Below are 72,089 nucleotides of genomic sequence, written 5' to 3' on the forward strand. Positions count from 1 at the left end.
ACAGACAGACAAGAGAGGCAGGGAAGAGCAAGAGGAAAAACTGGTTTCTTAATTGACCCAGGAAGGAGCAGGAAAGAGACAATGACACAGGGGTGCCAGTATTTCAGCAACCTGCATGGAACTGACAGGGTGTGCGCAGCAGGCAAGGAAGGAGGGATGAGAAAGACAGAAAGACGTCCATGAGAAAGGCGATCCAGTTTGTACCTTCCTTGTTTGAAAGGTATTTGAAATTCAAGCTGGGATCCGAGGACTGAACCACTGCAGTTTGAGCTGCATCATCCTTTATTGCACGCAGCAGGATAAAAGCTGCTCTTTGTTGCGCCCCAAAGCCAAGAGCTGAGCACCTCCCATTCAAAACATGACTCCATAAGAGATTCCCTTCCTCATCCCACACTCCCAGAGTGATTCTGGTATGCTGTTTTAAGGGTACGTGCAAGCAGTACCCCCCTGCAAAGCGCAACAATCATGTCTAACGCTGTGTCTGCTGCAACAGGATCACAGAAAATATTGATGGTAATTGAGGTAAAACCCTCCCAACTGCTCCTAGGACAGCCCAGGATCCAGCTGCAGCCCTGCTTTGCAAAGCACATTTTGCACTGAATCAAGAGGTATCTGAGCTCACCCAAACCCAGACCACTTAAACAGGCAAAACAAGAAGGAAGTAGGTTCAAGCATCACTTTTTCAAGAACTCTGTCAAATCAAGAGGTTTCAAGGTTTACTTCTCAGCTGTTTCTTCAATGACACACACAGTGCTCCAGCAGTCATTACCTGAGGTGTTAACCGGTCAGGATCCAAACCTCCCAAACTACTCTTCCCTTTCTCTCCCAGAGGGATGCTGCTCCAGAGCCCAAGGCTAACCTGGAATTTGGTTAGGTTTTTAAAGGTGAGCTATACCAGTTCAGGTGCAAGCAATTTGGGCAGCAGGGACACCTGCTCCATCCTCACAGATGTGTTTAACCTCACTTGCCATGCCAAAGACAAGTCTCCTTGCCTTGCTGCTGCTCTGTGAGAAGTCACTCAAAACTCGGGAAAAACAAACTGCCCACAAGGAACAAAAAAGAAAGGGAAACCAGGTTATCTGCAGCTGAAAGGGAGAGCGGAGGGACACTGAATCACGCCTGCCCTTCCACCAGCAGTTTAAGCCAACCTAAGGCAGCCCAGCCCTCGCCTTGCCCCCAGCTGCGCATTCCTGTGGCCTCCCTAGTTCTAGCATGACATGGATGCAGTCAGAGCAAGGAGCTGATCCAGCAGAAAATTAATTCAGCAAAACCAAATACATAAATGGTTAAAACAGATTACTTTTTATAAACAGAATCAGCTTCCTGACCTGGGTGTGGATGCAAGAGTTAGTACCAATGCTGGAGAGGTGTGGGCTCGTGCAGCTGAAGGTCCAGGCTGGGGTGGGATGAGAACAAAAGACCATCTTTCTTAGGAGGAGCCTAGTTTTAGATCAGCCTAATTTGGTCTAGAAACCACACCCTCAGCAAGAGAGAAATTTAGGCAAATACCTGCCTGGTTAAGAGCAGGTTAGTGCTGCTCCTCAGGAAGTACAGAAGATGCTAGAGAGTTTGATCTTAATCAGGCATCCAGCATGCAACTGTTTAGGTACTGGTGTTTTCAGGAGTGGGAAGGCAATTGCAGGGGTGGTATTTGAGCACCCCACTAAAACTGGTGAGTTCAGTGAGTACTCTTGTGTTACCTAAGGCAGATACAGCCACCACCTCTCTCCCCCCCACTCTCCTCTCAGATCCTGAGCCATACCTAAACACATGCCAGGACTGAGCGAGGAGTTTAATGCTGGTTCCACCACTATTTCAATAGCTCTGTGAATCATTTTGATGTAATGCCTCAGTTTCCCTGTTATTAAGAAGTGCACATGCATGCATATGAGTACATCAAATCACTCACCATGTTTCCCATGCAGCTTTTATGACTAGTTACCTGCCTTTCACGCAAGGATTTTAAACATAAAGAGCTAAGAGAAGTGCTGAATAGTAATTTCCACAACAGATGCAGGACCTGGTGCTGGATATTACTGGGTATCACTCATCTGACAACATCAGATGGACAATCTGTCAAAAAAACAATGCTGACCTCCTTTCTCCCCACCCCTCTTTTTCCTCCTTTGCCTAAGGAACGAATATTAATGTCAGCATAAACTTGGTGTGTGTATATATGGTTACTGAAAGTACCTCGGGCTGGACTCAGTGACCCAGATAAACGCTTCTGCCCTACCTTCCCCTTGCTTTCCACGTAAGATTTGGGAAGCAGGATTTGTTATCTGAGATTATTTACTGTTGCAGTAGACATTTCCCGGGACTAATCAGGATGGGGGCTCCATTACAGTGGATGCTACACCAACTGAATTTAAATAAATAAATTCACTGCTTTAAAAAGTTGACAGTCCATCTCAGGTCAGTGTTCCCCAAAGGTGCAGGAGGGGAAGGCGATGGGGCAGGGCAGTGTCATGACATGAACCACTTGTGTGTGCAGGTTGATGGTCCCACTCCAGGCTGGTTTTATGACTCTTGTATGATAACACCATCCCCTCCCCCCTTCGATTTCTAATGCTTCTCCACGAACTCTTCCCCACTGCCAGTTGGAAAAAGTGACCTGGGGCTCTGTGCACGCAGCCAGACACGGCCACACACGTGAACATATAATCATGACATTTTCAGTAAGTCGGTGCTGTCGGTTTTGTCCTGGACAGCCTCTCCCCATCTGCACTTCTCTGGAAAAAAAGGGTGGAAGGGAAGAGAAAAGCATGCCTGTGGTTGCATGTTTGTGCAGACAGACGATACACTTGCATCTATAAACTCTCTGGGAGTTTGGGGCCCTTCCTGAGACGTAAACCACCCTCCCTCCTGGGGTGTCTTCTCCTTAATTAAGTTAATTTAAGCACTCGGGACCGGCTCACCCTCTTCGCCAAGCCAGCAGCCTCCACAAACATCCTGAAAAGCAACCTGATCAGATGTTCCTCCTCCAGGCAGTTACAGGGATTTTCTCTCCCAGGCGGTTTGGAGCGGGCGAGCGAGAGCGCCTGGGTTTTCCAGCCTGCTCCTCCCACCAGACACAACCTCCCGCTGCCTCCCCGCCGAGCGCTGCACACACGGCTCCGCCGCGGCGTGCGGGACGCGGGCACAGCGCTCCGCTCCCGCTGCCGCCGCCGGGGGAAGCGCCTCGGGCCGCCGCCGCCGCTCCGTCCACGGGCCGGGGCCGCTCCGCAGCCCCCGCCGGCGGGCCATGAGCGGGCTGTGGCACCTCCGCGGGGGCTGCCGGCCGCCGCAGTGAGCGCGGGGGGCCGCGCCGTCCCTCCGCGCCGCGCATGCTGGTGGGGCGCGTCCCGCGGCGGGGCAGCCCCGCGCCCCCCGCGCCGCCCCTCCGCAGCCGCCGCCGCCGCCGCGCCGCGATGCCGGCGGCGGGACGCGGGCAGCCCGCCTCCTGGCTCCTGGTGCTGGGCGCCGCCGCCCCCGCCCTCTGGCTGCGCTGCGTCCTCGCCGACTTCACGGTGGACAACGAGGTGCACTCCAGCTTCATCCACCGGCGGCTGCGCGGCCCCGAGCGCCGCGAGATGCAGCGGGAGATCCTCTCCATCCTCGGCCTGCCGCACCGCCCGCGGCCCCACCTCCACGGCAAGCACAACTCGGCCCCCATGTTCATGCTGGACCTCTACAATGCCATGTCCGTGGAGGAGGGGGCGGCGGGGGCCGCCGCGGAGGAGGGCGAGGGCTTCTCCTACCCCTACAAGCCCATCTTCAGCACGCAGGGGCCGCCCTTGGCCAGCCTGCAGGACAGCAACTTCCTCACCGAAGCTGACATGGTCATGAGCTTCGTCAACTTGGGTGAGTGCGGAACCCGGGATGTGCGGGCGGGGGGCGGGAGCCGTGCCGGGGGGAGGCTGGAGCGGGGTCCCGGCCGTCAGCGGGGGGGGCCGGGGCTGGCGGCGCAGGTGGCCCCGGTTGAACCCCCGGGGAGCCGGGTCTGCGCCGGGAGGGTGGCAGCGCACCTGGGCGAGCGAGGGCAGAGAGCGGCCCTGGGGGAGGTGGCCGCTTAGCAGGGGAACACGGCATCAAGGCGGAGAGGGCTCCGACCCTCCGTCGCGGAACTGGGACCGCTCCAACCGCACCCTGACGCTCTGGGCTTGCGCCGCCCGCTCCCTTCGATAAGCACCCGCTGCTCCTCCCGAGTTTGGGATTTGCAGGTAGGAGTTGGACAGAACGATCAGCGGCTCTGTTCCGCATCCCGCATCCCCAAGAAAGTCCTGCCGGGCAGGACCGCGGGTCCCGGTGCCAGGCTGGCGCCCGTGCGGGATGCAGAGCCCTCGGGGCTGCTTAGACGGATGGTTCCCTGCGGCATCCCCTCCGCCGAAGGGGCCGAGCTGCTCGCACATGTTTTCCTAATGGCTCGAGAGGGATTCCGCAGTAAATCCTCATTTACTCCTGCAGCTTTTTCTGTTGACCCCGGTTTATGCGGCTAACTCGCCTCTTTTCACAAGCACATGTGGATGGGTTTATGCAAATGATACAAAAGTTGGCATGCTTTGTATGCGGCTCGCTAGGCCCCTCTAATTGGATGCCACGGCCCAATCTGATTTCTATTTGCTTGCTGTAGATTGCACACCCGTGTGGAGCGACTTGGCCGGATCTGAGCAGAACGCTGTTGGGATGAGCGTGCTATTTTAAATATATAATTACAGACCCTGGTTCACTCTACCCCGTTTTTAGACCTCGGCATCTGCAGCACCGAAACCACCGCACGTACAGCTCGGGTGCCTGCAAATCCGAGACAGAATCCAAATAGCCAAAACAAGATCGACTCAGACCTTGTCCCAAACAAAGGGACACGCAAAGAGAGAGAGGAGCCCACCTCTGGCACGTAACCCACTAGGGATTACAGACAGCCCTGTCACCAGTAAATCCATTAACACCTTTGTGGATGTCCCTGCTCTGGACACTTCCGCTGTCCGGAACTTCAGAGGCAACAAAGATTAAATCGCCACCTAAATCACCACCTCTCTAATCCCGGCGCTTTAACTAACTGAAGAAGATCAGTAGCTGTAAAGGCTCCGTGACACGCGTTAATAATTGTTAGACACGGTAGCCATCCCGGCGCGGTCCCTGCATGACAGGGAGACACGGGACGCTGTGGGGGATCGCTGCTTTGCATGAGCTGCGTCTCCTTATTAACCACCATAAGCTCCACGGTAGGGAGCTCCGAATTAGGTCTGGCCTGGGGGCTGCGCTCCTGGAGCGTGCTGGTGCTCTCCAGTTGGAATTACAGTGTTTGTCTAATCACCGCTGGTACTTAAGCTGATCAGCAGTGATATATTTAAAATCAAATATTTGAGCGGCCAGGGGTACCCATGGTGGTCAAATATTTGACTTTGGAGATAAGTGTGATCTTGCTAACACTGTTATCCATGATTCGTGCATCCTACACCGCGTACAACTGGCGTGAGAGTCCCCAGCAGAAGACAAAGGGTGTAGAAATAACGACGGCAAAACTCACACCCCTGTTTCCATTTTGGTAGGAAGGAGAGAACCTGCGTGAGACGTGTGAGTACCTAGTGGAAGGGGGTTTAGTTCTAGGAAAGCGCTCGGGTGTAGTTATTTACCGCGTATCCTCCACTGGTGTAACTACAGCCCTTCTGCCCCATGCTTGCTACGTAAGGAATTGTCACCTCTGTGGCATATGGACATTTTACATAAAAGGAATCAATGCTCGGGTCCCCCCGTGCCGCTGAATATGAACGAGTGGAATTGATCTCTATAAATAGATAAATACTGCAGTTTGGATGTGCCTGTTTGGAAGCGAGAGCTCCTTGCAGAGCAGGCTGCACCCCTGCAAACTGTACCTTGCAGTAATCCACCTCCCAGCGCGATGATGGGCGGGCATAGATTCATTTGCTTTGACCTTCTGGGTTTGCAGTTGGCTTAGAAAGCCGAAATCCTTGTGGTTCTGTGATTCTGTAAAGCCTTTGCTCTGCTAAACCCTTACCTGCTGCTTCACGGGGCGGGCTGTCAATGTGGGCAGGCAGAGCATGGGGAAACCTGATGGCTGTAAGGAGGACAGGTGGAATTGTTACCAGCAAGGCACCTTTCCGAGGTTTATCTGCGCTGTTTTGTTCCCTTGTCAACTACTGTGCATGCCAGGACGAGTTTAAAAAGGACACAGGTCTATAATGGCTTTCTTCATCGCCGTGCACACCTTTCATCCCATTATAGTCATCGGTCTTTCATCTTTATAGGACAAAGACAGGCTTGTTTATGGACGTTTTAATGAATTAGACCAGCCACTCGCTCCCGTATATAGTCAAACACAACACCTGCTTTCAAACATACAGTTTTCTATGACGTTCAGGGAAAATTAGAAGATCTATTGTAGAACTGATGGGGTTTTTTTGGAGACCTTCTACAATGATCCCTTTTAAAGTGGGGCTGAATCGCCAAATGCAGGCTGTAGTAAAGTGTGCCCTAGTTTGGTAAGAGATACTCTGTGAGCATTGCATTTCACAGGTAGGCTTTTATTACTATGCCCGAGCCGAGCCATCACAATGAGGAAGTGTCACAGCATAATAAAGCTTCATCTTAGAGTGGAGGAAGTAAAAGTGAGCAAAGAGAGAATACTTTTAAATTCCAGTAAGTTAAGCATGTTACTCCAGGCTTCCAAATGCTAATCCACAAAGACACTTTTTTATTTTGCTTTATCCACAATCTTCATCTATCTGTCTGTACAACTTGAGAGGGGAAAAAGCAACTTTGGGATAAAAAAAAAATTACATTCCAAGATTTACCAGGCTGGTAGAAACCCACGAGTTGGACTTGATCCTTATGGGTCCCTTCCAACTCAGGATATTCTGTGATTCAAGGATTCTATGAAACCCACCAACAAGCCCCCTCTCCCTTCTCTACCCCTCCCCCCCAATTGATTTCTATGGAGATGCTGCGTATATTTATTCCAGAGAATTTATGCTGGGTATTGGTAGGGAGGAACCAGAAAACAGGTGCTCTGTTTCGGGGTTTATTTTGCAGGGAGTTTTGTGCTAGGCGTGTAATGTTACTGTAAAGTCTTGACAATTAATTAGATTTGGATTTATAGGCAGTTAATTCACAGGCTGCATTTTGTCTGAGCTTACACCTGTGTTAGGACGGGTGGGGAATGGATTTGTGTCAAGAACGAAGCTACATGTAAATTAAAAAGAAAAATTAGCCACAGTGGTCTGACTAAGTTAGTTAATTACCGGCTAATTTTACAAAATTTATTACTGTCATTTCAGTATTTGGAATTTTGCTTCAGATCCAAGATCAGTTTACAAACTGATCCGTTCGAGGAGCTGAAAAAATGCAAAGCCTTTCTTGCAGAAGTTTCGTTTCAAGGTTATAAACAGCAACTGGGGAGTAAACATCCTCTGGGTGACATGGACCCTCTCTTCTAAAAATAATTGCCTTGTCCTTATGTGGGTAATCCTGCCTTGGTAAACAGACTTGCTCAGAAGAGTTCCTAAAATGTCGGCACAAGTGATACGCAATTTGCTAATTTGTCCCGCGGTCGATTAGAAAATGAACAACATTGTTTAATCCTGGCAAAAAATAAAGGGGGGGTGTGTGTGGAATTAGTCATTCTTGGAAGGAGCACGTGAAAGTGGCTTTTGTTAATGTAAATCAAGAAGCTGAAGAGCCCCCAAGTTTCCTTTTATTTCATACCATCTGGCTGTCCTTTTTGTTGACAAGTGTTTGGCATGAGGAACCATCCCTTTGCCCTTTAATAACAGGCTTTAACACTGTAGGGTATTAGAAAAAGATTCTATAACAGTTAAAAAATTTCCTTCGGGGAATACTTTATAAAGCGAGCGCGGGCTGCAGGCATTCGCAGCTGTAACCTGGCTTGTGTTAAAGTTTGGAAGGGGCTGCCTTGCATTCCAGCTCACGACAGGCCTTCGCTGGTGTACAGCCAAAGGTTAATATAGATGTCACACAGTTTTTCTTTGGAGAGCCTCAGATATAAGAGTACGCGTACAGCTGTGTTTTTAGTAACCCTTTCATAATCACTTCTTTTAAACCTCATTTTCCTGCTTGTATAAATCAAAGATTTTTTTTTTTTTTCCAAGGATATTTGACCTGGATTTGAACTTATTTGATCTTCACATATTTCCCAGTTGAAACAAAGCAGATTAAATGTTAGCCCTGGGTGCCTGGCCACGATCACATGGTTCATCCATACATTACGCCAAGCCCCTGTCTTGGCTTTTCCTTTTTTTTTCCCCCTTATTTTTCTCCTCCACTTAGCGCATTTACAGGCTCCCAGGCCCAAGCAGGTACATCCCATAATTGCTGGGGACAGTGCGGATACATGGGGTACAGTGGACCAAGGCAGAAAGCTTGCAGCAAGCTGATGGTATGAAGTGCACCAACCACACAGCGAGTGACCGGCGGGTGTCCTGCAAGTGTACGGACCTGTTCTAGAGAGAAATTAGCTCGTTTCCTAATTTTCAGGTGCAAAGTGACAGAGCAGAGCAGGAATGATGGACAGAGCAGAGAACAGAGCAGCCGAGGACAGACATCCTCATGCAAGGAGGAAGGATGCAGAAACCATCCTGATTGCATTTATCCCCACGGGGTCTTTCCCCTGTTCCCAAGTGGGCTGTCCTGGCATGGGGGGTGGGGGGGCAAACTCCCTGTTGGGAGCCATGGTTTAAATCCCAACACGCAACGGCTTGTGAAGTACTTTGAAGGAGATGAGCCTTGACGGCCAGTTCCTGCGCTGCCTGTAGCAGGAGCTGGTCCTGCTCCCACCCCAGCCTGCCTTGCCACCGGTTTGGCTTGTGTGTGTGTGCACACATCCCCTGTTGTTCCTCTTGCATGAGCCTGTGCTACAGTTTTGCCTCTAAATAAGCTTAAACCACTTTTTCTTTTCTTTCCTTTTTTTTGTTTTTGGCGGTGGAGGGGAGGAGAGATGCGTGAGAGACGGTTACAGGAGTGGCTGGAAACATTAATTAAAACCAAGATTATAAGTATTAAAGCCTACTCGGGGCTGTTGACAGGCTCCTTTTAAATGGGACACTGCAGTGTTTTAGTTTAATACATTCTGGCAGTGTCACCGGGGTTAAGGCTAATACCGGGATGTGTGGATCCTGTCATGTTATTGTCAGGAGGAATGCAGGGATTAGGGTTAAAAGTGGCGGTGGGCGAGCACTGCAGCTGTGTACACTTATTATAAAAGATTTAAGTCCCACTGGTAAAATCAATATATTAAATTGCAAGAGCCTCTGTTTTTAATTAGTTTAAATCAAATATACCGTTCATGCCATTATGGCTTCTATCCTCGGTCCGAGTGAGGAAATGCTAATATTTACATGGAAATTGTTAATTTGTGGTCAAAATGATAACACATTTAGCTTTACGCATCACAATTGTTCTAACTTGATGAATGCCAGCGAGAAGTTGCCATGATGGATGAAGTCATCTGTGGGACGAGACTACCTGTTAATCCACAGTGCTAAGAGACTGCGATACACCTGGTTAATTACATATATTTTATATTGAGGTAAATAAAATCTGCTGTGTGCCTACACTATGTGTTTCTGCTCTGAAGAGAAGGAACTTCTAGAAGAAACATGGGTGGTGTTGGAGTTGGTTTTGGGATGAGGATGCAGCCGTTGAAGCGAGCAGGACTGCTCGCCAGGACTCATCACCTGGACAAAGCTCTGTGCCCGGTGTGTTTGGAAAACGGAAACCCGAGAGAAGAGTCCCTGTCTGGGTCTTCATTGGTGCAAATGGTCAGATTTCTACTGAAGCTGGCCCTGTGGTCTCATTTATATGCCTGTACGTCCAAAGTAATTCCCATAAACTCCCTCTTGACTTAGACTAGCACAAGTGAGAGCAGAGCCAGCCAAAGAAATGCCCCCGTGTTGAAGTAATGAGCAGGCAGTAGTTCCTGCTAGAGCTTCAAACAGCTTTTTCTCCTAATCTTGAAACTGTTTTTGAGGGAGGCTTCCTTCGCTGAAAATAATCAAAACATGAGCTAGCTCCTATTAGTCACTGCTTATCATTATTAGCGCAGTCCGTGTTGTTGAACCACAGCTGAATTCCCATCTTTGCAACAAACGTAATTTAACAAATAATGTTTGACAAAAAATGCAAAACTGATATTTCTTAACACAAGACATATTTCATATGGAGAAATGTCAGTGATGAAAGATTCCTGGTATCAAAGTATCTGAATCACAGTACAAATAAACAGCGTGCTGCAAAGGCTGCGGGGCCAAATTCCACGCTGGAGTAATTCCACTGAAGTTGGTGGAGTTGTGCCAGGAGATAAACTCGCCATCTAGATACTTTTTTTTTGGTGTACATGTGAAAACCAGAAGTGTTTTAAGGATTTTGTCGGTAAGCATCTTTGTTGAGGAAAAGGGTGCAGGTGCCGAAGTGTGAAGCAACGCTAATTCAGGTACGGCTTTCGGCAATCCCTGTTTTGCTGATGGAAGCACCGGAGCTTGCCGAGACCCCCTGTGCTTGGGTATGCTGTACATGTTGTGCAGCTCCATTCTTCGGACATAAATTCACCTGCTTACAGCAGGTAATGTAAGAGAATCTGCCTGCCAGCTCCTAGGTGCAAGCCCCACCATTCTGTGAAGCATTTGCATCGTCTGTGTCTTGGAGTCAGGGAGAATCCTTTAGTGATCCAGATTGAGTGGATTGAATTAATGGTAAACTTCTAGACTACAAGTCTTAGTGTAATTGCTTTATTGTTTTGGAACCAAGATGCTTACAATCCGGTTCCTGTGCAAACATGTTGAACGTGTGTTAATGTGTTTCAAAACCAGACCCTCAATGCAAAATTCTGCTTTTCATTAATTGACATCAGTAGCATGGTACAGCATTTCAAAGCACTGGCCAAATATAAACTGTGTTTCTAATTTCCTTACTTTCCTGTGTTTGGAATGCCAATGTTAATTTGTTCCCATGGAAGAGTGAGAGCTGCCAACCACAGTTTTATATAAATGGCTTTACAGCACAGGGCTGCCAGCATTAAACGATACTTAGGAATTTTCATGACATTTTGTATTTAATGCTCGTGTGCAGATGTGTGGGAGAAAGGGAGAGAGATACATGGGATGTTGAGCAGCACGGGCACTGATGATCAGGGCAAATCTTGGAAGAAATTTATCCTTTGTCAGTGTTTCTTCTAAGTTCAGATTTTTAATTATCAGATATTCCATCGCATATCCCTTCAGCCCAGGAAAAACCCTGTTTCGCAGGGAGTTTTGTTGCTAGCTATCCAAACAGTTCCGTGGTGTCTCTCCCCCTCTTCCACCTCCCACAATTTTAGTTATTTATTAATAGATGAGCAGAAGGAGTTTTGTTTATGTTGCCATTCTGATCATTATGAAACGGGCTGTAAGAATGTGATATTACTCAGCGTGAGAAAATGCAAAAGTAGGAAAAGCCTCCACAACTAAGGAATAGGAGGATTAACTGTTTCCATCAAAACTGCCAGCAGATATTTTTTTCTTTAAAAGAATAGGAGCAGCCAGCTAAAATACTTTGCTTTCTCAAAGAAATTCAGGCGTAATCGTAGTTTCCTTAGTGCTGTGCCCTGTCTTTGTATGTGAAACAAGTGCAAGGCTCGCTTCGACCAGGTTCATTTTAACCTGATGCTGGTAAAACCAACGTCTGCTGATGTATTTCTCCTTTTATTCTGGGAGGATTTTCAAACCCCAAATTGTTCATGTTTCAGTAGATTCCCGTGAAGGAGTGCTAGCTAGGTTTTCTCTCCTGGTTTCCCCCTTTTATTGGAGCAGGTGCAGTGCCTGCCATCCGCGCCAGCCCCGCGCTGTACCAACAAACAAAGTGGTGTTTTGGTTCACTGGATTTAAAAGTCTCCTGAGAGTAAAGAAATGAAAGAGAAAGAATTTAGAAAGTGCCTCATGAAGGAAAGGCACTTCAAGTAATGTGCTTTGTCACTCAAGTCTTCCCGTAAATTACCTTAAACTATTTCTAAACTGTTTGGAAAGTTTTATCCGTAGGGGATTGAGTTTCAGTTGCATCTCGGAGGTCCCACGCTATTCTTCATCATCTTCGTCTTAACTGCGGTAGCTTCTGAGTTAAGGCTCCTTTGTTGTCAGGTTGAATTAAATTTTACAGGAGTTAAAAAAAAAGAATAGTTTTCCCCCCGTTTAAAGTAGAAGAATTGTGAATTTTCAGGTTTTCACTGTTTCTGATTCCGCCTCATTTAAAAGATACTGCGAGTAGCCATCCGAGTTTAAACAAGATTATGGTGTAATTAGACAGACAAACTCGTAATTACTGAAGGACTAAACCACCACCACTGACCCTTTCAGGTTCATTTTGACAGTGTTTATCCAGTGTATCTGGAAAGGCTTACGATTAAAGTGCCTGAAGGGTGGGGATGAGATGTTTCAGCGTGCAGTCAGTGCTGTCGGGTCCACCTGGCCTGGGAAACTATGTGGGCTTTGTAGCAGAGAAAAGCCTTTAACTTAGATCTTCGTGGCAAGCTCTTAAAAGCTACCTTCCTTTTAAAAACAAACCAAGAAACTGCCAAAACCCATGCAAAAAATCCCCCATACAAAGCTAGAAAAAGGAGGAGAGGGAAGACACAGCTTCCCTTGAATAACCAGTAAACCAGCCAGTACTGCCTCTGGCTCTTTGTGACAAGGGAACGTCATTGCGCCGATGGGGCCGATGACCTTGCAGCACATCATTTTTTACAGTTTCAGCTGTTGTGGGACAACCACCTTTCAAATGAGGAAAAAAAAGTTTCCTCTCATTAGGCTGCAGCCCCCCACGGAGCGATGCTGGTGGGAGTTACAGCTCCGTAGGAACGCACCGATGTCACCGGCCGAGAGCCTCAGCTGGAGCATCCTGGCATGAGGCCACGCCGGCGGTGAAGTCACCACAGCTGACACCCTCTGAGGAGCTGGCATGGTGCCTGCACCAAGTTTTGGGGGAGCTGTAAATCAGGTTGAGCTTTGAATCTGTTTTTAGAGCTGCTGGGCTGAGTCCAGCCTTGAGCCACCTCATGGCGTTGGCATCGGTGGGGCTGCCTCGGTCCTCTGCCTGTACCCATTGTTCTTCCCGCAGTGCAGCGGCAGTAAAACTTTTAAAAGAGACCAGAAGAACCCTGGGAGAACTACTAAAGGAAAATGCTCATAAAGTCATACAGCATCGGTAGTTGGGAGCTGTAATTCCAGTGGGGAGAGCCGGCTCTTGCCGAGGAAGGAGCAGGGCTGGATGCATTTGGCTGCCTAGGTACCTGAACCCGTGTCCTTTGGCACCCCAGGGGAAAGCCAGGTCATGTTTATCAGTTGAGTGGAAGATTAAAAATTACCATCATTAAGAAATCCCATGTCTTAAAATTTAGTAATGGTCAAATACTTTTGTGTCAGTGTTTGAACAACAATTTACATCAGCCAAGTTATCCACAGTGCCACGAACGATGGCCATTTGCTAACAGGGCTCTCTAAAAGCTGCTCCTCCCCCGGGTCTCAGGGCTGAAACTTAATTGCTTCTATCACTAAAAATATTCTGAACATTTTAATCTTGCTACTTTTATTTGTTTATGACTGTGCAGTAATTACAATCCCACAGGGACTTTTTAGATGTTAATAAAGAGTACTGCACATCACTTTGCCTGAAGCTTGTGTGGCTCTATAAACATCATGCTGAGTTTAAGTTCCCCTTTCTGACCATATCCTTAAAAAAATCCAGCGTTTGTTAAGAGAAAGAAGTGGATTTTTTTCCCCTCTTTCTTTTCAACAGAAAGAAATAGGAGAGGGAAAAAAAAAAGTAAGAAGAAGAAGGAACTTTACCCTGGCAATCTGCTGGCTACGTAAAGCAGTAAATGTTCAGCTGAGACAGGGAAAAACCAGAACTGCTGGAGATCGGTTGTTTCCTTTTGGAGGAAACAATAAATGTGCCCACTTGTATTTTAACAACATTACTACCGGGCCCCCTAATTACACAAATATACTTGTGCTCAACTGCAGCAGGGAAGAGCCGAAAAAGAGTCATTCAGCTCCAAGAGAGGCCTTTGAGTAACCACTCTGCTAAATCCTGGCCCAAGCAAGAAGATGAAGATGTTTCAGCAAAAAGCAATGAATCCTTTGTCCCTGGGGACAGGTGACAAGGAGCACCTGAGTACACGGGGTGTAAAACTGCTCCTCGGGGTGTAAAACTGCTCCTCCGTGTGAATGCAACTTCCCCCTCTGAGCCCAGCAGCTGGGTGTGATCGAGTCATAATATATTAGGCTTTTATATATATATATATGGATATCCACAGGTATCTCTGACATTACTCTGTGTTAAAACCTGATGCAGGGAATGCAGAAATACATGGAAAACCCCAGAACAACAAGGAGCCATGTTCAAGCAGACCCCGAATACTTTTTTGGAGAACAGTAGCTGTCAGTGTCCTTAATCCACAACTGTGAGAGCTGTCTCACTGAAAGCCCTACGGCGTGGGGGGAAAAGCCTTGCGTGTCCAACACCCTGGACATCTCCTGCCCACATTGCCAGTTGTAGCCCCAACAATTGAGAGCAGGGACTGGTGGGTGAACGACTGAGCTGGGGAGGAGAGATCTGTGCTCTTCAGGATGCTCTCATAAATGCCACACTCTCATCTTTTTGCTATTTTTAAGAGCTTGCACGTGACAGGGCATGCACCGTGTTCCCTTCATTCATCCCAAGCCGACGCCAGGGTGTGTTACAGCAGATGAGATTTCCACCCTGAATGGCTGTTGCAAAATTGTGCATGAAGACGCATAAAACCCAAAACAAACCCAAAAATGCCGTCGTTAGGGGCTGACTCAGGAGCCCTGGATGTCCCAGCCCCAGTGAGAGGCTGGGTTTCAGGAACCCAGCCCTGCGATCCACGTGCTGAGCAGGGTGCTGCCCCTGGCTCCAAGGGCCTTGTCTGGTACCAGAAAAAATAATTAATTCCTCCTGTATAATAGGGATCGTGGGTGGGAATTAAACTGAAAACAAATCTCCTCATTTTTGGATGCTGCGACGCCTGGGATCCAGGCCGCCAGCATTTAAAGTGTGACAGGGACACGTCTTCTCTGGATACATGCATGGCTACGTGTGTATATATGTATATATCATATGTGTGTGTGTGTGCCTTCCTGAGGACAGTTCTGAATAGTCTAAACTTTCTGTCACTCTTAGATGGGCATTTTATACCTACTGACAGAAATACATCATCAATTTACAGAACTTTCACATTCACAGCTCTCAGGCCTATATCCCAAATTATTAGAAGAATAAACAGTCCTCTGTCAGCATCTCCATAAAAATAAACGTGCAGCATGGCAGACTTCCCTAGAAAGCAGAATGATAGTATGCATGAGCTACAACTCCCACCATGGGCAGACAGTAGCTCCCGCTCCCATTCCCTGCTCTCAAATCCCAGGAACTCTGCTCAGTGCCCCCTGCCCTGAGCTCAGCTCTCCTGGAAGCACAGAGGAAAGATGATGCTCCTGAAGCCAAATGTGAAATGGGCTACAAAGTCCCACCTCATGAGGAAGCAGTAATTGAGGTCTCTAATCATTATTTTCAAAAATATTTCCTCCCATCCCTCTGAACACCATATTTCTATCTGATATTCCTGGTTTATAAACTGTTGGTATCACCACACCACACACATAGAACACACGCAGGAGGTATCACCGCGAGGATGCTTGAGGTGATCCTGCTCTGGCAGGGGGTTGGACTAGCTGATCTCCAGAGGTCCCTTCCAACCCTGATCTTTCTGTGATTCAGTGCAGGACAAGGGCTCTGCTCTTCCAGGGATTTCCCCTCCAGGGCAGACAGACCTTTTCCCCCAGGACTTTGTTGCCCCTGAATCTCCCAGAACTTTCTGGGCCAAGAATGAGGCAGATGTTTAGTATTGCACAGACAAGCTCGAAAGGTCTAGCTGGCCACAGTCTCAGGGCACAGCTTGGAGCGTTACACACATTGTATATACATTCCAAGCTGAGTTTTGCTGATTGCAATCAATCTTATCCGCCGACCACATGTCTGATACTGCCTGGTTATTTTGTAATGTCCCACAAACGACTTTCCCAGCAAAACCAGAACCTGGAGCTCCAGCAAAGAACCTCAGCAAGCCACATGGTCCCAAACCTGGGGAACTGGTTCCTGAATGGTTTCCCTTTTTCCCAGGAAAGCACAAAAGAGGCTCCATTCCCTGTGCTTTCGACTCCTGCTGGGTCCCTCCCAGAGAGCCGGCGCAGCTGCACACCCACACTGGGAAATTTGGGGCGGGGGATGCTGGCGCTGGTGCGGCGATCCAATATTAAAGGAGAATTGATTAGATTTATGGTATTTATTTGGGCAGTAGGTGAGAGGCAGCGAAATGCAAAGGAAATGGATAAGCCATAAGAGCCTGGTGTGTCATTACTTCTCTGCTCGCGTTCCTTGGCACGGTGGGTGCGGAGACGGGCACATTCCTCTGACATAAACAAGGCATTTGAAGAATCCATCAGCTGGACTTTCAAGCATTGCCAGTAGATGCACAATATATACACGTGCTTTAAAAAGACTTTTATTTTGAACTCGAGATGTGAATCTGTGGTATTAAGGAAAGCAGAACAATCCTTTATTTAGCTGCACCTGCACCTTAATGCCTAATGAGTTTAGTCTGATGGAATCCAGACCTCAGGAAGGATTATAAATTCTCATTTGATTTCATTTACTTCTGAAATACCTTAAACCAGCTGTACCAGTCCAGAATCCAGCCCGCCTCTCTCTATCAGTTTTGCAACTGTTGTTGAATCTTTTCCTCTATTGAGTAACTTTCTGCTGTATAATAATCCGCCGATAGAAACAAGGAGCAGAAGGCAACTCAAAAAAGAATTGTGTAGTAGGAGATAATTAGCAGCATGTAAGCTTGAAAAACATCAGTTTGTGAGCACAACTTTCATAAAGTAAGGTTGGGAACAAACTGAAGCTGAGTGGGTAGGCGATACCGTCCCTTACCGGCCCAGTCTCAGCACATTGTTTGTCCTTCCCTGGGCTGTTTGTGCCTGGTTTCCATAAGCACATCCAAGGTGCTGGGGCAGCGACCTTCCCAAAATCACTGGCTCAGTCTGTTTGCTACAAACAGGATTGAATTTATCAAATACAGGTGTTCAAAGCCCCTTAGTTTGCCCCGGTGTGGTTACTGGAATACAAGGGCATAATTTGATGCTGTCGCACTTCTGCGTGACCACATCATTGCATCGAAGGGAAACTTTCTTGCCTTCCCCTGATCTGAAATTTTGTCCAAGCTTGGAAGCTTTTGAGAACAACCTGGATCAGTTGTTTCCTTCTTTTTATTTATAGTTTGCATTTCATCCTTCTTTGTGCTCTGCAGCCTCCTGCCCCCGAGACACCCATCCCCCTGCTTCCTCCTCTAGACCAGCACTAAGTTTCAGTGCTGTGGCTGCCACCTCAGTCTCCACCATCCCACCCTTCATCTGCAATTCCTCTCCCTCCTCCCCACACTGTCACTATCTCCTCAGATGCATTGGCAAAACTTGTGACTGGGAGTCACACCTATTGCAGGCTTCACCACCTCACCACATACCCCTCACCGATTTCACACCCAGGCAAGCAGCCTTGCTGTTCCCTCAATTAGAAAAAGAGCAAGTAAGCAGTGCAATGTATCAGTCATCTCTCCTCAAAGAGGGGGAAAAGCATTCCTGCATCTTCACATACCTCCCTGAGCTGCATCCAGAGGATTTAGGGTGCAGGGGATGTGTCAGCGGCATGTCTCTGGGTTACTCTGTGCTGTGCATTACCATGCAGACAGGGGAAGGAAAGCAGCAGTGGTGAATAGCATCTGCCTGTCATTTGGCTCTCAGCTCAGTTCGGCTGCAGGGGTGTTTCTAGAGGAAGGTGCAGAGAAGAGCTGAGGTCGCTTTTGGGAGCTGTCGGAGTGCCCACCTCAGGACTGCTGCCCAGGTCCATCCCCATCTCTCAGACAGACAAGCAGCCCTGAGCTGTCGGTACAGGCTACCTGGGTAAAGCCCGGCCTCGGATAACCCTACTCCTGGTTACAGCACAAGAGCTTGAGCTGTTTTGCGATGGCCGCAGCACTGGCCAGATAGAAGGACATGGAAGCAACCACAATTCACAGCACCACCAGCATTCCCCAGCTTGTCTCTGACCCCCCACAGGACACAGCCACTCCTGGGTGCTGGGGAGGGGAAGGCTGCTGGGGGTGAATCCCTGGTCAGCACTGCCCTAGGCCCCCCTTCCAATGTGAGCAGTGAGGCTGATGCTGGAGGCAGTGCAGGAGATTCCCTGACATCCTGGAAGATGAAGGTGGCAACAGAGGGAGTCTGTCTCAAGGAGCGACTTTGCTCCCATCTCTTCCCTTCCCCTCTCACACTCCTGCTTCTCCATTCCCTCACCCCCACATCCTGCAGCAATCCCAACTGCGTTACAGCAGCTGCGGGCGGGTTGCAGCGCCATGCGCTGCTGCGTGTCATGTGCAAGGGCTGTAAGGTCTTCAGAAGAAACACAGCTCTTCCCTGCTCTTTTAACTTTGCTCTCCCTAGATGCACACACAGGCGCTGTGAGCTCAGCACTAGGATTCACACCGCGGTCAGTCTGTTTACTATTAGGAGAGTCCCACGTGTAAATTTTTCACAGTACCTTTCATCCAGCCAGGCTCTTACTTCGCAGAGAAACCACAGCGTAAACGGGTACCAATCAGGGCACACTCAGAAAGGAAAATGGATTACCTGTGCACAACCAGCCCAGATACTTCAGGGATGCTCTCTGAGGAGAAAGAGTTCTGCCTGGAAGTGCCTGCAAAGAAGCCCTGGCAGGGCAACATCTCCCAGTGTGGGAGGCAGCAGGCACACTTCCATCGCTCCTTTCCCTCCCTGTTATTACGTCTCTCCTTTGCCATCTATCATCCCAAGGAATTTTAACTTTAAAGTCTCCCGGGTGAGACACACGGCGGAGGACGCTGTGACTCGCAGCATCCCTGTGGCGGGTACAGCACCAAAGCCGATGCTGGAAGAGCAGTAGGAAGACCCCAGGCATTTTGCTAGAGCGTTCCCCATGCCCTGCCCTGAGCAGCCCTAGCTGAGGTTCGTCGCAGTCAGGAAGAAATCGCTGCTGCTTCGGAGATAATTAAACCCATCTTCCCGCGACCCGCTGTTTGTACACGCACAATGATACCATTGTTCCAAGTCATGCAACACATATGCTGACATTAAAGTGTTTAATCTTGTAGTACAGTATTCCATTATTTTTTGGACATCTGTACATGATAGAGAGGGTATGTATTAAGGGATTTGTTGACAAAGAAATGGCTAATGCTGATACATGTGTGGACTGAAAGGATCTTTCCAAGCTGTGCTCAGCAGCGGGGAGAGTGCTGCATCCCCAGCCCGAAGCCTGGCACAGGCGCGATGCGCGCTGCCGCTATTACCACTTTCCACTGTCTAACAAGGAGGCAGTGTTCAGAAGAATTTTGGAAGCTCCCTGCTGGGTTTGTGGCTAGGTGGTCTTGCTGGCAACGCCACCTTCATGCTGAAAGCTGAAAAAATGAAGTGATGGCTAAAGGAAGAATATTAACTCCAGAGGGCTTTTTTTTTTCTTTTTCTTCCCCTTTGGAAGCAGTAACGCTTGCCCCTTACTGCAGAGCGAGCGCTGAAGAACTTTGAAACTCCCCCTGTTTCTAACCTCTGGGGTTGGGGATCAGGATTTACGGAACCTGGTTTTCATCTCACTCAGAAGTACTGCATTAGTCCTGCTTCCCACCTGTAGATGGGGCAGGGCTGAATTTACCATGCAAGAAAGAGCTTATCACCTTCGCCTCCCTTTACCCAGCTGTAAAATGGGTACATGAGCACTGAGTCTCTGCGGGCCAGTTTTGCTAGGAAAATTCAAGCAAGGCTTTGCACTGCTGGCTGGAAATGGAGTCACTCCAAGCACAGTTTCTCCTTTCATGACAACACCACAGCTCACAGGACAAGCTGACCAGCCCGCAGCCATCGCTGAAGAAATAGAGTCATGGAGGGGACCCTTCAGATCGCTGAATCCATCCATCAACCCAACCTGCCACAACCACCACTAAACCATGTCCCCACATTGTGCTCGTTTTCAGCAGCTCTAGGGCTGTCAGAGGGAAAGCCAAGACCTTCCCACCCGTTAAACTTGCCTACGTGGCTGCTGCCCTCCCTGGGGCCAGGCGTGCACAGGTAGGCTCTAAAGACCTGTTAGACCTTGATGCTGGAGCATGGCAGATGTTTTTTGGCATCCGGATCTCAGGGGGGTTTCGCAGGCTGGCTGCTCTGCATCTGAGTCTGCCGCCTGGCCAAAAGGCTGGGGCCAGGGGGTGTTGTCTCTTGGAATCTATTTTCCTTTGACTTATCTTTCAGTCTCAGGAATTCAGGACCTTTAATCTATTTGAGATTAAAGTCCTTTACAAATCCCTTCTGGCCTTTTTTTGAGAGTAAAGAAGTTACAGACACCCTACTGCACATTCCTTCTGGTGCTTTTTTTCATTGCAAACGAGGAACAAGTAGTGCTGTAATTGTCCCGAGCACTACCGCAAATGAGACAACTGCTCTTTAAATGCCATATAAAAACAATTAACATATTATCAGGTGAAAGTGTTAACAGGAAAATTTAAGTTTTGACTTGTTTCAGTATTCAAAGTGTATCCCAAGTGCATCCCCCAGACGTGCCAGGGAGGAGGAGGAGGAGGTGTGGAATTACCAAAGCTTTCCCAGTTTGGCAGCCTGAGTATGGAATCTGTTCATCTGCTGTTACTTTCCTTAGGAAAAAAAGAGGGTTTTTTTATATCTCCTGAAAACAAGAGTGTGAAAACGCTTAGGTGGGCAGGTTGGCAAAAGTGAGGGCTCCTGTGACATGCACTGAAATCAGCAGGAATGCTTCTCTTGACTTCCCTGGGGTTTGGGTCAGCTCTTAAACACTTCTGTAATAATTATCTTTTAACGTAGTAGTTCTTGGAGAGTTGCTGGTGTGGTTCAGCGGTTCTTTGCATGACATACAGAGTTACTGATGGACATTGTGTGCTGCTGAGCTCAGGACTGAGGCTAAAATGGCCTGGGGGGGTTGGTACCTGTAGAGAGAAGCAGTAACTGCTGCAGGATACATCTCAGCGTAATCCTTGCTGCCATGTATACCTTGGTACCATCAGTCCCTGTCACAGACCCAGCAGCCTGACCGACATTGGCAGAGGTAGCCCAGGTTGGCTTTGCACTTCCCGGTGCTCTTTTACAGAGTAGCTGAAAAGAGTCAGGGGGCTCATTCCTACCATCAAAACACTTAGTTGTGAGATGGACCAAACATGGCATCAGTCCAAGTCTCCCAGCTTTGCACTGATGTGTTGTTGGCTTTACAGATTTGGGTACCATGGGGGTACCCAGGCTTTCTGCCCACTGTTGCTTTTTTGGTACCGGTTTCAAGTATGAGTTCTAGGTGTAACCATACTTCTTCATCCTTGCATCTTCATGTTTTCAAGTTTTTATAGCTGAAAACAGGACATGTCAAAACAAGTACCAGGGACTTGATGGCATTTTATCTCCAGCTTTCCCATATTTTTGGATCCAATACTTGGCTGCTTCACACCTGAGCCCACGGTATCCACAGTGCTTGCTTTTAACCATCCCTGCTGTTGCACAACTGTGCTGTCCTGCCTCTTGCATTGCCACAATGCCACAACAGGGTTGGTTTGGAGAGACAAAGACTTCAGAGCCCTGTCTCTGTCAGATAGATGAGTACAGCCTCTGCAGCATTCAGACTGTAGACAGATAGTCCAGGCCAGGCTGCCGAAGACGTTGAGCTTACTTGCATATTTGCAGCAGAGGTGTGGCAAGTGTACTGATAACCACTTACCCAAGATAGGCGCTTGTTTTGGTCGGACCACCTTAATTTTCCTGCATGCTTTTTAGTGCCTTGCTTATTTTCTCATTCATCTCCTGTAGCTCCATGCTACAGCTTTCAATTCTCGACCTTTCTCTTCCTGAAGGACTGTGCCAGAGGGAGCATTGGATGGTCCCCGCTTGCTGTAGCTGTGGTTAACAGCCCTGCTCGGGATGTTGAGGGGTTGTTCTGCACCGGTAGATGTTGAGCCACGTGTTAAATTCAGTCAGAATTTGTCTACAGGGGTTGTGCTTCCAAAAGCTGCGGTACCACTGCTGGAAACAAGGAAAGGCATGTTTGCACATCCTGTCACTTGCGAGTGGCTTTGGATGGCTACTTCAGGAGAGGAAATCCACTGTTTTCCCACAGCTAAGGCACCGCTTCCTAGTGGAATGATTTTTCAAGGGTGTTCTTCCTTTTCATATTTTACAACCTTTGATTGCACATCCAGAGCTTTGGCTTCCTCCCCGAGCAGCTGCCTTGCCAAGGCATTTGGATTGTGACAGTCTCTGAGCTGGAATTTCCAAGGTTTGGGATCAGGAACTGGGTTAAAGCTGTTCACCGAAAGCCTTTGGGCAGCAGTGATTAGTAAGAACTGCAGACCTAGGACAAACATGAGTTCAGGTTCTTGGGGCAGCAGGGCTACTAATGTGCCCAGTGAGTACTGATGCTGCCCACTGATTTTTAAGGGGGCACTTCACACGTGGTGGCTGACAAACAGCTGAGATTATATCCTTTGGGAATGACCAAAAGGTTCTCATTATGGTCTGCATGTCAATAGGGATCACAGATTTTTCTAGCTCAAGCAGAGTAACTACAGTCGCATTCAAAAAGCCCCAGCAATTCTCTAGACTCTTGCTGGTTTTTTTATGCCCTCACCAGTTCAGACCTCTCAGGTAATTAATAGGAAATAACCCAGTGCAGCATTGTCAAAAGTCCGACCAACACTTGTCAAACCCAGGAAACTCAGAGCTCCTGAGTGCTGCCCTGCTTCTCTTGTGCTGTTGTGCCCATGGTATGACTGTCGTCTGTGAAAAGTACTGCATGTGATATACCATATGTCCACATGTTCCGCTGCGCAGCAGCGTGAGCACAGGATGGGATTTCAGCCCTCATAACAAAGAGTCTTGCTTTTATGGGTTGGAGTCAGACCCTTAACGTTATTTTAACATAGATTTTGGTGTTTAATTATGTAATAAGATTTACTGCAGTCATCTAACAGATGTTGATTCAGGGTCAGTGTTTCTCATAAATTAGTTCTGAAAGGATTTGTTACTTCTGGGTCAGCAGATAGGTCCAGAGTGCAAAGAAAAAGGGGAAAAACAATAAACACTGAGTTGAAGGGTTTCTGGGGATTCTTTCTTCAGTTACATATCCACATATTTTCATGATCTTAATGACTATAGCCACAGGAATGTTTGCTTTAACACTAAAGATGGCTGAGCCCAAACCCCTATATCCAAACATCTGCAAAGCATGGGAAAGTTCAGGCTTTGGGGCTCTTTATTTCATGACCCTGGCCGTTAATTTTTCATACTAATATGACACATTTTTCCTAGGGCTCTGCAGTGGGAATCACGGTGAACTCTAGTGGCACCCAAAAAAGTTTCATCTTCCTGTGTTTGTTGTCAGGCTTTGGGTATGAAGTGCAGCTAAGGACCGGTGTCGGCTGATGTAGTTGTCATCACATGTATGTGGAAAAGGTGAACCCACCTTCCTCTGAAAACTCAGCCTTCCCTGGTCTTTGGATATAAATCCTGTTGGTACATCCCACTGCTAGACCTCTCCCATCCTACACCCTGCTGCTGCTGTTATCTGTAACACAGCTAAAACCACATAACATTATATTCATTCTTCTATAGTTGTGGTTAAAGGAGCTATTCTGTATTAAAATATTTTCCCCTCCCCGCTGTAATTTAGGCACAGGCAGATTCCTTTGAGACTGAAATCATACCCTTTATATCTTATCCTGCTAAGAATTCTTTGGGGGAAAGGGACTGGGGCACATTCGATAGCGTTGCTGGCTCTTACTGGGCAGTTTTAGCATGCCGAGCGTTACACAGACACTGGTGAATATTCACAATATTCCCCTGCTCCAGAGAATGAAGGTGAGTGATCTTCTGAGGCTCAGCGAGGTGTTACAGCCCGAGGTGCTGCTATAACTGGTGGTTCAGAGCATGCTACCACTGCTCAACCTCCCAAACCCTTTGCTGCACTTAATCACCTGCATTTTGGAAACTTCAGGGGTTTCATGCCTAAAAAAAAAATATCTCCTCTGGGATGAATCACAGCTATTAGTTAGAGCTCTGTAGTATTTCCCTGAGCAGCAGTCATACCATGGCAAACGGTGAGCCCTGGACTCCTTGCAGGAGCCCATGGCCAGCTGCCGAACCTCAGTCAGCACTGCAGCGCTGAACCCGCTCCCTGGGAACACTTGGACCCACCGTGCATCCTGGACCCGGTGTGGATGCAGGGACTCCCTGGGCTCCATCCCTGACACAGGGGGTCCTGGATCCTGCTTGATAGACATACTGTGCAGCACTGTAAACCCAAATAGTGCTTTCCAGACTCAGGCTTAAAACTCCTCTTTTTCAGGAGTAATTCCATGTAAGTCAATGGATTTACACAATGGATTTACTGCTGCCAGAAGAGAATCAAGGCCTGTAGACAGACACACATTCTTTGCCAAGAAAATCTCAGAGCTAACTACTTGAATTGTGCAGTCGAGCTGCAGGGAGGTCAAGTGGGCAGACGACGGGACTGGAACATACGGGAAGTCCCTGGTTCAAACCTCGGCTCTTGAAATGCCATTCGGTGTGACCTCTGGCGAGTCGGTTCATCCCTTATCCCTCCGCTTCCCCGTTTTCCTTTGTCTGACTTGTCTATTCAATGTGGGACTTGCTCCGGGAAGGCGGCTTCACCTCACATGCTGGGATGGGGCACTGACACCTCTCCTCCCCCTCACTGGAGGACAGTCTGGAAATCTTTGTTTTCTCACAACACCTCTGTATCCACAAGCCGTGTCACGCCACACTGTCAGCTGTCCATCAGAATGGCGGCAGACCCATCACTTGGTGGAATAACTCCCTGTCCTGACCCTGCCTTGGGAGGACTCCGGCACCTCTTCCTATTTCATGGTCACGGCTGGGAGGTGGGAGAAGGTCCTCGCTTTGAACATCTCCTTCGCAGCCCTGATCACTAGAGATGCTTTCAAATGAAAGCTTCGGTCCTTCAACACAGAGCTCTAGGTCTGTGATGAATTGAACTGGCACCCAATGGGACTCACCAGCAAGAAATCCTCAGGGTGTGGAATTGGTGTATATACGTGTGCAGGTACGCATGTACATGATTTTTGGACACAGAGTCAGGCCAGAAACCGGCACTCCTGCAAAGCCCCATCTGCCCCTTCCCACCGCCGCTTGGTCGTTATCAGTGGCAAATGTCCAGAGGCGCTTGTCAAGCATGAAGCTGCCAAAAACCATTAAAACACAAGGGTCACCCCACACCCTGTACCAGCCAGCTGCAAAACTGCTCCACAGAGGGGCTGATAAACATGCACATGCTTATAATAGCCCTGATAAAGCACATAGGAAGCCCGTGGCTCTGTAACGAGCCAAACAACAGCACGAGATGCTGCAATCAGATATTCTTGCCCTTCTCTGTTGTGGCAGCTCACAAGCTTGTTTGATGGCGAGGGGAAGGGGAACAAAGCAGGTGGCTAATGGGCTGTTTTTCTGTTTCAGTGGAGCATGACAGAGAGTTTCACCATCAGCGCTGCCACTACCGAGAGTTCAGGTTTGATCTCTCCAGAATCCCAGAGGGGGAAGCGGTGACGGCTGCTGAGTTCAGGATATATAAGGATTACATCCGCGAACGCTTCGATAATGAAACATTCCAGATTAGCGTCTACCAGGTACTCCAGGAGCACCCGGGAAGGTGAGTGACCCCTCCCAACCCCCTGTAAAAGCACAAGCATGGAGAGTTACATCCAACACTTCTAGAAATACTTGGTTGCCAACAGCAAAAGCAGCTGAAGTGGGTTTCGGCATCAGGGTTGTACGCTGAAATCTCAGCGCTGAAGTGGCAGGCACATAGGTGCTGCGGGGAGAAGGTGCCCCAGGAGCATCCCAGCACTGTTGAGTTCGTCCCTGGGAGCACTGGGCAGCTGAGGAGCCAGCATGTCTGGCCATGCGCTAGTGTGGAGAAAGATGGTAAACTCAGCGCTCTTCCTCCTGCCGTTTACAGATCCTGAGGTGGCAAAACCACATCCAAACGCTTCCTTTCTAACTGTAGCTTAATTACTAGCCTTATTACCGAAGGCGCTTGAGATCCCTAATTAACAGAGACAGATGACACCATGCTTTTTGTATTGACTGATCGTTTTGCGTGTGCAAAACTACATGACGAGCTATTAAATCCATTCCAAGCAGTTATTAATGTATGCCAAACCCCCTGACAAATCCCCCAGGGACCTTGAATAAGAACATATGCTCAATTTTCTCATCTGTTTTTAGTTCCAATTAATCAGCAATCCCAAACCATTTATCAAAGGCACTTAGTTTCATTTGCACATATTTCTTCCACACACAAATCCTACTAAAAGTGAGATTGAATTTATTTAGGTGAGAAGTATTTACAGTCATATGCTAGAAAGAAGTTATTTTTCAGGACTACTAAATATGGGGTAATAACGTTACAGCCTTAATTTAGGTTTATGAAAAGAGAATCACTAGGGATTTTAAAAGAGGAAGGTCCAAAAGGGTAAGAAAAAAATCATGTAATCAGGACTCTGGCTTGATATTTTTATAAGAGCTAATAACAATGCAGGGGGAAAAAAAAAGAAAACTAACAGGAAACCTTATCAACATGTCTCAATGGTGAGAATTTCTATCGGCTTTGCTGTATGGTGAAAGTAACCACCGGTGTGTTTTATTCCATATCTGAAATTCTGATCGTATGGCTTAAGATTCCTGGTTCTCTTGGCATTTCTAAGGGCACCATAATTCACAGGGTTTGGGGACCATCCCAATGTTAATTTACTTTTATCAAACAGAGATAATTCAAATGATACATTTTAACCAGGCTGCCTTAAAGGTGGAGGCCGGAAGCCACAAATGTGCAGTCTGCTCCATCTTAGTCCCTTGGCGAGACAGAAGCCTCCCCACCTGTGCTGGATTTCTGGAGTGGGGTATTTGGGTACAAGGGATGGTTTGTCACTCTTGGGAAGAGTAAAAATGAGATGTATTGGCAGATGAAGAGTGCCAGGGCATTAGGGAACTGCCTTAACAAACGTCTTAACTCATCTGATGCCAGGAAAGCCCTCATTCAGATCCTGATGAGAGAGGTAGGTGCCCACTAAGAAATACTGAAAGAGTTATGGGGACATTTTTTATCCTAATTTCACAGTGATACAGCCACAGGATTGCTAAAGCCAGGTTTAGATAGTTACCGTGTAGGTATGTGCAGAGCAGCAAACCCTCTCCTTCACAAGTTCTGATTCCTCAAGAAAAAAGTGTATGGAAAGGGCAGGCACACACATGTACGGCTGGCTGGGAGAGGTGAGGAATCTGGCTAATTACACAGCTGTCCCAGTGAGATGGGATGCAGTTCTCCTGCATCATACCCACCACAGGAACGCTGGTTTTTAATGAGCATTCACCCTCTGCATAGGTTTTGGCACAGGCACTGGTGAATTTTGAACAGTTTGTCCTGAAAAATATTCCTGTAGGTTTGGATGGACCAAAGGTAAAAAATATTCTCACTAATATTTGTAAAAATATTTGTCTTTTTTTTTTTTCCCCTTTTCTTTCCTTCTGCATTTTTCCACTGACATTTCCCAACCAGCTCTGCCACGGACCCAGCATCCAAATCAGTGTGTCACTGGGCAAGCAGAGAAAGAAAACAAACTCTCTCCAACGTTGATCAAAACCCACCCATTCACTTTGATGCTTGGCTGTTTGTCTCATCCCCGAGCAGGCTGGAAAGTCAGACCCATCCGACGTTGTTAGCAACAAGAGCAAAACAAAGCCAAGCCCTCCCCCCCCCACGCAGGCAGAGAAACCTTTGGGTTTGGCCTTAGAGATTCCTTTCCCCAGAGCACGGCAGGTATGACAGCCAGCAAAAACCCACATGGTTTTCCCCTCTCCCGGTACTCCTACTGTATCTCCCAGGAAACTGTGGGAATTGCCTTTCGGAAGGGGAACACCAGGTATTCCCCAGACCCGTGCCCCCCCCAGCCCCATGGGTTTGGGGCACAGGAGCTCAGTGCCGGGCTGCCCAGAGGCAGCTGCAGCGTCCCTGCTCCTTCACATGGCAAAGCGCAGGGCAGCTTCTGGGGCTGACAGCCCCACACAGGACGCAGTGGGGAAGCCCAGGCTGGGGTCAGGGGGAGATGTTTTTTCCTTTGAGGGGGAAGAGACCATCAGACACACTGAAGGCTCGATTTTCAGTACAGCTGGGATGTGGAGGGCATGATGGCATGCCCTCAGTTCAAACAAACCATAGGCACTGGCAGCTCAACAATTAACAACTTGCTTTACGAGTTCAGACAGGTTGGCAGGTATTGAACCAGCACCATCTCCTGTCTACAGTTTATTGTTGGTGAAAAATACAGGCACGGACCTTTCCAGGCAGACAGAGTCCTCCGGACACCCTGCTCCTCCACAGCACTGACAACTGAGTGCAGGGAGGAAGTTCTCCTCCATCTCCTGCTCAGTCGCAGGCAGAGGGATGCCCAGCAGCCCTGGCAGTAGGAATGAGAGCCCATCCCTGTCCCTTGGGATGCCCAGGGATCCCACCCCGGCCTTTGGCTGACAGAAATGATGTCTGTCAGGCTGAGGGTATTATTACAGGTGTTTATAGGAAACTGGACAAAATGACCAAATATTCTTTCGGGCCTTTCCAATTCCTGAATGCCTCGCGAGGCAAGCTTCTCACACTGGCAGCATCTCCTTTACAGAACAGCACGCACCACATTCTTCAGACACAAAGCATCAGTTATTCACTTAAGCAAACAAGTACATTCATGAACAAAAATGTTCCTAATATCATAAACACTGCGAAAACAGTTGATGTTTTGACTAACACAACGTGTCTCAAAGCTTTCGCGTGCATAACTTAAAAGTCCAGTGACTCACATTCAACTTCTGTTTGGTCTTCGTGGCTCACTCACCCAAAAGCCTGGGAAAGAGTTTCATAAAGCCGGTGACTGGCTCGACAAGGGTGCTGAGCACTGGGACATCAAGTCCCTGTGTGTGGTCACAGACCCTGTGAGCAGGAGCTAAAGGTTGCTGTGGGGAAGCACATCACAGGGCATGAGCCTTGTACGAGGTGTTGGAGGTCATTTGTCTCGGGCAGCTAGGCTGGGAATGTGGCAGAGTAAAGCTTACGGACATGAGCCTGGGAAAAATGAACTTTGCTACTTGTACATGGAATAGTTTGTGAACTGCTTTGCAAGAGAAATACCCATTACCCCCAGACTCCCTGCTGTTGCTGTAAGCAGCAGCCAAAGCAAGGATTTTAAAGGGACTTGAGTGCCAGAGAGACACGTGGGTGTGCGGTGGGACTCATAAGAGCAGCTCCGCAGGTTAATACCCAACTCCTACAGCAATTGGTAGGGACTCAGGTGTTTCCAAAAAGTAGCCATGTGGCTCTGGGGCAGGTTATGGAGCAGGGCATCATACTCTATATTTATTAACCTGAAGCTGCAGAAACCCATAATGCAGACTGTACAGCTCCCCTCAGGATCAGCACTTGTTCCTGCCCATCAGCCTGTGCCTTCATAAGCTAAAATACCTCATCCCACAGTTACATCTCCAGTGGCACTGGACCCAGTGCTTGCACTGTGGGGTAAATCCCAACCCCTTTGAAGTGGATGGGAGTTGTGTCACTGGAGAGAATAAAACCAGGTACTCGACCAGCTTTTGGTAATTGGAATCAAGTGGCTGCGTGCTCACTTTGTGGCCATTACAGATTTCACAGGCTTCAAAGGCAGCAAATGATCTGAATACTCCTGTTCCCAGCCACACAGAAAAAGGAGGTCTTGCCCAGTGGGTTCCTGGGTTAGCCATGCAGCAGGAGCACTTTAGTTGGTGCTTCAAACCTACTCCCCTTTGGCACCTAAGATCGAACCTGACCCCTCTCCAGAGCCCTGTCTTCAGTTCATCGGAGTCAGTTCCCGTTCTGTGGGCTGAAACATGTAATTTTCGCCACACAGACGGGCCCACCCAGCCCGTGAAGCCAATGTGCTGCTTTGAGGAGCTTTTTTAAGTACCCCGTGATGGTTCTAGGGGTGGTGCAGCAATGGAGGGCATCGTTTGTTTTAACCTTGTACCCCAGCTCCGCAATGGTATCAGCAAGTACTAACAGCATCTACAAAAGTACCAATGATAACTTTGTAGGGGTTTTTGTCACCTATCCCTAAGGCAGTTGGTAACTGTACTTGTCTCTGTGCGAGGACTGAGGGAACTTCAAACCAATCCTAAAAGCCACTGCAGCCTGCACAACCTCTGATGAATCTTGAATTCAGAGAGCAAGACCCAGATCTTGACACGCATTTGGGTAGCTGCAGGAGGTACGATGCGTACCCCAGTGACGGGTCTCACTCAGCTGAGTGATGCCCTAACGCCCAGCGATTCGATGCTGGATAGGAGCAGCTGTATATGAAGTGTCAGAGATAGGTGTACACCTCCCTTCTCCCCACACTGCTTTTACAAGAGGCTTTGTATTTAGGAAACGGTACAACTCCTGTTGCCACCTTTAATCAGTCTTTGAGGTCGTGCCCGTCTAGAACCACGCAAAACAACATTAAAAATCTGCTGAAATTTTAAAGCAAATTTAATTTCTCCCAGGATCCAAGAGACTTCACATGCATCTGCTTCACTACAGTACAGCCACTTTTCAGACCAGTCCTTGGAAACCACCCCCAGCAAACTGTATTCCTGCTGCGACCACCCCATCGCCAGAGGAGACCCCAGGCTCTGGAGGAGACCCCAGGCTCTGTTTGGCTGGCAGGTCCTCCCCAGGGCACATGGAGGGTTTTTACCATGGGGAGGGAAGGGAAGGACAAGCAGGGGATCCCAGACAGGCGTGGGGAAGGATGGTGTGGGAGGAGGGCTGCATCAGGTCTGTGTGCAGAGGGTGTTGCAGACATGCCAGGGAGAGGCCCAGGGAGATCCTGGGGCCCTCTCAAAGTAGGAAAGTCTGAAAAATATTTTCCTATGCTTGTCTTTGGACAGCTGCAGCTGACTTTTAAGCAGTGACATTGAGCAAACTGGAATCTGGAGACTGCAGTTTTTTTAATCCAAGCAGACATCTCCTAACCCCAGATCTCCTCTCACCCTCTCAGGATGCCTGTTCTGCCTTCTCCTCCCTCCACCTGCTCAAACCTGGATGTGCATTGCCCCCGTGCCAGCTCTGTCCTTGGGCTGCCCCTAGCAAACCTGCCCTTGTCACTGAGCCTCTGATGCTTAGATAAGCACACCTTGCAATGCTTAGATACAGTTCTAGTGTTTATGGCTGCAAACTGAAGTGCATCCTATGGGCTGAAAAAATATCCCAGCAAAAGGCAAAAAACCCCGTACATACTATTTTCATGAAGCTCCTTGGCTGGTAATCATTTTTCTTCTTCTAGAATTACAGCGTCACAACATGGCAACTCTCTTCCCCGCTGTTCCCTTTCAGGATGCTCTAACTTGCCGTTTCTGTGGTTTGTCTCCCCTTACTTCTCCACTCACCTCACTTCTTCCAGTCTTTCTTCCACTTATCCCCTACAACTCCCTCTCTCAGGCCACCCACCCTCCTCATCCTCAGTCACGTACAGCCCTTGGGCAGCTCCAGTCCTTCCACCTCCGTACGCCAGCTGCTTTTCCAGACACGATCTCACACGCCTCCTACTCTTCAGCCACCCTCACTTTGTGGTCCTTGTTCTTCACCTTTGAGTCTAGAAACCACTACACTCACAAAGGAAATTCCACAGACCACACAGTACTTACACAATCTGTAGACACATTTTTGGGAGGTGCCTCTTCTTTCTGGCACCCAGCACCAGACACTACCGAGGCCATCAGCAGGCGAGCAGCAGCCTCCTCCTGTCCCCATCAGCTCCACGAGAAAACGGAGCCAAAAGCCCAGAGTTTTACCCCAGCTAAAAGCTGTGACGCTCCTGCTAATGTAAGTACTTTGAATGCTGAACCATTTTGATGTGGTCTCAACAAAACATAACCCGTGGTCTGGGTCCAGACTTCAGCACTTATCTCTCTGATCTCAGCATTAACATCTCCATGTCCTGGCTTCCTTCTCTGTAAAATGAGCATCATGTGCCATTCCCGACCACGTGGCCTGGCAGGAGGCTTGGGGTGGTTGCTCACGTGCCCTGAAGTCCTCAAACGAAGGGACTAAAGGAGCCAAAATGCTTTTCAGCCTCCCGGTTGCAGAGCTGTTACTCACAGTGCTCCAGGAACGCCTGAAACGGTGTGTTTAACTGGGTGGGGTGGGGGGGGTGGGACAGACAGGGTAAGGTACCAGCGATGTGCACAAGAAGTCCTTTCCCTTTGCACTCAGACCTTTACTGCAAACCTAAAACCCAAACCAGCCACATGAGTTAGACTTAACTAGCATGGTCTCATGACAACTCTTTAGACGAGAGCCCTCAGAGCAAATTGTGCTCAAGTCAAAGCAGAGCTACATTTCTTTGCTGTGTTTATTACTCCTTGTCCAGCAATGATGTCTAAAGGCCTTGCTGTCTGTTAGCCAGTGATCTAATGCTGTTTGCCGTTAAGTCTTTGGAGAGCATTCTGCATAAAGAAAGGTTGTTTTTAAAAGGAAAAGAGGTTCCTTTTCATGGCAATGGGCGCCACAATCTCGGGAGCCTCTGCTGGCAACACTGGTCGGGTTTTGCATCCCACCCCTGGCCGCTGCTGGTGGGCTGGTGTGGAAAGTGCTAATCCAGGAGTGCTTAAACTTCTCTGGAGAGCATCTGCCACGGGGCCTGTTTGGTCCAAGTGCTCCAAGCGTGTGTGGGAAGGATGTTTCCCTTTAGTGGGTCCCTTTGATCTCTCTCACTTTGGGCTTCCCCTCCAGGCCTATTGTTTGCACATCACTGTAACTACAGGAAAACAAATGCATTATACAACTTCCCAGACTGACTCACCCTGGTACTTGTTGCTTCATGTTGTCTGGTTACCCCGATTGCATCATGTCAGCATGGGAAGCTTAAAGGCTGGTTTTTCTGAGTAATACTGCAGTTAAGCAGTAGCTAAAAACAAAGAGTTATCATTATTGCTATTATCTTCAACCTGCAAAGTATCAAGGGAGAAAAACCAAGCAAGCCAAGGCCCTATGAACTAAACCTTGTGTGAATCATGAGTTCCAGTCAAGGGCCATGCTTAAATGATGCCGTATGCGAATATAAAAACCCTTTACTCCTGGAAACTTGGACTCAGCCATTGGAACGGGCCAATCTGTACTACTCCCTTGTCCCCAGATCCTCTGGGATGTGTTTTGTTCAGCCCGTTGTAAACAGGGAAGGGCGGGAGGTGTCCATGCGGCTGCATCATGCACAGTGGGAAGTGGGCCATCGCTCCTGGGTGGGGATGAAACTCCAGGAAATTTGTCCCCCAGTTAAGAGTCTGAGCATCTTGCGTTCCTGTAACTGATGTGCATGTGGAGAGAGAGAGTCATCCACACTTTATCTTCAGCTGGCTGTGATACACCTGGCAAAGCTGAATGAGATTCGGAGCACAGCTCCCTGGATGGGTAGCTGAGGCTCTCCATCACTGCACCCCAGCTCCTTCCTGAGCCACCCGCTTCAGCTGCCCAAACACCACCAAAACACTCCCCTGTAAGACCCCCCTGTGTGTTAGCAAGGAAGCATTGCAGCATGTTCAGTTCCAACATCAGGCTTCTTCCACAAACCAAAGCTTTAAGAGAAAGCCAAACTCCCCTTCCTGTGCCTTCCTTCATGGCCGGGATGTGCTGGGCAAAGGGAGCAATTGGAATTGTTACGATCCTGTGCCTGTAAAACATCTTTTGCAAGCATCAGCCCTTGCCTCCTCATTCTGAATTGAGCTGACCCAGAAAGCTGCTAATTGACTAACTGCACCCTGAGCAATGCAGGCTGTGTCTGCATCGTCAGCCCTGTTGCATCGTGTGCTGGCGAGGAAACGAAGACTCCTCTGTTTATGCACGCCGGGTGATGGATGCGCTCGCGTGCTCTGTGGGAGCCCGTTTCAGAAGTTTAATTTCACATAAGACAGCTCAGAGCCAGAGGCGGTCGCATCCATCAGCTCGGGGAGGAAAGCCATCATCCTTTATATGTCCTGGCCCACAGAGGCTAAGGGGAAAGCTAGGTAGGAAGAACATACCAATAAAACTCTATTTCTGCTTTAAAACAGCCATGTGGGACAAAAGCTTCTCATTTCTTGGTATCCCACAGGGAAAGGAATCACCGAAAGCTGCGAGACAAAACCCTCTATGCCGACAGCACTTCTCAGGTTCATTTTTGGTCACTTGATATTTCGTGCAAACGAGGCACTGTGTAAACTGGGTTATAGGTATCTATTTGCACTGACAAAGCAGTAGTGACAAAATTAATAAGGCTGCCTTTAAGCTCTGTGGTCACGACTAAAGGCTTTTCCAAGGACATTTCTTCATCCAAAAGGATATAATTACACTTAAACAAGTTTCCATGTTCGTGCATGGTCGGTACAAAAGCAGCTGGTATGGGACTTGTCTGGACACTTCCACCGTGTCTCTTTGTTCTTCTTACAAAGTTGGTTTTTGTAAAGGAACTGCATCACCATTCAGTGTTTCCACCCAGGTTCTATCTCTTTTTTAATTTCTAAGATTCCTTCCTCTACAGAAACTGTGTTCTCTCAACCTTTCTCTCAAATTTTCATTTAAGGTAATTTTTCCAGGACACGTTGTGTAAATCCAGAGTGGTTTGGCCCTTCTCACGCGCGTGAAGTTGTCCCTATTTCTGACAGTTCTCATTCTCTACCATTAGTTCTTCAGTCACAACCACCCAGTGCTGGCCTTTAAAAAGCCCCAGTGACAGGCTGGAAGAGAACTGCCACCCCAATGCAGGGCTGTGACAGCGTGGGGGGCTTGTACCTCAGGCAATTACCTGTAACCTCAGATGGAGCAATGTTAAAAACCATTCCGTAGGCTGATACCCGCACTCCGGCATGCCAGCTGGCTCACCCTGGTGCTATGATTATGCATAAAAGTCAGGAAATTATGTGCAGAAAGAATAATGAGCGGCACTGTCTGCCCAATTACCAAGTTTGCATATGCAAACAATAATTTTGCAGATCTCTGTCTGGCAAGCATTTTTTTTCTGAAGCTGCATCAGCAGCTCTGAGGTTCACTGCAGCAGCAAACAAACTCCAAACCACCTCTGCTCTGCTCCAGAACATCCTCCCTGGGTTTTGTTTGCTCCAGACCACCCTCACTGGGTTTTTGTGTTTATTAAAGTGCTTCGTTTGAAGGTGATGAGCGTCTCCCAAGGCTCTGGCTGAACAGCCGCTCACCGGGAATTTCGCTTCTTTTCTTTCAGGGATTCAGATTTGTTCCTGCTTGACTCTCGAACAATCTGGGCGGTGGAAGAGGGGTGGCTGGTGTTTGACATCACAGCGACCAGTAATCACTGGGTGGTGAATCCCCAGCACAATCTCGGCCTGCAGCTGTCTGTGGAAGGCATCGATGGTGAGTGTCAGACCCCAGCATCAGGCAGGGTCTTCAGCACACGATTCCCAGCACTGGAAGCATTAAGCATTCGGTGCCCTTTCCTTTGAACAGGACTTCTTGAGCACGTTTTTCCTGAATTTGCCTGAGATGCAAATAATAATAATGAAATAATCCACAGGCATATTTCAGGTTAAGGATGTACTCAGATGCTTCAACAGGTCAGAAACCTGGCTGGAGTCACTCCAGCGCTAGCTACAAATGCATCCCCACAGGTAGTGCGATCCAGTCGAGGAAGGAACTTTGTTTTGGGTGAAAAGATGCCACTGAATGATGTAGGAAGGGTGGTGTTAATTAGCACAAAAGTCCTTGCAAATTCAGAAAGCACCTGGGAACCATTTTAATTTCCCTTTGTGGCAGTAAAGTTATGCCTGGTCTGGACTCCAAGGTCTGTTTGTGGCACCCCTTTGGGAGGCTTGGGAATGGGTGGGAAGAAGCTGGTTCTCAAAGATCTCCAGAAAGGATGCATTTAGAACTGGACAGGGGGTTTTGCTAACCAGGTCTTAATGAAAGCATCACGCTCCTTGGTCTTAAAGTTAAGATACCTGATGTTCACTTGGAAGACTTGTGGAAGGAAACCAAAGTTTCATGCATCTTCTTGGGGGTTCCAAGGACTGGGGAACACCTGGAACTGCCTGGCTGCCCCACAGGAGAGGTTAAGGGAAACCCAGCTCAAGACTATAATAGATACTCTGGATGTAGATACATAAGGACATACTTTCATCCTCCAGATACTCATCTACGGTGTCACATGCTGTTGGTTTTTACGCAACACTCTGGATGTTTCCAGTAAGTAGTCCTTTGCATAAAGCCTGCAAAGCAGTTTTGAAACAGGCAACCAATGGAGAGCCATTCCCATGCAAGGACCGTGTTGCTCAAGTGGGACCTGCCCGCAGAGAGCAGCCCAGGGTTCCTTTCCCCCTGCCCTCTGAGGGCAGCAAGCACAGAAGCCCAAACACCGGTACAAAGCAGGAGCTTCGCTATGGAGATTACTAGTCCCCACCCCAGTGACAGGTGACTTTTGCCACCAAAGATTCAAATTCAAGCTGATTTATAAGTTAATCTTAGCTCTTAAAGGTGAACCAGTAAGGCATGCTAACAGCCAAGACAAACCTAACCTGTTTTTAAGCGCTTGCTCATGTTTTTAGTGTCCAAAAAGCAATACTTGAAAGCACAGAAGCAGTGCCCACAGTTACGGCACATCTGTTCAGTTGAGCTTCACAGGTAGGGAAATGTGAAGATCCAGCCCAGGGTCTTCAGAACAGCATCACTGGAAGTAGGCTCAGCACCACTAAACTCCAGGGAGACCACAGTATCATGCTTACAGCTCTTTACTGATAACACCGCCTTATCTCTCTGTCCATCCCCATGCTCACCCCTACCCAATCTCACCCCTACCCAAACTCAACCCCTTTTTTCAGCATTAAGGGGGCAGGCAGCTGATTGATGAGTGCATTACAGATTTCAGCAGTGTTTTCAGGATCCCACAGCTCTGCAGCCATTTCCAGTCACTGCCCTGCTGCAGCAATGGGGCCAAGCCCTTCCAAGCCATATCCCTCACAAAGGGAGCTTTCCCAGACACACATTCCCAGCTCGGTGACAAGTGCATTCTCATCTGCTATTCTGCTCGGTCAAAGTCAGGAGTCCAGTTTCTTTTTACACTCCTGGAAAATCCAGCTGAGGTTGTAAAGGGTTGAAATCGCACGCAAAGTGACCCACTGCTTTCTCAAAACAGATTAACAAAATACTTTAATCAGCCTGTCATTAAAGTCATAAGAGCCAGCTGCAGTGTTTAAAAAGTAAATACAGAGATACAAGGGCTGCTTGTCTGCTCGTCCGCTGTAACCAAGTCCCCTGGCAGCACACCTTTGCACTCACATTTCTCCACCACACCCATGGGTTTTTCCTTCTGTTTTGAATGGCAAGGAGATGTCCTTCCTTGCTTCCCAAGTTTCATTTTGGATTTAGACCAACTACGCGTGCTGACAAGAAAGCTGCTTTTACACCTGGGCTTCATATGGAAGTCATATGCTGCAAGCACAGCAGGATTTTGATGCAACACTCAGTGGTCAGGCAGCCCCGAAGCTTTAGTGGATTCTAAAAAGAAATAAGAATCTTTCCCCTGTATCTGTCGTTACACATAGAGATCCCTAACCATGAAACCAGTACAGTAAGAAAGTATCCAACAACATGAGCACTGCGATGAAGTTACACAGAAGAAATTTAACTGATCTTTTTGTTTCTTTATCACCTCACCAAATTAATCAACACGTTTTAACTAGGGTGGAATCACTTTGCTTAGCACCTTGGATCCCATTTTTGACAGCATTAGAAAAGCAGCCCCATAAGAGCAGATGAAGCCATGCCCCTCAGTTCAAGAGCACAGCTGTAGCTCTTTTGGGAGAGGCACATCCTACCTATGTGCCCTTGTGTTCTCACATATAGGGAAGTTCCAAAGTGGATTTTCCCCATCTTTATCACAAAGAAACATGCTACTTCACACATGGGGCACTGCATGCCTTTTTTCCCCAACCCTAAGGAAGCATTGCAACTGTAAGGACCTGGAGCTTGCCATGTCAGGGCTACGTGACAAATTCACTGGCCAAACGCTGCTGCTCGTGGCGCTGAGGCAAACCCATGGAACACATCAGTGTGAAATCGGGTTGCTGCCCTGCGCAGCACTGTCTGACCCGAGGGACACAGCAAAGGTAGAATAATTTACACCACACAAACCACAGCCCTGGATGTACTCGCTAGGTTAAACAGCATGGGGAGCGGAGCGGGAGGAGCAGCATTCGGTGAGCTAACTCCTGCAGCCAAGCTTGTTTTCAGGAAATAAGGCTTCAATCTGGCAAAGCCGGAGCACAAGTGGAACTACTTATACGTTTAGTATTAGCTACTTGCTTTAAGCACTTTGTGGGCTCAGCCTGAAACATTTAAAATGAAAACCGCTTGCACAAGCTTCCAGAGCAGAGCTTGAGGTGAAGAAGCTGTTGATGTGTCCGTCCACTTACAAATCCATGTACATGAGGGTCTGCACTTGCTATTTTCACCCGAGCTTTCCTGGTGCTTCATCTGAAATAAGCTTTCCTTTATCCCCTTTGCACGTCTCCTTGCTGCCAAGCTCCTACTCCCCCTCCCACACCTCCCAGAGCAGTCCCCACTGCAGATGCCCAGTTGCATGCTTGGGACTTGCTTGGCAGGCGTGGACCCAGCCCAGGCCAATCCTTTTGTTGGCCTCGAGGACTGACCACAGCTCCTTTCTTCCTGGGTCTGTCAGGGTCACCAAACTCTTGGCCACGTGCAAGAGCCAAGATAAAAACAATTCCATAAACCCAGTAATTTGTGAGATATGGCAGTTACTTTACTCACCCTGAGAACAGTGGTTGTATGGCACTACCTAGAAATACTCCATGTTAACATCTTTTCACATGATAGTCAGGAATTAGTTCAATAAGGATGTTTCTGTCAGCAGTGTAGAGCCCCTTGCCTGACCCCAGACTCTCCCCAAGCCAGGCTGCCTTTCAGGGCTTCTTTAGGAAAGCATTCGCTGTCCTTTGCTGTGTTTGCTTTGGTGTCAAGGCCCAGCTCTGTCCTTCACAAAACAACCACAAAAGCCACCAACCTATCTTTGCCTTAGCAGCAGCTTGGGACAGGATAATTCAGGGTATCACCCTTCACGATGGGGAGAAATGTTAAATTTCACTTTACCACCAGCACCACGCAACTTCTGTAAATAATTAATTCTACAGAGACACCACCTAATCATCTTTTACCAAAACTCAAATGATTTTGAAAGCCCAGGATGAAGGGAGCACGAGTGGTAATCAACAGTTTTGCAGCAGAGGTATCGGGTATGGTAGGACTAAGATGCAGCAAGCAGCAAAATGTCTCTAAACATCCCAATTATTTGTTTCTCTCGGGCACGATGTATCTGGAACTCCGTCAGCATTTCATATAAGGCATTTTTATTTTAAGTTAATAACCTTCCAGTGAGAATTTAGTGTTCCTATGGGCTGAGTTTTATGGTTCCTTTTATAGGATCACTTCAAATTATAGGTTGGTGAACTTAAAGAAACCCCTCTAAAGAATGCAGGAAAAGTTAATGCTAAGTGGATTTAGGGTAGAATAATTATATGTAGGGCTATTTTATGTAACTTTTACATGCAGGTATAAAATAAGTTAGCTGTGCTGAGCTGCTTGTGTCAGAAGCAGCCAGGCTCTCAGTAGATGGACACATAGGGATGTGCCCAGGAATCGCCCTCACCAGCCAGCCAGCAGTTCTCCCCCTTGTTATATTTACTGCTGAAAATGGTCCATTCTGTTATTAAGGGCAAAGCATCAACCCCAAACTGGCGGGTCTCATCGGACGGCACGGCCCGCAGAACAAGCAGCCATTCACGGTAGCCTTCTTCAAAGCCACTGAGGTCCATCTCCGCAGCATCCGCTCCACAGGAGGGAAGCAGAGGAGTCAGAATCGATCAAAAACGCCAAAGAACCAGGAAGCTTTTCGCGTGTCCAACATCGCAGGTACAGCGTGGGTTGCCAGGTCCGTGTGTCTGGGTGTAGGATGATGCTCGGCTGGACTTGATGCTGGGTGGGAACTGCTTTTCCTATACTCAGCCTGTTTGTTGTCTCTTTGGTCTACCACTGGTGTTATCCTGCTGGTTTGAAACTGCTTGGGCCTTAGGGATTATTGCAATCGAGTTAGAAAAGTAATGTTTTTTTGAGACAGCGTCATATTGAGGGATACCTTCATCCAAATTTTAAAAAAAAAGCCATCTGAACAGAGAATTTCCTTTTCCCCCATGAAAATTCTCATTTTGAGATGCAAGATGACACAAAACCAAATGTTAAGTGATCAAAACAGGAACTCATTTCAGTAGATCCAAATCAAAATGCTGTAGACTTTCAGAGTTTGTAATTTTGAAGTTTAGCCCTCAAAATAATTTTAGAGCCATCCCAAAAGTTTTGGATGGAAGAAGGAAACCCATTTGCTGCTCAGGATAACTACAGCTATTTTAAGGGGAGCTGTGCTTCCTAATAAGGAAGAAAACTCCATGAGGCATTTGAAATAGAAACATGGTTTAATTTTGAGATACCTCAGAGGAACGGGTGCTTGGTGACCTTCCTAGCAGGAACAGCAGCACAGGGCCAGCTCTACTCAGGGTGGTGGCAAATTCCAGCTCCTGTTTCTGTGAGTGCTTTGCTGCATGGGAGGAGAGCTTGCAAAAGGTGGAAGGAAAAGGACAATGTAGGGCATGCACAACTTCTCCACCTTGGGTTACTTGGGGTTACCTGCAAGGCAATGGGAGAACTCCCTCCCGTCGGTCCTGCTGCAGCTTCCCTATATGCAGGCAGGTCATTCCCTGTGTGTAGTGCGAGATGGTACTCACAGCCTCCCTCTCCCCCCAAACAGAGAACAGCAGCAGCGACCAGCGACAAGCCTGCAAGAAGCACGAGCTCTACGTCAGCTTCAGGGACCTGGGGTGGCAGGTAAAGACTGGGGGTGACCAGGGTGTGAGCTGGGCATCACTTACCCAGCTGCTGCAGGGAGTGTGCCCATAATGCGATGTTTTTATCATCAGAAATAAATTATCTGTAGCATGCTTAAGTGCTTCTGCAAAGCTTGGGCATACAAATACTTGGTGTGATAAGAGGAGGCTGAGGGGAGACCTTATCACTGCCTACAGTGACCTGACAGGAGGGTGCAGAGAGGTGGGCGATGGTCCCTTCAGCCACGTGACAGGAGATAGGACAAGGGGAATGGCCTCAAGCTGCGCCAGGGCAGGGTCAGATCAGATGTTAGGGAAAAGTACTTCACTGAAAAAGTTGTGGGGATGTGGAACAGGCTGCCCAGGGAGGGGGTTGAGTCACCATCCCTGGATGTGTTGAAAAGATGGGTGGATCAGGTACTTAGAGATATGGCTTAGTAGAGGACAGGTACAGTGATCTTAAAGGTCTTTTCCAACCTGGTGATTCTGTGAGACAGGCTGGCTAGAAACTCACTGGAGGTAGGTCCCTTTGAGGAACTGTGGCCCTGCACTTCTCCCGGCAGTACTGAAGGCCCAACAGCTCTTCACTTTCATCTGCCAGTTTTTAAAGCCAGAAAAAGGCATTTTCATTTCTGAAAGCTTGGTGCCTGCATTTCAGCAATGGGTGAAGTGATCCTTGTGGGAGGACACTACTGAACGGATAAAGAAAAAGCAAACCCTGAAGTTCATCACTCATGGAGCACAACTGCCAAGTTAGATACATGCCCCCAGGAAAAAAAGCAGCTGCTTTAGGGATGTATAAGACAGCACTAGAGAGGCCAACGTACCAGATTTATTTTGCAGGCTACTGTGATTGTATGTGGGCACAGAAGTTACTAGATTAATGTGCAGTTCTACTTTCTGTTTCACTGCACAATATTTTGTCTTTCCCCACAATCTGATGTCTTTAATTTAATCGAGGACTGGATCATCGCTCCGGAGGGCTACGCTGCCTATTACTGTGAAGGAGAATGTGCTTTCCCGTTGAACTCCTACATGAACGCTACAAATCATGCCATTGTACAGACACTGGTAGGTGCACTGTAGCTCCTCATACAGAGTTATTCCTGATAGGTGCTACTTAAAGTTAAGTTTATCACACGCACAAGAAAACCTCTAAGCAAGCAGGAGAAGGAAGGTCTGCGTGAGCTCATAACGATGCCAACAGCATCAGGCTAAACATGTCAGGCCAAGTGGCCTGAATTAATAGTTGGCCAGGAGTCACCCTGCATTTGCTGCAAGCCTTGACACGCTGCCACCGGTTTAAAAGGGCCTGTGGTAGACATCACAGTGGAGGTCTAGTCCCAGTGCTTAGGAAGGAAGGAGCAGGATGGGAGACGTGATACCAGCATCCCCCTGGAAAGCTCTGCAAGGACCCACTGTAGGCTGCCACCAAAAGCAGGTTTGGGGGCAGGCTGAGGAAGGGGTCAGTGAGTCCCAAGTTACACAGCCCAGCTGCTCTGTGGGTGTAGTTTTACACGCTTGTGCAGAGATGTGTGGGTGGGAACCCTGAGCTGGCATGTCCTCACCGCACAGCGCCTATGCTTAGGGTTCCTCTGGCTGGGGCCACCCAAAGCCAACATGTGGCAGCTCTCAGCATCAGCTGGGACACGTGCTGGTCCCTAGTACCCCAGCTGTGCAACGTCCCCACCCCACCTGCCTGGACACCCCTTCCCAGCTCAGGTCAAGCTTAACACATTTGCAGGGCACAAGGAAGGCACTCCTCACCTACATCCATCCTCCCATGCACATCTAAACATCGCAAAAAAAAATATAACAGAGGAAACTGTAAACATCTCTGTTCCCAAAGGAATAAATAGCAGCGTGGTTTTCCCCTGGTAGATTGCTTAAACCCCTCCACACCTCCTCAGAGCACAGGGACCCGGAGCCCTTGGCCCCAGCTGGGTCTGGGTGGTGCCAGCTGCAGGGCTGGTGGGATTGCTCACAAAACCTGGCCCACATGTCCTGCCGAGTTTAATTGTAACTGGTACAGCTCTGCAGAATGCTGGCTGCTCTGACAGATGGGAATTCTCTAATGAAAACCTGCCCTGCTGAAAGATTTCCAACTAGATCTGCCTTGGGTGCGTGCGTCAGCCCCTGTACATGCAGGGGACATCTCAAGATGTTTGTACACAAAGCCAGGTGTTGGAAACATGTCTGGGTGAGCGCATGGGACGGACACAAGTTTGCCTGGGAGAGGAAAACATGGGGGAGAAGGGGAAAAGTAAATTTTAACATGCCTCTGCTTTCATTCCCAGGTTCACTTTATAAACCCAGAGACTGTGCCGAAACCCTGCTGTGCTCCTACACAACTCAATGCCATCTCAGTGCTCTATTTTGATGACAGCTCCAACGTTATCTTAAAAAAATACAGGAACATGGTGGTACGAGCATGTGGCTGTCATTAGATTTGTAGGAAAAGGAAAAAAAAAAGGAAAAGAAGTTATTTGTAAAGAGGGGTTTTGTACTGCTGTGTGGGGGAAGGGAAGAGGTTAGCACTCCGGCAACGGGTTTAAAAAAAATCCCGAGTGGTTTTTTAGGACTGAGCTTCTGAAAGTTCAGACAATGGAGCAGTTTCTGGATCTAAGTGGCATTTGAACACATTTTGTTTTAGTTTATTAAAGACAATGAGCTTGTAAACTGAAACAAGCCAGAGAAACCATTTAAAACCAAGTCTGCCTGCAAAATTGGCTCCTACAATACATACTTCTCCAGATGAGTCTCTCTGAAGATTGCAAACTCAGTGTTGATTGTGAGTTAAAAAATAATAATCTGTCCAAGGTGAGAATGTGCTGTGACTAATAAGCATGTGTAGTTCCTGTAACACAGTTTGCAATAAAATAAGTGAACAAAATATACCTGGAGTGAACAGGTATTTTGTTAGAGAATTATTATTTCCATCCCTCTGTTTGCTTCAATTTCATGGGCAAAACCAAAGATTAATGATATGCAACTTCCAGTTGTTAACTACCGTAGCAAAAGCTGCATCTGGATTGACACGAAGTCAGAGGAAAGGTCAGTCTAAGGAAAAAAAAAGTGGAGAAACCAGAGTTTTCTGATTGGCATGAGACCTGAAGAAATAATGCCAAAGAGCAAAACTTTTTGGGTGCACTTTTTTCTCTCGATAGGGAAGGAAATTTCCTCTAACAACCAGAAGGAATTTAAATTTGCTACAGACTGAAACCAGGAAGGCATCAGAGCGTTAAGGAGCAGAGACTAGGCCTAGCATTTATCTGGGTACCCTAAGCAGACAGAGTCGGGGAGTCCAGCTAAAGTCCTGCTCCAGGTTGGAAACTGTCCATCAACTTCGCTGATAGAAAAGGTCCAACGCTTTTCTGAAAAGGTGGAGGCTCAAGCACAGAAGGTGCCGTGAGCTGGGACACGCAACCCAGCGCCACACAGACTCAGCTAGGGACAAGCTAGGAACCCCTACCTCCCAGCTCAGTGTTTATGATAGAGTAGGGGTTTGCTATTGGCTTCACTTTAAAAAAAAATAATTTAAAAACTCCCTTTCAAGAGCCACACCAACAAGCGTGAACCAGGAGCAAGAAAACATCCCCTCAAGGCTTTTCTTTTTCCTTCTTTTAAAGTCACGGGTTACACAAACATCACACTCCAGTAATTAAAACTCAATTAAAGTAGCTGTGAGTAAGAATACAAAGTAGCAGTAACCAATCATGAACCGATTCAACACTTGGTCATACCTGGCGGTGACAAAACTAGAGTTAGCATAAGTTTCACCAGAGAGAAAATAGAAAATCCTGTTCAATAAAACACCAGGTCCTCAGCACACCCACCTCTAAATCTCCAAACTTCAAAGCCCTAAACCTCCGACAAACTGATCCAGAACATAATATATCCCTGGAGATGGTTTTGTCTAGGCAGCGAGTGGACCAGGCGATGCAGCTGCAGTAGGAACTTGGCTCCATGTCTTGCCTGAGAGAAAGAAGATAAATGAACGCAACCGCCTGATTCTGGAAATCACCCACTGCTCTTCTTCCTTTAAGTCCCAGATCAAATCCAGACCAGATGCCTCTCTTTCAAAAGAATAAGCAAAGGAAGAAAAAAAGGTTACTGCCTATGAAATGAATTGGAAACTTGTTTCTGATGGTCTAATCCTAATCTCGGTTCCCAGTAGCAACATTAGGCTCATGGGAAAGTGGAATCTTGGGTAGGCTTTGGTAATTGCCACGTTGCCAGACACGCCTGGCTTCCAGTCCAGGTAGCTTGGGACCAGCCTGGCCGCAGCACACGTGCTCCACAAGTGGAACTCAGCAAACTTCCTAACTGCCCCATGGCAGAACTTTGGCCAAACACAGACAGCCAAAGGGCAGGACAATGGCACAAGAACCTGCAGACAAACCCATCTGTGATGAGCAGCTCAACCTGCCCTCAGCACATCCCTCAGAGCAAGGTATTGAAGTTGCACCAATGGGATGTGCCTTTTGACACTGTATATGTCTCTATGCCACTGCTCCTGTAAATCTCCTCAAGGAAGTTAAAGGCATTCTGAACAAAGTTAAAAGTTAATCAGGCCTAAACTTCCACTATTTAGTAGTCAAGGATTAGTTTCTCTCGTGGGTGTCTCAGTGTTGGTGGTCACTGCGTTGGTGTATTGCGTTTTGAACTCGGACCACGGTATCTTGCTGTATAGGATTCATATATTAAATACTATGTGGGGATTGGTTTGGTTTGGTTTTGGGGTTTTAGACATAATAACAGGGTTTCTGTTGCTAGGCTCAACATCAGCTTCACTGTTTGTACATTTTTATGTAAATAGTTGTCACAAGGGGAAGAAGAATTATTTATTTCCATCACTGAATTCCTTTTCAATCACATCCAGGAAAAATTATTCTCGGTTCCTAAACGCATTTGTTTCCTTATTTAAGATGATATTTATTAACAGTTGGCTAAGATGCGTACCCGTTTCTGGTTCTTTTCGTAGAGCAGTTGTCAGAAGCCTTTTTGTACAAACTAGTAAAATAAATCATTGCAACTTTACCAAAAGATATCCCAACAGCACTGTGTATCTGTGTGGTTATTTTCCCTATCTTCAGAGGACCTTTTCATTTCAGCTGGGAGATATTTCACCCTAAGTCTCTGTTTTCATGTAGATCAATCTCTACATACGGGCAAAAATCAGCACATGCTGCTGCTATTTGGTGCAACTCTTTCAGTCCAAATACAACAGAGAGGGAAGAATACAAAAGAAATTATGAATATGTTTTGCAGGCTGCACTGCAAAGATCCGTGATTGAATTATAGTGCAGCTGTCAGCAGCTGTTTCAGAGAAGCAGGGGGTAAATTAGTTCTGTTTACTGCTAACATAGTTCCGAGATTTAGTCATCCCAATAAAATTATAGAGGCACAAGAAAGGAAAAAAAACGAAACTCCAAAAGGAACATCAGCCAAGAAGCTGACATTTTCTAATTTAGATTGTTTTAGCATATTTCAGAGATGCTGCTGGCATGAGGTTTCCTACTGTGGATACCACACTGCATTGCTATGGAGGCAGCTGAAAAAAAATAGCTGTCTAAATCCCTGTATTAACTGAATATTGTATCTTCGGGGCATAGCAGCAGTGTTTTGAGTCCTCACTTACTCTGAACCATGAGCAGAGTTGTGCCAGCTTGTGTAGATGTATTTGCTAATCCAGAGGTTTAAAATCAGCATTTTTTGAGTTAACTACTGCCTTCCATAAGCTGTTACAAGTTCATAACTAGATTTGCTCCGTGCACTGATCCGAAGTCTGGTGGAAAGACCTTTATTGACCTACACTCAGGATTTGGTACGCTCAGACTAATTTTAGGAGGAGGACCTTCCGGTATTTTTCCGTGTGGTCCCAATTCTCTGTGCTTAGACCTGGTATAAGTTAGAGGTGGATCCAGCAAGAGGAAGAAAAATTAAAACACAAACAAAACCACAAAATTAACGCACAAACCAACCAACAACAGCAAACCAGAAAAATCCCTTTGCTTTACAGTGCCAGTCTTGCAGCCAACAGGAGCTTTACCACTGACTTCAACACATCCAGCCTTATAGCATGAAATATCAGGCAGTTTCCAGCTCCGCTACAACTCGCTGGATGTGCTTCGTAGCAGCTTTCCCAGCTTGGGAGCCAAAAACTTCGTTCCCGAGCTGGTTGCAGCGCTCCTGTGGCTTTGTCTCCTCATCTACTGTTCTGGAAGAGGCATTCCTGACGTGAATACGTATACTGCCATAAACTGGCAGGGCCATAAAACTCCAGTGAACCAGCTTCAAAACAGCTCGATTTATCTGAGTAATGACATTTTAAAGCACATTTAAAGCATTTTATAGATCAGTTATTTTAAGTTCCTTTCAGGCCAAACTTTGAGGATGTTATGTTTGCTTAATTGAGCTGTTTGAGATCGGTTCCAGTACTGACAATAGAATCCTTTTGTCCCTAACGCAGGAAACTGCCTCCGTTGCTGCCAACGTTCGCCTAATAAAAGATAATGATTTAAGTAAGCCTTAGAGTAATTTTAAGATTTCTGATTTTTATGGAAGCGCCAGCTGTAAAGCTTAAAACCAGGGAGCAAGAGCTGAGCTCTCACAAGCACGGTGCCAAGGACCACGGGATTTCCTCTGCTGCTCCTTCCAATCCTCTCAGCTCTGCCTGTGGTGGGAACAGGCACTTTCTGGATAAGTAAAACCAAAGAGACTCATCTTTGAAGCTCAGAATTTGCATCCTCTGCATTTCCATCCAAACAGCCCGCTTGCTGACTTCCAGTGCTGCCACAGACATGTTATTCTCAATATTCAGCCATTCCTCTGAGAGAAATTCTGCCCAATTAAGGTAAAAGTCTGTTTGAAGTTTTCATTTATCAGGTAATGATTGACAAGACCTCGAGGCAAAAAACAAGGCACATTTTATACTGCAGTCACTCATTACCCAAGTACAAACGCAACACAAATGGGTTGTTACGGCCACATTGAGTTACTCCACTCTAAATAAAAATATCCATTCTTTTCCTGCTTCATGCAGGAGGATTTTTGTTCCTAAACTGGCAGCTAAAAGTGATCAGAAGCTTTGGATAACACATGTCTAAGGCACTGATTCGTTAGCTAACATGCAGGCCAGTTTTCCAAGGGGCTGTTTGCTGACCGGGCAGTAGGAGCAGTCCTCTAATGTTTTGAGAGTTATTTTAGTATCATGAGGTTTGCCACTTTGGGACAAAAAAATCTGCTGTTTTCTCCAATTAATAGAGTCCTGATGTTTGAATTAACTCCACAAAAGAAGGTCGTGCAATTTTGGGCCAACTTGAGTTTTGTTTTAGAGGAAAACAGGACAACTCATAGTCAGATTCATCAGCCTCAGATTTTTTACCCCGCCAGGGAAAAATACTGGGGAAGCTAGTGGAGAAAAGGAACTTTTCCCTTTCTTGTGAGCAGCCCCACAAACCCTTATAAAGGGACCTTCGCCTTTGACAGAGTTTTGCAGGCCTGGTCAAGTATTTAACCATTTGCAGGACAAGGCTCTACGTGGGGCTGCTTGAATTAACCTCACCCTCAAAGAATTGGCTTGCTTGTCTGCAATAAAACCCAATCCCAGGCCAGTCAGCAGTAATTTGGGGAACGGAGCGTTTGTGTCTGGAATTGGGAGGGGGCGAAGAGCTGTATTCACTGCAAGGGCCACGGGCTTGCCCGTAATTAAAACCATGCACTTACCCTTGCTGAATGGGAAGCTGAAGCAGCTCCTGAGTTAGCTGTGCTGCTGATAACTTTGGGCTAATGGTCTTATTTTAAGCAGCTCTTAAGAAAAAGAAAAAAGGAGGAGATGCCGGGAACTCGGCAGATCTGGTGTCCTTTAGCATGTCAGCACTCGCAGCTTGAGCCCAGGACTAAAGTTTAGGTTAGGTTTCTAAAGCAGCATGTACAGATTTGGGATATCACCATGGTCGTGGGGTACAAAAAGCCCCACAGAGGCGGTGGGAACCTTTTAACACAGCTCACAACCTTCCCTTCCACTGCCTGATCTCTCCGCTATGGTCTGGAGCGGGCGACGGCCCTGGCTGCGGCCAGACACTCGTGGTGACACCAGCAAGGTGACCTTTGGCTTGGCTAATGAAGGCAAACTGTCGCAGGCTGCTGGATTTATTCCTGCGCTATTTGTTGCTGCTGTGTCAGGTGCTTCATATAAAATATGTGGAAGCAGAGACATTTGGTGTCTGGATTCGGTTATAAAGGGTCAGAGCTCAAAGATATCATTTCTCAGGTCCCAACCATTTAAGCCATTTCATTCAGCGCTTATAACAAGCTGTAGACAAGAGCAGAGAGGTCGATGGCACCACATCTGTCTGCCTTGGGCAGAAGTACCAGTCACCCTCTTTTTTTAAAGAAAACCAAACATTTGGGCAATTGCTTAATGAGAACAAATTCCTCATTTTAGCTTCTTTGACTATGTACTAAGCGTACAAGAAAGGAGCACAAGCCAACATGGACAGCTGGTCCAGAACTGGCATGGGAAGAGCTTTGCTTCTGAATTGTTTATTCACTTCTTAGAGATCTACTGACCGGTATTTGGCTCTTTAATCTAACCCTTAAATCCCCAGAATCGAGTTCTTCTTCCTTAACAAGAAACAACCTGGCTGTACCATACATTTGGGACTTTGCTAGTTACTCCAAAGACTTTTTTCATGAAACCTCAGGGCTAAGTGTTAGAGTGGACAGCAAGTAGAGTTAGGACCAGGCACTTGTGAGAAGAAAGCACGCAGCTGTTGGCTTTACAACTGGACAACCAGGCACTGAAATCCATCTTGTGGCATTCCCTGGGAACCCCAGCCAGGGGCTTGGGGAGAAGGAACATAACACTCTCAGAGGTTGGGCCACTGCTGGCTTAGAGCAACGTTAATCAAGAGATCTTTTTCCTAACAGCAAGGCAGAGGGGGGTTTTATTTCCTTTTTTAAATTAGAGAAATGCACAAGTGATTCCAAGCTCAGCCCATCGGTTGTTTTGGTTTCACATGACTACTGAGAAATCAACTGTAAAAGCTGGTGCAGTTATATACACACATACCACGCACAGAACGCGAACTATAAATACTGGCAGGGAGTCTGGTTTAAGAAGCTGCAGTTAACGTTGTGTCAGAACAGCCCTTGGAACCCCCATTTCCCGAGATTTATATTGCAGGGGGTGGGGAGGGAATAAATCCGATTTTGCTGGAACGTTGCCCACAACTTCTCAGCCATAAAGCCTTTATTTATGGCTGCTACACAGCATGAAGGATTCAATTTGTCCTTTGTTATGAATTTCAGCGGATCATGTAACTGTTTATTTCCAGATATTTTAAAGAAAAGTTGGTATTCTTGGGCTGCAGGAAACAACAAAGCTTTTCATCGTCCATGCTGGCAGGGATGTGCTCAGACCATGCTCAATACAGACAGTACGGTGGAGGTCCCAAGGTCCTGCAATTATTCCACTGGCTCCACAGAAAAAGACAAGACTTGCATGAGGCTGAGGGGCTTGGGGATGAGGTATCCCCCACTCCAGCCTTCACCACCTCAGTCCCACAGCCATGTTTAGCCTTCAACATGGAACAGCTGCTGGCTCCCTCTAAGAGCTGCCAAGGGACTCCTGCTCAGAAGCAATAGCTCCAGCTCCACAGGACAAGGTGGAAAAGCATAACCAGTTCAAGGCACAAGCCATATCTCAGCTCTTCCCAGCTTTGAGACATTTCCTGCTTCTAGTAGCAGCTGAGAACAAGATGCTCAATAAAAAATAAACATCACAACCAGGGAGAGACACGTCGCCGGCAACACACACGGCACTTTGCAGTGGCAATGAGGATTCACAGTGACAATCCTAGGAATTAGCACTTGCAAAGCACTCTCTCTTCAAAGCGTTTTTTATTGGTATTAAAAAGGAAGATGGTACTTTGCATGCATTTATTTCACATTGCTCATCCGGCTCAGGAACAAGCCTTCGGAAGCCTGATGTTTGGGTGAGAGGGAACAGCCCCAAGTTAAAAGAGATGGAGACTCCTTCCTGGGAGATGTGGGAGACTGACAGCAAATTAAGCCTGCGGGGCAAATATTATGTTCTCCAGATGAGGACGACAGTCTTTGAGGAAGCAGATCTGGTTTTCTGATGCAGCACCTCACAGAAAATGAAAAGAAAAACATCTCCGCCAACACTGCAGGATACTGGAGCTGCTTTTGCTTCATTTCCAGACCATGTGTCAGGCATACTCTGATGTCTCCTCAGATGTGTTTTCCGTCCCTTTATGAAAAGGGGCAGAAAACCAGGGAAGCATCAAGTCCATGGTTCACCAACCTCCTCTTGAAAGATGCTCGGCAAGCAGAGAGCTGGAATGGGTTGTGAGGGTTGTCATTGCCTAGGTCAGTTCCTGGCTGATGAGCCAAACACAGGAACGATACACAGTTGGTACGAGCATGGCACAGATACTTTGTGGCCCTCTACCACAAGTGAGACACAACATCTCTCTGCTGCAGATACACTGGGACAAGCAAAGAACCTTTAGTGCGAGCTACCAGAGAACTGCATAATCTACAGGCCTTCACTGAGAGACCAGGGACACTGATGTCCCTCCAGCAGGACCACTCACTAGACAAAGACAGAATAGCACCCTGCATCTGGTGGCAGAGCAGCTCCCCTAACTGTTTTTTGAGTAGGGCTCTGAGGCTGCAGGCAATACTTCCTAATTTCTCATTAACAAACCACGCATTAATGAACTTCTGTGTTCCCACTGTATGCCAATGGCAGCAGGGTACAGTTCTCTCACTGGTGGGGAAAACAGTACAGTTGACCAAAGGCTACCAAGCCTCTGAAGCCCTTAATAAAATTGTAACAGCATCAAGGATCACGCTGGTAGAGAATGAGTCTTAGAAGAGAGGGATTTCAGATGGCACGGAGGCCCAGTGGTCACAAGAAAGGAAGGAGACATCCAGGACAGGCTGGTTGTACTGGATGCTTGCAGAGAGGAGCAGCAGCCTCTGGGCAGGCAGACACATTTCTTTTAGCACTTGCAAATGAGCCTGCTCCAACCCTTCTGATGTTTATTTTCCAGCACTAATTTCAAGCCATCTTCCCCAACTGCCTGATTTTTTTTTTCCATCTCTTCACCTGCTTTGGAAAGTCCTCACCACTGCTGTGCTTTGGGGACCCTTGCAGTCACATATGTGTATGTGTTTACATGTTTAATACATGTGTGTGTACATACACCTAAGCAAGGTAACTTGACTACTGCCCTAAGAACTGAGAAACTGAACCCACATTGACATTTGGAAGAGGGCTTCAAAACCTACAGCAGCTCCAAGCAAAGCAGAAAGTAACAGGGGAGAAAAAAATGGAATAAGCAAACAACCCTTTTGCCAGAGAACAGATTTCTGTGGATCAAACTGGGTGTTTCCACTGATCACGCTAACCTCAAGTTACAGAGTTATGGAGAAAGGTGGAACATATAATGAGAGATGTTGGGTCTCTTCAAACACCTCCCACAGCACTTCCTTGCTTACAGGCACCTCAAACAGAAGCAACTTAACCCTCACCAGTCCTATTGCCATCTGGGCTTTGACGCATCCGTTAAGGCTCTCTGGTTCTAGACCCAAGTGACCACAATATTTCTTTTACCTTCCAGATCTCTGGGAAGCATGAGGAGCAACCCTATCCATAGGTTACCACAAAGAAAACTGGTGATACCCAAATCTCTATGTAAAGAAAGATTCTGAGCTCACCTACATTTCAGTGAGGCTTTATTGCACCACAGGAAACATGAGACTTCCCATACAAGCTATGAATGCAGACATCCTGGACACAACGTGCTGCGAGTTCAGCAGCTCTTCCCTGCTGTCTCCCACGCACTGCATGGCCATGGAATATCAGACTGCATTGCTTGCTACAGCTGCTTAAGACTCCAAAGCAGCAGCGTTGGTTGATTTATCATTGGTATGACAGTCATGACCTCAAGGGTCTACCCTTGGCTCAGGTTCCCCTAGCTTTGTCAGCCTCATAATCATATGGGTTAATTGGACAGAGGCTCAGCAAACCTTTCCACCTCTCTTCCCCGCTCCTGAAGGCACTTGCCAGAGGTCACACACACATTTACTGGTAAGTTTACACTTAATCAACATCCAGCCTCCCCAGCCACTTCTACCCATGACAATCCTCTGAGCAAAACAACAGTTACTCGATCAATACACAAGAATATCAAGCTACAGTTCTTCCTTCTTCAAACTAAGGAGAGACCTTCTCTGTACTGCAGTGACTAACACCATGCCCTGTACTTTAGGTCTTCACTGCCAGTGCCTACCTTAACTGCTGCTTCCCGTTTGCTTTGGCCTCTTCTCAAAGCAAGCAGCACATAATTGCACACTGAGGGAGATGTCTGCCTCTGATCTGTCTGACCATTTTCTCCCAGAAGTAAATTAGGAGCGTCTCCGTTGGTAGTAGACTTAACCAGCAGTGAGAGCAGCTTTGGGATTCAGCCATCTTCCCAAAACTGAAGGATTTTCCCCCCTTCAATAGGATGTTGTCATATTTGGCTGCCAAAAACTGTTTATTGTGCTGTGAACTGTTGGCCAAAATGAAGCTCAAATGCTGCCTGAAGCTGTTCTCATTGAGGCCACCTCATCTTTGAGAGGTGACTGCCATCACCCATCTTGACTGTTAACTTATGGGGAGCAGACACAAGAGACACAGACTTCTGTCAGGCATCACCAGCACATCCCTCTGGGGACTTCCCACCCCAAGCTGCACACCTCAGTGCCAACACCCAGGGTTTCTAACCCCTATTCTCTCTGCTTAGCTTGAGGGGAGAGTCCAGCATATACACAACCACTCAACTGTGTCAGGAGGAGATGCTGCCAGCGCACACCCAAGCCCCCAAAACTGCCCAACAACGCAACCAGCTGGTGCACACAGCAGCCTGCCAATCTCACCCTCCACCCCCTTCATTTGCTTCCCCCACATACTTAATTGCAATAACACAAGGGGCAACATCAGAAAGTTTGTGGTGGTGGGACTGGAATTTCTCAGCCGAGTTTATTTTAACACATCTAGAACAGGAGATATCCACAGGCTATATATAGAGATGGGGCTCCATCACTAGAAACGATAAAAGCAGCAAAGCCCTATACTTCTGAAAGCCACAGAGATAGATTATCTGAATTACTGTCATTACTGAAATTGCTAGCTAAAGAAGCAACTCCCAAGGCCCATGCGTGGCTCTAGCAGTTGGACTATAGGAACCACTGTAATTACAAAGTGTTTTAAATCAGGCCAGTACAAACAAGATCTGGAAATGGAAAATACCGTGCTAGTCGTCACATCTGGAAATTAATGGTTGGCATGGAAGTGGATGGAACTGGTTACTCATGCTGAGCAGTGGGCATGGTGAAGTCATGTCCACCACCACTCCTGACTACCTTCGGCTACAGGCAAAGGTTGTTTCCACAGTCTCACCCACACTTCTGGCAGCCTCCAAATCCAAGTCCTGCTCCTCACAGGGACAGCTGCTGTCACAGTTAGAGGGTTCTCAGCTCACAACATCCTCAGGTGCCAAGAGGCAACACAAGCCACATGAGCCCTGCTCCAGCCACCACGTAGGCACCTTTCACTTGGTTGGATAGCTTGCCCAGAGTTGTACTGGATCCCTGGTAAGGACCAGTACTTGGACTCATGGTGACCCTCACTCCACAAAAGTCATTCACATGGAATACGTTCACCCCCTCCATAAGCTTTAAGGAGAACATGGAGCTATTTTCCTACTGAAAATACATATATCTCACAGGGGTTTTTTGATCCTTGCAGGAAGCCCAAAAATCAACATCTCCAAAACCACCCATCTCAAGTGAACGCTGTCATCCTCTGTTGCAAGTCCAAAGCAACACTTAAGTCAACGAATACACAAAGAGGCATTTTACTGAGTCTACTTTGAATAACAAGTTCTAAAGTTACTTAGTAAGAAGTTCTTAGAGAAAAGTTTATAATCAAGTAATTTCCCTTAAAAAGTCCAAAAAAAATTACAGCAAATAAAGTTATCTTTATAGCAGCTCCCAGATTCAGTACACATGCCCCAGGTTTAACAGGCAAGAAAAACATTTCTCTCACAGTTGTGGGTACATAGCAGAGAGACAAAACAGAAGTTCATCCTTTTGCATCACACCTACTGCCCCAATGCAAAGGTACAGCTTCCCTCCTCACGCTGCAGGCCCCACTGCAGGTGGGTTTAGGGGTTGTGGTTCTTCATTGCACAACATCCTGAGGACTAATCTCCAAACACACCCCGCCTGGAGAGCGGCTGTGCTTATCAGCTATTGCAGACTTCTGTCTCCAAGAACAAAGGAAAGCTCACTCCAGTAAGGAAGCATTGCTCAGAACACTGGAATTAGCTCGCTTTGGTGTAACTCTCACCACATCCCACCCAGGGCTGGGGCACAGACCAAGCAGTATCACTCCAGCCAGAGCTTTTGAGGACAAGAGCAAGTGAGCTTTCAACAGCAGAACATCACTTCCTCCTCTTGTTGCTGCACCCCTTGTTCCAAGCAATGCTTTTGGTCCCCTACACAGATGAAGTAACACTTGCCCTTCCTTAGAGAACAAGCTCACGCTACAGCAGCAAAATTCAGAAGTCTGAGATTATTTTGTCTGCAGGGTGGGAAGAGCCTCCCCAAACCTTCCCCCTGCTCTCGCTGTACCCAACCCTGGTGCTGAGCAGAGAGGCAGTGGCAGAACAAGGCACAGAGCACCCAGCCAGCAGAGATCTTGTGAGCCACAGCTAGCTGATTGGTACACAATCAGCCCCAGACCTGGCCACAGCCAAGAAGATGAAACCAGAGCAAGTCAAACACTTAAGTGTTAACTAAAGTAACCTTAACAACACTGCACAGGAACTCCCTTCTCAGGATTCACACAGTACCATAAGCTGCAGCAATCACACTCAACATCCCTGCACCTCTGCTTCCAGACTGATAGCCAGGCTGGCTGAAGACCAGCTGGTAGAGGTAGAAGCAACTGTTCATCTGCTGTGTCTCACACAGGAAGGCAACTCTGCCCAAGGTTGGGCTCCACCAAACCCTACTTCTGGCTGCTCCAGCTATGCTCTCACATCAACCACATCGCCATATTTCTCATCCTTTCCATGCTATTACACCACCTTATTGAAGGCTACAAAAAAAAATATGGCTTACCTCTCCAGTAGCAGATGCCACCATTTTCATTTTTCACACACAGTCTTCTCAAGAAGAACAGGCTGCAAGACCAAGGTAGCACCAGCACTTTGCCCTTCCAAGAAAAAGAGAGTTCACACCTTCCTGAAGTCACCAAAGACCACCAGACTCTTCATCTCCTCAGGACAAACCCAACCCTCCCTGACCAGACTTCCAGCACAACACTCTCCACTTAACTTCTTAGTGATTGGCCCAAAGTCCTGTAACTCAGGCCTTTCCAGGATCTTCTGATTTTCACCTCATTTGGTGATAATTTACCCACCAGGTTTTCTCAGTCACAAGGCATCATCTCCTCTCCCCCAGGTGGCACAGTTTAAGTATGAGGAGTCTGGATCTGCCCTTCTTGCAGGCTCCAACCCCAAGACCTCATTAATGAAGCAATCATCCATTTACTAACTGGTGCTCACCTTCACCTGGTTGTACCATATCATTACACAACCTTTTGCAGACACCCTTGCCAGCTGCAAGAAGCCACCCACATGCCTGGCCCTGCTGTGGAGACACTTTCTGCCCCACGTTGCTGTGGGGTGGGGAGGAACCTGCCCTGTCTTGCCTTCCTCCCCCCGGGGGCTCTTGCAGCCAGCCCTGTCCTGTGCCCAGGAAGGTGACATGCCTCTGAGCAGGGGCTTGGGCTGCTGTTGCAGGGCTGGTTGGGGTGTTTTGAGTGCAATCATTTGTTTCCTGGAAAGCCTGGTGTACCAAAGGTGGATTTCTCACACCTCACGGCTGCTCTGATTGCAGATCCTTATTGAAGGATCACTCCCAAGGCAGTCTTTGCCTAGAAGGTTGGGAGGCCCCACATCTGCAGCGGGGATGGAACCCTGCCTGTGCATGTGGGTGTGTGTGCACGGTCCTAGATGCCCAAGGCTGCACACAAGGAGGTTTGGTAGAGGCACAGAAACCCTCTTCCCCTCACACGTTATTTGAAAAAGCAATTGTAGGCCATGCTCTCCTTCCCCCAGTCCTGTATCAGCTTCCCAAGCACTTCCTCATCCTCCTCTGGAGCAGTTGCTCCTATGATCAGCATCACTTTCATGTGGTCTCTGTTATTTTTGCATCTGGGTTGCACGTTTGGGAGCTCAGCACTCGGCGATGCAGCAGGGATGGAGTGACAGTGGGCTGAACCACTTAACTGGTTGCTTACCCATCACTCCATTTCCTTCCCATAGATCTCCCTCCAGTTTAAACCAGATAGGCAAGTGCTTCCCCCACTCTCGCAAGGCTGGGCTTTAGCAGTGTATCTGTGAGGCTAAGGATTGCCTTAAACTGCAGGGTGTCTTAACACAGCCCTTCCTATATCTTAAATGATTCATGCAACAGAGTATTTCAGAGCCCACTACAGACAAAGTTCCTATATTGAACTTCAATAATTGCTGCACTCACTTCTTTAAACGAGGTGTAACTCAGTATGATAGAGAAGGAGTTGGATCTTGAGTTTGGGTCTCTGATTCTCATCATTCTCTGCATAACTTCAGGCAGGAGGCATCACCTGTCAGTGCCTCAGTTTCCCTGCCTGTAATCTGTTTATTTCACAGATGTGGCAGACTTTTTAAAGGAACTGACAGGATGAGATGGGCGGTGAGGTGTGCAAAGCCCTGGCACAGTTTATGTCAAGGACCCTGGCGAGGTGTAATCACACCCCACAAGCAGGTCCTGCCCAGCCCAGCATCTCAGATCAGTAACTGGACTGCCTGGGATGGGCCACTTCCAAAGCAATAACATGCAGCAAGTAAAAAATTGGGAAGCGTTGGGTCACCATCCACCTGGGCTCACCCAGGCAATGGAATTGCTTTTTCTCTGCTACTTTGAATGGAAAATTTGGCTTCTGCCACTATTTGTGATGTGCCAGATCTCACGTACAGGCAGATCTGCCAACTGAGGATTTTACAGTCCTGTCAGGGAGAAGAAGAGAGTGAACTGATCCCATGGCTATGGAGAAATAATTAAGGGGTTTTGTTGAGTAAGAGTCAGAAAACAAGAAAAAGTTGGAAATGGCTGAGCGTCTTCATTGAAATGGATTTCAGACTTTCAGTTTTATCAGTAATTTTCTTTTCCTCTACTGAAAACCACCTCTGAAACCAAAGTGATTCTCCGAAAAAGCTGTGGTGTAAATGCAGAACTGACATCAGACATGGAGAAGAATCATTTTAGGCTTAAACTTTGATCAAACTTTGAAGGCAAGTTGTGTGAAGAATTTCTAAAACCAGGCTCATTTTTTATCCAAATTTTATCATAAAATGTTGTTGCCATTTTTCACTCCTTTTGCCATAAACAAGGAATTTGATCTTTCCTGGACCTGCAGTTTCCAGAACCAAGGTTTAAGTGGGCTGATGACAAGGCGGCTGCTTGCCAGACCGGTCAATGCAAAGACTAACACCAGCCCAGAAAGGGCCAAGTATTCTCCAAAATGATGGATAAAAGAGCACAGGAGAAACCCAAGTGGTGCTGCAGAGATCTGCGGCTCCCATGGGACTTCTCTGTCCTTCTTGTGTTTGCAGGACAGCAATCTGGGACGGACCTACATCACCCACAGGGTTTGCCACTGCCTCCTCCCTGAGCTCACGTTTCGCAAGGCAAGTTGCCTCTCCTTTGAAAGCCTGTCTTGTTTTCTCTAATTCAATCCGGAAAACGGTCGTATTAATACCAACAGATACCGCCCACACACACAAATCAGAAAAATTAAAGGGCATTGCAAAAGTGACTGTTTCCAGTGGTCAGATTAGCTGCAGACGGAAGCAATTGGAGCTGCATTAAAACTAACAGGCTGTAATTGTCCAGAGGCATTGTCTTGCAGTGCAACACTTCTCTTTGGCTCTTCAGAGACAGTTCTTGGAATTCTTTCAATCGCTCCTCTGCTTGAAATATACACTACAGCTCGGATTTTTCCTCTCCAATGTCACAGGAGAACGAGCTAAAAGTTCATCAGCAGCCTATGGCAACATCTGAGTGGAGAAAGTTGAAGTTGTTTCTTAATGCCATTTCGTGTTAGCTATCATTATTGTGTAAATGTTGCGAGTACAAGAGCACAGGAGGTCTGCTGTTAATCATCACTAACCTTGGTTTCTCCCTGCGTAGCAGTTAAACCTTCAGAATCATTTCATTTCTTTAAAATATACAGAAAACTGGCTTCTCCCAGGCCCTTGGGTGTTCTAGTGAGTAATACCATGGACTTAGTTCTCAACCAGCTTGCTTTAGTTAGTTAGTTAGTTGGATCTTCTATTTAAAGATAAGTTCCCTCCCACCCTTCTGCAATCTGGTTATGATTACTGGTTACTGCCACCCGCAGACTGATAAACTTATAACAGCTGCATTGCAGGAAATCACCTCCAATTCAACCCTGATGTTGCATGGATGTCTTTAGTTAGCTTAAATAGGCTTTTAACATTCATTTTTTTGTGTGCAAAACACCTATCATTAATTCTGACTCGCGAGATCAAACAGTTAACAACGTGTTGATCCTAGCTTACTTTCAAGTGATGTATTGTATCATTTCTGAGAGTTATGAGGGGTTGATATTTTCTTTTACTAATGCATCAAAGTCGATAAGTGAACGGGGCAAATCCGCGTCCTGGGAAAGGAAGCTATTAACAGCTCTGCTCGGAAGGTTCTGAGGGCCACATTGCGTCATAGCCCTTGAGTTTATTGAATGTTAACTCTTTTTTTTTTTCTCTCTTTTTTTTTTTTCCTTAACCAAAGGAAATGAGTTTCTATAATCCTCTGCTTTGAGCTGCATCCTCAGTGGGGTAATGAAAAATGACCTACGCCATTCCATAGCACACTACTTTGCACACAATAGATCTTCACAAGAGCGAGCACAATGCGACTCTGGCTTTTTCTTCTTTCTCCTTGTTGAAATGCACAATGGATTTATTTATTGCTGATCTAAAAGGCACTAGAACAGAACGGGCACAGCAGGGGAATCGCCCGAGTTTAACTTGGCATGGTAAGAAAGCAGCCCCAGAGAAAATGACCAATGTTCAGACCTGGGAGAGCAGAACATTTTTATAAGGAGGATCTTGAAACGGTGGGTTCGTGCGCACGCAGAGAGCAAGGCAAATTGGTTCCAAGAACAAGGCATCTGCTTCCTTGAAAACTTTTTTTTGGCAGAATTTGTATGTGAGCTGGGCATGTTGAGTGATTTATGGGGCCATTAAACATACACTAAATCAATCTCTATTAGAAAAAAAAAAAAAAAGGAAAAAAAAAAGCCCCATATACTTAAAAAAGGCCCTCGAGCCAGAGCTCTGAACCCGAGGTCTGATGTTGCAAGGGAAAATGGCCATTGGTAATTTGGAGATGTAACATGAACTCAGTCAGTCAATTTGGATATGATAGTTTTTAATGTCCCATGAATCTAGCAAAATGTGTATCCAATTAACTACTACTAAAGGGCCTTATTTATAAAATAATACTTTTGCGGTCAGGTTGCACATTTTCCGTTCGTTTCTGTACACAGTTCAGGTTGCAGATTGTGTGTGTGTGTGATTAATACAGACAAACATCCGCTCCGGGCTGGCTGCTATTGGCACCGCAGTATGGGACCGGGCAGCAGGGCTGCAAGGAGCCGTTTTGTCCCCATTATCACAGCATTAGGCTGGGAACGGTGGTGGGAGAAGGGTTTCCTGCTGGAACTAAGCGATGAGAATTAAAGAGGTTGTCCTTTAATGAGGGACCTCTCCAAGGGGAAGAGACAAGTGGTGGAAACACTGAGTTGGCAAAAAACCTCAAGTGTTTACTTAGTGCTGTTCTGGGGCTGAAGAAATTAGTAGGCGGTACAACGGCGTCCTTCAGTCCATAGGAAAAACATCCTCCTTTGAAAACATATCTGAGTTATTTAAAGGATGCGTGTGAAATGTACACATCCCAGAGAGGCCCCTTTCCCAATGGAGTTCCATTCGAAGCCTGTGCAGTGGGCAAGCACACACAAAGCCAGGTGAAAAGAGGTTGTATGAACTCCCCTAAGAATTTCCTACAAGCAGAGCATTGCCATGGAGACAGGCCAAAAGTATTCTCTGGACAGAGCATTAAGGTATCTACTTCCATGGAACGTCTCTGGCAAACCCCTACAGCTCATCAGAGAAAATCCTTGTGCGTCTGTGTGTATGTACACACACAGGTGAGGGCATGAGAGTGACACGTGAAGCTTCTGACAAGCCACCAGATGAAATGGCAGAAACTGAGGAATGCTTCACAAATCCAAGTGTGTTTCTCACCCAAGTTCTGCATCTTCTCACCCAAGTTTCCAGCTTTTCCCTGGCATCGTTTTCAGGTTTTTGGGGGTTTTTTTCTGATTTCAGTACAAAAATATTCCAAGTGTGAAATGTCTGAGTTCCAAAAATGGAAAAACAGCTTTAAAAAAAGCAGCAGAACAAATGTTTGGTAAAAATATAGAGAGAAAAGGCAAAGGAATGAGATTGTAACAGAAGCTGACGTGGGTATAAGAGACGACACTCAAGTGATGAGGTATCTTTGGCTTGCAGGAGAGCCCCGTCCCTCCACAAGAAACCTGTGAGTTCCCCCACAGCCTGTCACCTCCTGGGGCACTGGGATCATCTGTGGAAGGTGCATGGAGCAGAGAATTCTTCCCGTGTGTGATAGAGGTGATGGGATTTAAGTTTTGGATCCCACTCCCTTGACTATAGAATTTGAGGATCAGACAGCTGAAGAGACAATCAGTGTAACAAGTCTAAATGAAGTAATTACTTTGGCAATATGCCTAATTACAAGGAAAACAAGTCAACACTGCATTTCTCCTGAGTACAGGCTGATAACACAGGCTATTTTCTAGTGTTTGGGCAATCAGGTGCATGCTCATGAGGCTCACATTTCCAGAAAATACTTTCTGGAAAAAGCAGATCTCCTGCAGTGGTTTCTCTCTAAAGACCAGCAAAAAAAAATAATCCACCAAGACTGGATAAAAACAGCCCAGGGTCACATCAGTGGATTAAAGGGATGGGCAAGAGGGTGCTTCCCAAACTGCAGCTGACACGTTTGCAGGAGCAGATAAAGAGTGTCCGAAGCAGAAATGGGACAAACCACAGGAGAAAACTCAAGGTGTTTTGACAAAATCTTCAAAAGCCACCAAAGGTGGGCATTTCCCAGAGCTGAATCAGAAATCAGATTAGATTGTGTCTTCTCAAAATCACAAGTGGTTTTCTGAAGATGCCAACCTGCAACTCCCCATGTTTCAGCTGGATGCTGACCTGCACCCTTCCCTACCCTCTCACCAATCTCCCTGGGATCGGAGGGGCCATTGCTAGGGCAAGGACAGTTGTCATGTGAATGGAGGTAACAGGAATCACTTTGCCTTCCCAAGCGCTCGCACACAGACAAGGGGAAGGATGGTGCTGCGTGGCCTGGGCTCACCACCAGCAGGACCTACTGCGCAAGCTAATGCTTGACAGAGCAAGCAGAGCCTGCACACATTACCCCAGGAGCCTGGGCTATTTAGAGGGAATTGAAAATAATTGAAAAGAAGACACTTGTCTGGAAAGTGTTCCTTGTCAGCTTCACTTCCTATGCGGACGAGGCTCCGGGGAATATGTCACGCACATATGCCTCTGTCTCTCCAAGCCCTTGTAACTTTTCAACCCACTGGTTATGTTAAACCAGACATGATAATAAGGATTCTCAAGTGGTGAACGAGAGAGGTGCTGTTGGTGAGGCACCCTGGGGTGGCCACCAGCATACCCTGTAGGAGAGCACCCCAAGGACACGGCCAGGCAAGTGAGTGCCCTTGGCTCAGGAACTCGCAGCCTCTGCCCCCCATGGGGACAAATCACCAGCTGCAGGGTCTCTTTGCACCCTAGCTTTGTGCCACTGCAGTTCAGGCTGCCCCAGGATTTTCACCCAATTTCCTTCTTCTCCTGCTTGCACAGCTGGTGAAATACCCAGCACCTGCCTTGCACATCTTCCTTGGCTTTTGTCCTCTTTTCCATTTGCATTAAAAACCAAAAAGCCAACACCCCCCCCCCCCCCAAACAAACCCCTTCTCTTTCTTTCACAGCAAATGGAAACCCAAAATAAACAGAAGAGCAACTGCCTTCCCTCCTCAAACCCTCCAGGCAGCTTGGAGGTAGAATGCCCTTTCTAATTTCATTGACAGCACTGTTGATATATAGGGTAATTTTATCTTAACAACCTGTAACAAAGGATAAGACAGTAGTCGTTTTACATTCCAGACAGTAGGAGATGTTTACTCATTCTCCCAGCAGACTTTCTCATCATTCATCTAGACTTTATTAGGATGCCAGGAAATGGGAAACCTATAATTTAAGAAATGTATCACACAGGGAAACTTCTCCTGTTCAGTAAATAAAAGGGAGCTGAGGGGCTGGGGTTTGGGTTGGGTTTTTTTTTTTATATTCTCACTACTTTTCTAATCCCTTCCCAAAAGTTTACTTTGAGTTAAACTTTTTACAGAGTGTGATGCTGGGGGGAAACCTCCCCAGACACCTCAATAAGGATGAGGATGTGTCCACCCAGACCCAGGCACACATCTCTGCTTGGGGATTCTGTGCTGGGCAGTTTGCAGGCTGTGCCAGCAGCAGTGGCCACAGCCTTCCAAGCATGAGTGTGTGTCTATTGGCAGGGAATTTTTGTCTTTATCTTTAGAGGTATCATGCTGTCCGGGATAGAGCACACCAGCTCTGAGCAATCTCCTTTCTTGGAGCTGAGAGGAGGGGAAGGGAGAAGAAAGCACGTATTTTGTGGCAAACATTCCTAAGGGTTTTTGCTTCTTAAGCGAGTTTCACATGAACGTTTATTCCTGTTTACGTGGCTTGACATGAATGCCTGGCTTTGATTTGAGGACAAACTGCCCCATAAACTCATGAATGTCTGAATTTAACCTTCACCTTTCCACCCCCAACCTTCACTCTTGCTTTTCCATCCATAATTGGTGACGTTCTTACAGCCAAATTTAATAAAATACACGCTACTGGGAGTGAACTTGATTGTGAGCACAGACTGGGGCAGGGAGGGATGATGTGTGATGCTGGGCAGTGCTGAGGAGGAATTTCCTTCTAAAATCAGGTGCTAGAATGGAATTTCTGTTGTTGAGAGCAAGCTTCTCAGTGGTCAGAAATCCTTTAGCAAATGAGCAAGTCTGGTCCCAGGTCTACCCATCAACCACAGCTTGGCTTCTCCCTCTGGCAAGTCAAACAAGCACCCAAATTCATCAAAACCAAGTGCTTTTAAGTGCTGTTGCTTATGGATCAGGGATCCTGCCACACCATCAATCCATGTTGATTGCAGGGTTCTTTCAAGGGATGATCAGCATCTCCCTAGGCACAGCATGCTCATCCTGAAAGGAAGCAGTCACCAAATTTGGATATCCATCAAAGGAACATTTTTCCCTTTAAGTTGTGCTTCAGACTCTCTACCCTCCAGTTGTCAGCCAGGAGCATGGCTTTCTCTGGCATACTTCTGACAGCTGCCACTGCAGTTGTGTGGGCTGCACAGGCTTCACTCATGCTTAGATTCGGCCATGTGGTTTTGAGGCTTCTCACCCTACGGCAGTCTCCCAAAGAGCGTGGTCTTTGTCATCTTCCAAGTAGCCATTAAAACTAGAGTTGAAGTCAAGGTTATGTTGTACCACAAACCTTTGAAGAACTTCTTTGCGTGCTATGTAAAGCAAACCCAAAAGACCACTGATGTACTTAGTAGGTCAAATTCATCTCCACTGTGAACTCCATCTCAATCCAGCAAAGTCATTGGAGGGTGAATGTGGTAAGCTCTGTGATTATTAAAGGATGGATAAAGCCCTCTCACATTTGGTCATATCTGATCACAGCTGTCAAATTGTTTGGCACAGGAGAAGGAGACTATTCTTTTCTCTTTACGTTTATGCATAAGGTCCACTCCAATATGGGCTGCACCATTGCTGGAGGCAGTAAGGGATGGAGGCAATTCATCCTGTGCAGTGTTTTTTCCCTTGAAAGGAAATTTCATTTTTAAGTGGAATCATCATGGGGTAGGAAGAACAGAAGGAGGTAACTAAGAGGATAAGAAGCATGACTTTAATGGCAGGAAAAGAAAAATTTGTGAGCTCAAGCTAATGCAACTTCCAAATGTAAATAGATGTCACCATGGTGACAAAGCCTCAGACTTCATAAATTTTTTCCTCTTCCCATTTGTGGTGAGCTCTGGTACTCTGTTAAGTACATCCAGAGCCTTTAAAGAATCATTGGACACAGCTGATCAAGTGTAAGTTTTCCCATAATAACACTCATTAGATATGGAGACAAACCACGTCTCAAGCTGCCTTCCTGCCTCTGAACACTGCACACACGGATTTTAGTTAAAATTCATTGCCTGTATGAACCTCATTTGCATAAATATGATTTCTAGCAGGAGACTTCCAGCAGGGCAGCCTGCAGTAAGTGTGATACATTAATAATCCCCAAGATGCCCTTTGCCTCAAGGTCGGTGAATCCAAACTCGGTGGCTGCGACGTGTGTCTGTAATGAGTGGTCACTTTAACACCCTTCCAGCGATGAACTGGAACTTGAATAAGGCTGTTTGGGTCTGCACAACCTCAAGCCATTAACCTTTGCAGGCAGAGTTAACCAATGTACATACACTGCCATGCGTGCACACACATCCCTACACCTCAGTTGAAAATCATCCTGGCACTTGACAGCCATCACGGACCGTCTGGGGATGAGCATAAAGCCTCTTAGCAGCTCATTCTCCTGCAAGTTCGTTATCCCTTCAAGCAGTCCCCTGGGTAGGAACCTCCACAGAAAGGCCTCGACATTGAAAGCCTAGAAGGGGAGTTTCAGAAACTATCGGGAAGAAGCATCCTGCTCTCTGGACAACAGGCCTTCATCACTAGAAGGACCTCACCTGTACAGCTCTGGAAAAAGCATGAGCTTCCACACAGCTGAACACTTCCTTTCCCTCCCTAAACAGCCATAGCGATCACAGCATCATGTAAGAGCACGCTGTTCACCTAAATCAAACGTGTCTCTCTAGGTGTGTGCTTGCAGTCACATCTAGAGAGCAAACACTGGGTTTTGCACCAAAGTAAAATCACATTTACACCTGTCCCTCCTCAGAGGGGAAGCTGTGGGGCAGACCGAGCGGGAAGTGCCTCAGTTTATACCTGCATGGCACCAATTCCTTGCATGGAGCCATCAACTCACTGCAGAGCATGCAGTGAGTTAGACAATGCTTCCCCATCCCCAGTGGGGGTAAGAGAGGGCTATCCTTTACCCACCTCCATCCCAGAGCAGAGAACAGCTGGGAACATCCCTTTCCTAGTCTGCCACAGTGAATTCAAAAAGCCTACAAATGTGCGACAAGCTGGCCCCAATGCCACGACAGTTTGTCCCTATGGCCTCATTGGCATGATGCTCCCTCACACATTTCCCCCGTGGTTTGGCTGCTCTCCAGACAGTGAGGTTTAACAACAGGAGTGTTTTCATCAGGCATCATTTTCACTGCAAACAGCAGCAAACAAAAAACCAGCATTTCAGTATCTGACCGGAAAGTTCTCTATAAATGTATTGATGCCACCCAAACCTGAGACTCACAGCAGGCTCTTCTGGTGAAATCCAACCAGGTTTGGGCCCCAGCATCGACCAGATATGCCTCGCTCAGCACTTGCCAGCTACAAATATGTCATTTCTGGATTTACTACTGCAGAAACTCTCCAGTGTCACCTTTCTCCCCTTTTACTGCTCAGCCATAGTCTTAAATTCAGCAGAATACAAAGGGCTGCCTGTAGACAGCTAATCCTAAAGACCGAGCTTTGTGTGAAACGTGGAGCGAAAAGAAGGAGGAGAAAGAAAGAAGTCACTGAGAGGGGTTGGCAGGAAACACAAATATTTTTGTCAATATTTTTGGCCAGTTTTTGCTAGTATTCAGCACTGGTTAAGGGCTGAACCAAAAGGCTCCTCCTTTGCCCTGGCCCATTCTCACGCCATGTACTTACCAAGGCAGATACTTCCAGCAAACAATAGGTATTGCAAACACAAGCTGGGGTGGAAAGTCCTGCACCCTACAAGCGCAAGCACAGGCATGGGAGGCGGACAGCTGAGGTGGAGCAACAAGCTTTCATTTCACAGTGTAAGGATTATCCACAGATCAGCCATGCAATCCAGGTTTGATAACGCTGCAGTGATGCTAATAATTACACAGCAAATCCAGCCTGTGAGCCAAGTCCTAGCTGCATTTAAAGAGCTCTTATTGTGCCCAGGGAGGTGCCAGGTTTGGGTACGCCTTGGCAAGCTGAGCAGTCCTGACCATCCCAGATCTCCCTGGGCATCGGGGACCTGCTGCCACCGCCGATCAGCATCTCAGAGCTGCAGCAACACGTACCCAAGCTGCTTGTTTTTTTGCAGAATTACCCCCTAATTCTTACAGGCTTTGTCCAAAAAGCCACACACTCCCTAAACAGCAACCATCCTGCACACACAAAGCCAAAGACCTCCGTTTCAGTTTGAGAAACCCATCAAACAAGGAGCATCTTCATAAAAGAGCACACAGCATATTCCTCCTGGCTGTATGGGATTACTCCCTGGCATCTGGCTCTGTATGGAGCCAGGAGTTGGACTTGATGATGCTTACGGGTCCCTTCCAGCTCAAGAGATTCTGTGATTCTATGATTGCTGCCTATCTATTCCAGGAAATTAAAGTGTGAAAGACCCAGAAAATAAGTCAAACCAGATGAAAGCTAGATGACCACATAATTAATAAATAGCCCTTCTCTCCCCTATTACACTGCTACAGCACGTGTGTATGCAAAAATGGGGTTTATAGTTTTGCCCCTTGTGTTTCTGCAACTGGCTTGTTCTTCAGTATTACTTAGTATTTTTTAGTAGGAACTCAGCACAACACACACATTATGGATGCTGAGGGGAAAGCAGGATTGCCCTTGTGCTTCTGGTTTTACCTCATGCTACATGTCTGACCTCCACGTGCGAATGCACAGCAGAGAAAGATACTCCAACAGAGCAGGAATCCCACGTTTCCCAAGCACTCAATACTCTCAGCCCCCTGCGTCCCAGAGAAACTCAGAGACATGGTCTAGGATGACTCTGGACTCCTTTTGATGCTGAGAACTCAATTTTGCAACCACTATCCGGGATGGCTCGTGAAACCAAAGAAGAGGGATGATCAAGCTTTTATTGGGAGCCTTTCTGCTCGCTGCAAACCGCGGGACGCTGTTTTACAGTCTGTGCCTCTTTGATATATGACACATGCTGCTGGGTGGGTGCTTACCTGCTAAAACTGTCTTGATTTGTCCTGTTTCTTTCTTGTCTGCATGTGGTTTGTGTCTCCATAGACTTTGCTAATCTCCCACGACATTTTTTAAGTAGCTTTTGTCTGCGCTATTTTTGGCACGCTGTGCCTTATCGGTACCTTGCAATGAAAAGAATCCAAATTAGAAATGAAAAATATATTCCCTGCTTTTAGTGATAAGAATAATATATACATATATAAAATAAATTATTATAACAAACTCTTTTAGCACAGAATGAAAAATATTAACACACAACACAGCTCTGTACAGTCGTGATACTGTAAGGACTGTAGATGTACAGTCATCATACAAAGCACTTCAGTTAGTGATGAGACAGTGAATATTTATCCAAACATATCAAAGTAATAGGCAAACCTGAGATTAAAGCCTCTGGGGCAGTTAATGTGCAAATTGTACAATATTAAATCAATAACATTAGCACACTTCAGCATCCTTCAGCAACAAGAAGAGATTAGCAGCACTGCACTTCAGAGAGTTAAGGCACAGTTCCAGATGCCCAGGAAACAAGTACCTTGCCTGGGAGTCAGCTGGGCTCATTTATAGCCCCTGAGAATCTGCATCGATTACAACACTTGTCCATGTTACATGGCAGGGAGGAAACAGGAAGAGATGCTGAATGCTGCTTTTGTGATTGATCCATCACACTGTATTTCCTCAGCATGACTCTGCCTGGAGATGGACAATGATGCCCAGGGCCAGGAGAGATGCAGCAGCACTTGAGATGAGAAAAGGCATTAGTCTTTAAGTGTGGCTTTAACCCCCCTGAAGAGATCAACCTTACCTCTGTACACCACCAACGTGCAGTTTTATATGTGCCCCTGTCCAGGTAAGACCTGTGAGAACAGAGATGATCACTAACACCATGGGATGGCTTTTCATGGCTCCAAGCAGTTCAGAGCACAGAACATCCCTGATGCAACCCAGATCATAGCTAATTAAGCCCTAATAAAGCTGTGGAGGCCCCAGCTGCTAAGGGTTAATGCTGGAGCTGGGAAGGAGGGTGGTGAAAGGGAGGGTCCTAAGTGACAAATGTTGAAGCACCTTGATGTGATTTAGGGTCCCCCTTGGGCTGGTGGTTGCCCATGTGTGATGGGAACGAGTCAGGATGTTGTGGGGACAGCAGGTCTCAGCGATAGTTGTGGGTATCTCTGGAGAATTTCCTCCTTCCCAAGTGAGTAGCTGGTGTCAACCATTTCATGAGGGAGGAAAAGAAAAGTCTCTGGTGGAAAAATTGTGCTGAGGAAGCTTTTTGTGCAGGTCAGAAACAAAGTGGGAAAGGAACCCACTCTGAAGCAGGATGCTTGGTACATCCAGCGTCCAGGCTGAGCGGCAGATGTGGCAGAGTAGCTCTTCCTCTCCAAACCCCATCTACACAACTCTGGGGCATGGAGATGCCAGGAAAGCACTGCAGATATGCTCCAAACCCCTAGTGGGAGACCCCAGCCACACTAGCAGCGGGAGCAGCCTGTGGGCTTTGCCTAGCCCTGCTGCTTTCTGCAGCTTCGCTCACTGAAGCAGGGCTAGGCAAAGCCCGTAGGCTGATGCCAAGCCCTTGCTGCTGGATATCAGGGCATGACTCACATGGACATCCACAGTGTTCCTGGGAGCAGGGAGCACCAGCTGTGTGGGGTGTCCTTGTGGCCCCACACACATGGCAGTGGCCCAGCAGAGTCCCCATGCCAAGGGTGCAGCATGGGGACAGCTTCTACCAGCACCAGTGGAAGAGCCTGCTAAGCTCTGGCCTCAGGAAATCTTCCTTTCCAGGAATAACATTTCTTTCATGTTACGGGCTGGTCCTTCCCTTTGCTTAAATGGAGAGGACCATGTCATCCTGTTTTTCTGGGGGGATGTTTGTAACCCAGGGACAATGTATAATCTCACTGGAGTCGCTTCAAAACTCTTGGAAGAGTATCAAGGAGGAGAATCAAGCAACGCTGGTATTTGTTGGTACCAACAGGGTAACTGGTAAGCAGTGTCTGGGGGTAGGGGGGGGGCTGAGCAAGGAGGGGAGGATCACACTGCTCCCATTCCTGGCACCTTTTGGTTAAGAAAGTAACACAGGAATAAATGTTTAGGTCTCCTGCTGTCATGATCTAAATGTCTGCCCCATGGTGCGTTAGGTCCCTTGGATTTTTCAAAACCAAAACCACTGCTTCTGGCTGCTGGAGCTGGACCCCAATATTAGGGACAGCATTGGGTAAAATAATTTCACCCGTTAAGCTTAAACATATATATATATTTGGTAAGAAAAGAACCTATTTGCTATACATATTTATATATCTTTAAAGACATATTCATTTATATTTATTAATATGTAAAGATATATTTTTATATATACTTATATATATTTAGTAAATCATTTCTTACCCCCTGGAGATATTACTGAAACAGAAACCCTGTTCACAAAGTGGGGTTGAAGAATTTTGGTTATTTGTACTCGCTGCCATCAAAAGCGTAGGGGCAACAGAAACTCTTAACTCTTAACAGAGACTTAAGGCTCTTTGAATCCAGCAAGCCTTGTCCTGGGGGATGCTACCTGCCTGTCCCTGCACCCCATTCTCCCCATGGTCCCTCTGGCCAGAATTTGTCACTTGTTGCTGAGATCTCCAGGCACATGCAAGAAGGTGGTGGGTAAATTAGTTCTTCAGCCAGAGCAAGGAGCGTCCCAGCCCCTGAAGGAAAATCCCAACACCTTCCTCCTTCCCTGAGAAATACTGAGAGGAGCAGGAAACCTGGGCAACTTTGCCCTCAAAAGCTCATCCTCAGCAATGCTCCAGACACATTTATTTACTGCTCTTCCTCCTTGGATTTACTTTCAATTTAATTTCATTATTTAATTTATTCTTTATTCTTTAATAATTTTAAGTTTTTTGTATTAACTTTATTTTTAAATTCAATTCTATAATTATTTTTATATTTAATGCTACTCTTTTATAATTTTATTCTTTTATAGTTTTCCTTTATTTTTATTTTTTCTTTTATTTAATTTTTTTTCTTTTTTTCTGCTCTCTCTTTTCTTTTTTGTCTCTTTTTTTCCTGGTTTTTCCTTTCTCTTTTTCCCTCTTTTCCCTTTCTTTTCCTCTCTCTTCCTCTTTTCTCTGTCTTTTCTCTTTCTCATCCCTTTTTCTCTTTCTTTTTCTCTCTTTTTTTCTCTTTTTTCTCTCCCCCCCCCCGCCCCCTCCGCCCTTTACCTTTTTCTCTCCTCCTTTCTCTTTCCTCCCCCTTCCTCCCTCCCTCCCCTCTCCCCCCACCCAGACGCGCCTGCTGACCTCTGCCGGCAGCGGGGCGCAGCCGCACGGCCACGGGCTGCAGAGCTCAACCCGTGTGCCGGCCGGCGGGACGGGGCTCCGGGCGAGCCGGGGGCTCGGGACAGAGCCGGGGCTCGGGACAGAGATGGGGCTGAGAGGGGCTGCTTGGGCTGCACA

At 47.2% G+C, this 72,089-nt stretch overlaps 1 protein-coding gene across 1 annotated transcript; it reads left to right on the forward strand.

Annotated features, from left to right (window-relative positions):
* Window positions 1-3,326: 3,326 nt before the first annotated feature.
* On the forward strand, window positions 3,327-43,958 carry BMP7 (bone morphogenetic protein 7; the record flags this gene model as incomplete). The annotated part of the gene is made up of 7 exons (XM_084271451.1): window positions 3,327-3,843; window positions 25,653-25,845; window positions 35,465-35,613; window positions 39,985-40,182; window positions 41,072-41,148; window positions 42,108-42,218; window positions 43,445-43,958. The coding sequence occupies 7 exons, from the start codon at window positions 3,327-3,329 to the stop codon at window positions 43,592-43,594; spliced, it is 1,395 nt and encodes a 464-aa protein (XP_084127577.1). The 3' UTR covers window positions 43,595-43,958.
* Between the last annotated feature and the right edge of the window lie 28,131 nt (window positions 43,959-72,089).

This window comes from Gallinula chloropus, assembly GCF_964237585.1.
Source record: "Gallinula chloropus genome assembly, chromosome: 16".
NCBI lineage: Eukaryota > Metazoa > Chordata > Aves > Gruiformes > Rallidae > Gallinula > Gallinula chloropus.